The sequence below is a fragment of the Lissotriton helveticus genome, chromosome 6 (genome assembly GCF_964261635.1).
Source record: "Lissotriton helveticus chromosome 6, aLisHel1.1, whole genome shotgun sequence".
NCBI lineage: Eukaryota > Metazoa > Chordata > Amphibia > Caudata > Salamandridae > Lissotriton > Lissotriton helveticus.
Window position 1 is genome coordinate 1,642,054,069 of NC_136067.1, and position 72,089 is coordinate 1,642,126,157.

The window sequence follows — 72,089 nt, forward strand, 5'->3', positions numbered from 1 at the left end:
GAGCCCTGTGGCACCTCAGGCCGCAGCGAGAAAAGCTCATAAAAGAAAGGTTGTTGAACCACCTGAAAGATGCAGTTCTGAAGGAAAGAGGCCAGCCACCTCAGAGCCATATCACCGACACCGCATTCCAAGAGCCGTTCAAGCAGAAGGTCATGGTATACGGTGTCAACTTCTGCACTTAAGTCCAGCATTATCAGCGCTGCCATTTTGCCCCATCAACAATGAGTCTAAGAGATTTGGAGACTAGCAGGAGCACCGATTCTGTGCTGTACTGTGAGTGGAATCCAGATTGGGTTTCATGCAGTAGGTCTTTAGTCTCCAAGAACCTCATCAGTTGATTATTTATTTGTTTCTCTGCCATTTTGTAGAAGAATGGGAGCATTAGATAGGCCTGAAATGTCAATATTGTTTTTTTCAGAAGTGGCAACATAGTAGCGTGTTTCTACCTCGAGGGATCTGACCTAGCACAAAGAACGGTTAAGTAAGTCACACAGTTCAGGTAGAATAGCCTCAATCCAACGTTTCTGCGAGGCCGAGTCAACTGGTGAACCAGATTTCATCTTAGACAATAGAGCATGCAGCTCTTCTGTAGATAGGGTATTAAAACAGAGAGACCATCCTTAGTGTCATATGGTTTGAACCAAACTTCAAGCCACGGAGCATCCCGAACTGCCTTTGGGGAAAGTTGCAAAAATATTAGCAACTTCATCAAAAAAGAACTGAGTGATCAAATTGCTGCTCTCCACTGACAGGGCAATATACACAGAGACACGTTCCAAAGAAGAAAATGATTTTACAATGGAGAAAAGCTCACAATATAAATTATGTGTTAGTTCAATCTTTTGAGCATAATAATGGTTGCGCGTGATTCTAATCTGTTTGTGATATTCCTTCAGTGCCTTATAATAATTAGCTTTATTCAAGGCACTGTAGTTTCTACACTAAAGATGCTCTAAGCATTTACAAGTTTATTTATGCAGCAATAGTTCTTCCTTGAACTTTTCCGCCAAGGATTTGAAACGAGTGACTGTACGGTTGATCATAGGAGCAACATGGTCGAGAGCATAAGTTATTCAATTCTCCAAGTGTAGGTTTGCTATGTCAACACAATCACTTAAGATTGAGCAACTAGTTGTCAAAGCCTCTGTGAAAGCAACAGGGTGACCTTAGTCCATTTCCACAATTTACTCTACTTACCTCCATTCAAGGTTGGTATAAGGAAGATCAAGGAGATCTGGAAAGGAATGACATAATGATCAGGCCATACCACATGCATGGGGAGTCCATCCTCACTCCTGATAAGTTTGCAAACATGGGATCCATGGTGTGACCTAAACGATGCGTAGGAGAATGTGCCAGCTGTGGAAACGGGGGTGCTTCTAAATCCTCAATAAGAGTAGAAGCCTAACGACATGTTGTCTCCTCAAAATTGAGATTAAGATCATCTAAGACTAAAGAATTGGCATAGTGCAACGAAAAAGATGGCAGAATGTCCGCAAAAGCGGTTATAAAATTTGAGAACTCAACATCCTCAGAAAAATGGAGATATCCCAATTGATAGTCAAGTGTGTACACATTGTATACTTGTAACTGTCTTTGTTTCCACCTAAAACACAATAACCACTATTGTAATACATATGTAGCTAAAAAGTAGAGTCCAATACATTAAAACAATGCTGTGAAGCTTACACTAACTCACAACATTGCCTGTGTAGTCTATATTCTCTTTATTCGAGTATCAGAAAATGTGTGTCTTGAGGCATTTTGCATATGTCAAATGTCTGTATCAAAAGAGTTAATACATTTTGTAAAACAAATGTATGCAATAATAACTCTTATAGCTCAATGATAAAGGTTCTCAGAGGAGACAATAAAATCCGAATGATTTTATGAAAGTCAAGTCAAGAGCTTCACATCTGCAACGACATTATACCACTTCAGTAGCAGCTCCTGGTGGGAGTGCTACCGGGCGTTGACGTGGGGCGGGGGGAGGGGCACGGTGGGGGGTAGTAAACACCGGAATACGGATGAATGCAGGTAAGTTGACAATTAAATAAATAAAACGAATTCCGTTGCACGCGCTACACTGCCAAATGCGATGCAGCGCTTGCAACAAAATTCGTTGTATTGATTTAATTGTCAACTTACCTACATTCATCCATATTCCGGTGTTTACAACCCCCCACCCTGCCCCTCCCCCGCCCCACGTCACTGCCCAGTAGCACACCCACCAGGAGCCGCTAGTGTACCACTTCCTGTGAGTCTAAGCTTGAAATAAATCCTTAATAACATCAACAGTAAAGACACAGATAGTGCTGATTTATTTCTGTCACTGCTACATGAGGGCTCATCTGTGATGTCTGTGCAATTTCAGCATGTCATTTGAGAATTGGTATAGGCATTGTATGGCTTCAGGTTTATGTAAGAGGTAATTAAGACTAAGCTATGTTCATGGGTGTCGATTCACCAAAATGCCAGGGGTAGAGGAAGTGTCATCACATACCCTTTGAACTTAATGGCATCCCATGACCGTTGACCTTGATTTTTTCCAGGAAGGCATGTCACGTGACTCAAACATCACACTTGCACTATCTTACACCTCCTTACACTCAGTCATTCAAGATACTTTTATTCGGCAATGAAGCCATAGAAAAGAAGAACACATCGATAATAAATTGCACTAAAAACACATTCAAACAAATATACAGTATATTGTGGATTGATGCTTAAATATTGTCCCTAGAGTTAAATAGTTTTCTCATAAATAATAATTTAAGAAATGAAAACAAAATTGTTAAAAATGGAGAAATCAATTCCAACTTAGTTTTCCAAAAGATGGTTCAGTATGCAGTTTACGATCTATAGTAAAAACAATATCTCTAGAGCCTACTTAAAAACTAAGCAAAACCTAGGTAATCATATATTTTCTTATCCTCAATGCTTGTCGGATGTAACTAATAACTGGATGGCATATTAATTGCGACTCAAGACGCTATAGAAATTGGCAGCCGAGTCTACAAGATCTGGGGAGAAAACTGAGGTCTTGCTCTTGATCCTGGGGAAGAATAAAGATCTTTGGTGCCCCCAACATTGGCCTACTGAAATAGGTGCTTTTCCTCAGCCTTCTCCCCATATTCGCAATCTAGGCTTCATCATAGACGATTTATTATCTATGAAAAACCAAGCAGTGAAGGTGGCTGCAACCTGCTTTACCATGCTGAAATGGCTTAAAAAGATTACCTGGATGTTGCCCAACCCTACCCAGAGAACCATGGTCCAGGCTCTTGTTACGTCTAGACTGGACTACGGTAACATCCTCTATCTGGGGGTAAATAAGGATGTGACACGCAAGCTACAGGTGGTCTAGAACTCCGCCGCCAGACTGATTTGTCAGGTTCCCAGAATTGCCTCAATCTCAAGCTCTCTGCGTGACCTTCATTGGCTCAGGGTGGAGAGCGGAATTAAGTTCAAAGCCCTAAGCTATAGGTTTAAAATTAGATCTGGAGTGGCCCCTCAATACCTGCAGGATCTGGCTCACCCTTACTTGCCTTCACGTGCGCTCCGCTCTGCCACGCAGGCGAAGTTCTCTGTACCTAGAATTAGACTGTCGCACATGGGCGGTCGATCCTTTGCCTACTTAGGGCTCATTTTGTGAACCTCTCTCCCTGCGTCGCTTCCCAATGAAACTGTCTATGAGAATTTCCGTAAAGGTTTAAAAACTTGGCATTTTAACCAATATTCATCCCTCCTTCTGGTCCTTTTTAGTTGGTGCCGGGAAATCCTTTTTGGGTAGCTGTTGCGCCTTACAAATTAAAATTAACATAACATAACATAACATCTGGGATTATTCATACGCAAAATAAGAAGTAGAAATTTGATTCTGGCTATTAAGTAATAGCCACAAAAGAACATAAAATGGGTACGAGATTGCTATGATACGTTGTCACAGGAACAGCAGGGCAAACTCAGAAACCAAATGCCCTGTTGAGGGAAATCTACCAGAAAGTGACCTGTGGATAATCTGAACCGTGTCAGATAGAATTGGTGTTCAGGATTTAATATCCACAATAGATAGGGTTGTGTACCTTCCGTAGCGATAATCTCGCTATACGGAAGGACAGATACCATTGTCTGAGTTTTAATAGTTCTAGTATGCTCTCATTGGTTATGGAAAGTGAGTTTTACCTGGGCTCATGAATTATTGCCAATTTCCTTTGGCGAGTGGGACAGATTGGAAATTCCGAGCTCAGTAAAAGTTCTTGCAATATTAACTAACCAAGGAATAGAATCGATGTGATCTTGTTTGACATAATTTTCAATGACTTTACGGGAGAATTTGTTACGAGGGGAATGCCATATCTTAACCTCATTCTTATTCATTCTCACTCACTCGTTCACTTGCATTCGCTCTTAATCTCACTCATACTTACTGTAAGAAATTGGGTTGTTGATTGACTAGGATGTAAGCCCTGGTCAAGCAATAACCACAATCCTTGTCAGGGTAAGACATAAACAAACATCAAATTAACCTGTGCTCACCTGCTTGGTAGCTTGGCAAAGAGCAGTCAGGCTTAACTTAGAGGCAATGTGCAAAGTATTTGTGCAACACTTCAAATAGTAAAACAGTGAAAACACACCATAAAAGGAGCCCACTACAAATTTAGAAAAATAGAGTAGTTTTTAATAAATAAAACAAGACCAAAACAACAAAAATTAAAATAGTAGCACTGGAGATATTGAATTTTAACATTTATAATGAAAAATAGCATCAAAAAGCACAAAGGCTATTGGGATATCTTTGTCACGCCGGACAAGTGAATAGTCACAAGTTTAGGCCAACCACGATGGTGCGTGGGCTGGCTACAGGCACCCAGTTGGGTCAGCTGGGCAGATGAGCAGAGTATTTTAAATCCTGGTTGCGAGCGTTGCGTGGATCCCGGTCAAAGATGAGCCGCACAGCTGAAGTGGTCCTGTTGCGTCGTGGTCAAGGATCCCGTTGATGGGGCTTGCGATGTGAAATTCAGTGTTGGGGATGAGGCACGCAGCTGGAGATGAGTTGGTTCCGAGAAGCCGTGATGCGGAGTCCGTCGTCGTTGAGGCTGCCATCAATGAGAGATATGAGGATGTGGGCTGTAGATGCGCTGTGCTGCCGGGGCGATACGTCAGTTCTGAGTACTGCGGTGGGTGATGTGGGTCTTTCCGATGGGTCCATTCCACGCTGCAGTGGCGATACATCAGATCTACTCTGGGATGTGTCCCTCAGCCAAGGAGGTGCGCTGGTTCTGCTCAGGGAGGTGTCCCTCACCAGAGAAGATTAGCTGGTTCTGCTGGTAAGCACCATAGGCCGGCCCACATCCAAGGGTCCAGGACTGGGGTGGTACTACCTGGTAGGGAAGACTCCATATGGCAGAGTCCATGTGCAGCTGCAAGGGGGTTGGAATCTGTTATATCCCTTAGGCCTCAGATCAGGAGACCAGCCAACGAGCCCTCTGAGTCATTCTGGGTTCTGGGTTCAAGAGATGCAGGTCCAGTCCTTCTCACTCAGGTAAGAGGGCAGCAGGTCAGCACAGCAAAGAAGGAGTCCAGCAGAGCGGCTGTTCTTCAGTGGCAAAGCAGTCCTTCTTCCTGGCAGAGTATCCACAGGTCCAGAAGTACACTGTAGTGGTGTTGTCTGAGGTCCTTCTTTTATACACAGTTGTGATTTTGAAGTGGGTAGAAGTTTCTAGAGTCATGCCTTGTGGAAAATGGCAAATTTATTGGAGCACGATTAGACAAGAGGATAGCAGTAACGGTGACCCCCTTGGCGATTGTTGTTGCTGTTGATGAACAAACTAAGCAGTCGGGACATAACCCTGTTGAAGTCCTTGATGGGACGAAATGGGTTGGCTGGGCTGAACATGTACATGTATTTTCAAAAGGATATATATAAATCAAGAAGCCTTTCATCATAAACCATGTGACATGATTAATGACAACTCCTGATGATTTGGGTTGTACTGATTGGAGATATTGTGGTCATGAAATTGTGATGCTTTGATGTTATAAATATTAGGAAACAAGTACTTACTTGAAAGAATATTATATGTTTGGATAACAGACGTTTCTGTGTTATCTTTTTTTCAATAGGCCCTTTTTGTGTTGATTTTTTGGCAATAGGATCACAATCAGTTGAGCGTCTATTCTTAGATTACTAAAAAATACGGATAAGTACTAGTCCGACAGTCGGATAGCCTTATTGCCTGCTTTCTTTCTCAAACTAATTGCCTGCCTTTATATTGCACAGATGCATGCCTTCCCAATGCACCCTGCACTCTGGGCTGTCCAGGGCCTACCCTAGGGTGACTTATATGTATTACAAAGGAAGGTATGGCCTGGCTAAAGGTTTACTTTGCCAGGTCAAAATGGCAGTGTAAACTGCACATACAGGCTCTGCAATGACAGGTCTGAGAAATGTGGAAACGGCTACTTAAGCTGGCGGCACAACCAGTGCAACAGGCCAATTAGTAGCATTAATTTACAGGCCCTGGGCACATCTAGTGCCACTTTACTAGGGACGAATAAGTAAAAAAAACATGCCAATTGGAGATAAGCCAATATTGTCATGCATTAGGGAGCAAGCACATGAACTTTACCACTGGTTAGCAGTGTTAAAATGCTCAGAGTCCAAAAGCCAACAAAAATGAATTCAGCAAAAAGGGGAAGAGGAAGGCAAAACTTCAAAGAGGAACCTGCAGAAAGGGCCATTTCGAACATTCACACATACTTACTGACACTCATGCCCAGGTTTACTAATGCTTTGCACCATGTTTGTGTCACTAGTACAAGGCGTTAGGGTGGGATTTACTTTCAAATGCATATCCTTATTTGCATTGGACAGTATCCAAAGTAAAGCAACATTGCACTATGCACAGCTTTATGCTATTTTGCATCAAGTGCACTTTCCATGGGTGGTGCAGGGCCATTCCAATGCAACCACCATAGGTTTTGATGCAAAGCCCTATCTACAAACATTGTGTAGAGAAATTTGCACCGAAATTATACAACTCCTCGAGGCAGGCATAATAAGAGGAAATGTTTTCATAGCTTCTCATGTTTTCAAATTTACATGTGCGCTGCATTATACAGCACACGTGCAAAATGGGAAAAGCCTTAAAGCAAATGTATTTGTAGTGGAAGGCGACTCTTCCAGTGCAATACCTATGCTTCACAGAAAGCACAAACCCTTGCACTATGGTGTAAAGGTGTGTGCGTTGGCGTGTGGCTCCCAAAATTGCACTGGCGCACAGGATGGGAAACATTGCACCATATCTTAGGCGATGCAGTGCATTTGTTCTCTCTCCTTAGAGCAGCATCTTTGGTGCAGCATTGACTTTCATTAAAGAATAATACATTTGGGTCTCAATCTCACACACACTTGCTTACACATACAGACGCATCGCCAAACCTACACACGGTATTATCTCACATACACACACTCTCACTCGCAAGCACGCACACAATATACAGGTAAAAACATTTTTACTTACCACAGCTGCCATGAAAGGTCTTGTTCCATATCAGTGTGCTCCATTTTCTTTTACACCAGCACTCATTTTACCTCAATAGACTTTGATCCAGAAGAAGAGAGAAGAAAACACAAATGGGCAAACAAAGGAGGAATAGAAAGACGATAAACAGTGACAAAGGTAGAATGCATGGATGAGAAATAACCTGCAAGAGTGACATAAAAATTCAAGGAGTGTCTGGTGATGAATTAAAGAGGCATGGGATCGAATCAAGGCTACACGGCCTTGGTAATCAGCACCCTCACCTTTGAAAGCGCTGGCTGCAAGCTTCTAAACACAACTTTGGGTCCTTACACTTAGTCTTTTACACATTAAGCACTGGTACATTCCATTTTCTATTAAAATACCTTCCACAAACAAGCAAGTGCATGCTTTTCAAACTTCAAGGATCACGGGAAATGTCAGAGGTAGGCAGGTGGAGGAGGGCCATCCATCTTAGCTGTGACATTTTACAAAACGAGGTTGTATTTTGATGAAGCAAGGCAGTACACAAAAATGGGCCTCCACTGCAAGGAGAGCAGCACATGCACTGCTTCCCAAACAAAGATGGCTGCTGAGTTATACTGGCTGACAAAACAAAATGGCAGCCAGATAGTTGGATTCATGCCAATGGGAAGGTGACATTGTATATGTTTAGAACCCATAATAGTGCTGCTACTTATCCAGGAAACAGTGATTTTAGCAGAGAAAAATAAAACACCCTTTCTAATGGTGCTAACAACGATAGAAATAAAAAAAGTATAAGTGACGGGTACGTATTTTTTGCACTTTCAACATGCCTCATAGAAACTCTACTGCTTTCAGTGCCCCAGGTAGGAATCTGGGTGAAGCATGGTTACGCTTAACAGGGATGCCACATTGTGCACAAATGTGTTATTCAACAGTAACTGTTTCGGCTTTTCCCTTGGCAATTTAGATCTCAGTTTACACAGATAAATAACCTAAGGCCCAATTAATAGTATGCTGGAATTGCCAGCTTGAAATGCCCCATAGGGAAACACTGATATATCAGGAAATGTGTTTACCTCAGGCTACATTCTCATGTTGTTCTGAGTGTTTTAACTGGGAAAATTGATTATTGCACACCAATTTCCACAGGGGTTTCATCACTCCAGGGACTTTTTCCTGGGTGTTTCCGCTGGCTTTTCATGTACCTGGGTTTAGAGGGGCACTTTTTTAAGCAGAACTCATAGGGTCTGATTCATAAACAAAGGAGACAAACTTGCACTCGTAGATTATATCTACGTGCAAGGTCAGATTTACTGTTTTTGGCATTCACAAATATTTCCAGAAGTAAGCCCGAAAAGCTGTGCCAGGTGTAGGTTTCTAGGTGTACTTCTGGGAAAGTGAGGTGACTATTACCATATGCTCATATTTCCCCTGCACTGTGTTCTCCATTGCAAGTCCGATCAGGGAGAGAGCATCCCTCTGGGTAAAACACACATTGGGGCTGATTCACAAAAGTAAAATTGATGGTAAAGGTAAGTGTAAAACTGAATTTACCTTTCCTGTGCCTACCAGATATCCACAAAAGAACTCCTGGCAGACACATAAATATGCATTTAATGAGCAGAGCTGGACTGGGAACCAAAAATCAGCCCTGGCAAAACATTTCAAACGAGCCCTGCTTACTTCCTCCTCTCTCATCTCTCTCTCTCTCTCTCTCTCTCTCTCTCTCGCGCTCTCTCTCCTCTGAAGCCTCCCTCTCACCTCCTGTGCCTGCTATAATTACCTGGGGAAGGTGGAGAACGTGGCCTAGGTGTCAGCGGTGGTCCCACGCCATAGAAACCATCTTCTAATGGCTCCAGCCCATCGGGAAATGCCCGGTGGAAAAACCGCCAGTCCGGTCCTGTTTACAGCACACATTTCTCTGCCACGGGTGTGGAGAAATCTGCACCAGTAAATCCCCCGTAAGAGGTGGGTAATAGGCATTTTAATGGTTTACTATGGATGTTTGGGGACACCTGCAACATGCACGTTTTTGGTCATTCTTAAGCTCCTCTTTGTCCACTTTCTACCCTGGAAATGGTCCCATATTCTGCAAATCTTTGATTGTGACTATCAAAATTACCCGAGGGTGTTAAAAATTAAACTGACTACATCCCTTAACTCTCTACTGGTGCAGGAGAACTTTCATCTTGTGATGCTGTAGTTTTTGTTCATATAATACTGCTATTCTCTGGCATCTGGTAAAATAAATTGCCGAACTGGGGGGCCTATTAGCAAGAAATAGCGATATTTATCGCTATACGTGGTTAGTGACTTTTTTTTATCGCTGCCTATCGCTGGATATTTTAGCGGAGAAAACATGCTATTAGCAACGTTTTTCTCCATTGTGCTAAAATATCCAGCGATAGCGGTGAAATGCGAGAATATCGCTGGAAATCCAGCGATATTCTCGCATTAACGCCAATGGGGGCTTAACCTGATAATCCACCCCTCCCATTGACTATACAGGTAAGTCAACTTTTTAGCAGGCGTTAGCTTATAGCGATAATCGTGCTTAGCGTGTTTTTTTTTAATCGCTTCGCCTGCCTTGCTAATAGGCTATAGCTGTGTTAGCGACTGTTTTCAGTCGCTAACAGTTTGGGTACGCCCACTTTGCATGTCATTAGTGATAAATATCGCTGACATGCAAAGCGGGGCCCAAACCTGTAGCTATCGCCTAAAAGCTGTCGCTAACTGCTGATAGCGACAGTTTGCTAATAGGGCGATAAAAATATCGCCGCTTTAGCGGGAAAAAGTTCTGCTAAAGCAGCGATATTGCCCTTGCTAATATGCCCCCGGGAGTTTTCAGTTGAACCTGGATTACAATCCACAGTAACCGAGAGGCAGCAGGGATATCACCGTGCGACCATTAATACATTAGTAGTAGTTATTTTGACAGGTCAAGCAGTCAACTTTTCTCTCCCTTCTAGGGCGAGATGTATCAAAATACCCTTTTGCGATTCTCAAATAGCGATTTTTAAGGAATCGCTATTTGAGAATTGCAAAATGGTATGTATGTAGAAATTCGCTATTTTTTAGCGATTTCTTAAAATTCCTTCTCAAATTCCTTCTCAATTTACGATTAGCAAATTGCTAATCGCAATTAAGGAATAATTTCCCATTCGTTTCTATGGACCAGGAGGCCCATAGGAAGGAATTGGAAATTATTCTCAATTTGCGATTCGCAATTTGCTAATCGCAAATTGAGAATAATTTCAAGTGAAATTGACATGTGTGCGCATATGGCGTCTATACATGCCCTAAGGGCATGTATGAGCGTCACAGGCCACCTTTACAAATTGCAAAAAGTGCATTTGTAAAAGAATTCGCAAATTACCACCAACTACAAGTTGGTGGTAATTTACGATTTCTTAGTGTGAATTCGCTACAGCTTTCTTGTTTCTTACATACCATTTAAGGAATCGCTTTTTGCGATTCCTTAAATGGTAGCGCAAAAGTAAGGAATCGCAAATTTTGTGATGCGATTTTTTTCATACATCGCATTTCCTGTTTTTTTGTCGCAAACGCTGCTATTTTGCGATTCGCAGCGTTTGCGACAAAAAAAATGCTTGATACATCTGCCCCCTAAATCTTTATTCATTTCTACCGGATGGAAGCAGGTGTTTGTACAAAAGTCCGAGAGGAGATGGTGCCTGCTCTGTGGCCACTGTAGTGTTGTCACCTCTTCCATATCATTGCGTTGCGCAGGTGGTTGGGAGTCACTCTCTCTAAGAGGCAGTGCAGGCTGGAAGAGATAAAGCACTGTGTGTTTATGTTCCACCTCCCTGGCTGGCATTTGTAGAATGAGGTCACGCGCTCTCCGTGAAGCAGATTAGGAAGTGTTGGTGATGTATGCCAGCTGCCTTCAAAGCAAATCAGGTGCCATTTCCAGCCCCTGGGAAATCCGAGGGAAGGGAAGGCCCTTTGTGTATCCTTGTAAAAATATACCTTGTACTCCTTTTTTGGTCCGGCTGGTGTTCCAGATAAGGGGTTGGATGTAAGTACTAACATTGCTCCTATTCTTATGACTGCAAACAGAGCAAGCACTGACAAAGCCTATATATGGATTTGCCTTTTGTATAATGTATGATGCTCACATGCAGACAAAATTACACCATTCAGGCACACATTGACATAGATGACACATGCATGCAAATATGCAGGTAAAAGAAGATACCTACAACATCTATGCACATTCCTACAGCCACCAATGCAAATAGACCAACAGACAAAAAGCACTCATGCATAGAGCTGCAGGTAGCCATACACACAGGCCACTTGACAGGTTGTCACTGATACACATAGACAGAGGGATATGTTATGTTATGTTGGTTGTTTGAATAGCATTTGATGCTGGTTTAAGAAATCCGAAAATACTGAATATGATTTAAAAAAAGGAGGGAACAGGGCAAAGGGAATTAGTACGGAGCAATGTGAATAGAATAATTGACCATTACAAATGGGGGTGGGGTCGCACACTACTCACACACCAGCGGGATCGCCCCTAAGGACTGTGGTAAGTGTAGTTCATGTTCCGCGATGCATCTTCTTTCGATTCTCTGCTATCTTCGCTATCTTCGCCATCCCTGGACACGTGTTTCGGGGTATTTACCCCTCATCAGCAGGGATTAGGCAAAAAAGGAGGAAAATGCAATCAACAGTGTGAGGATTCAGGGAGTGAAAGAAAGTTGGGAATGGCAGACTTTTAGAGAGATGCCAGACCAAGTCAGGGAGAGTGAGGTACCCATGTCCACAAACCAAAACACAGAGGCTGAACACACACATGCTGACATGCACACACACACACACACACACACAAAAGCGCACACAAATGCACACACACATACACACACACACACACACACTTACGATACATACAAACAAGTAGCACCGCGCAACCCAGATATCCGCAGAAGGCATGCAAGCATGCACCCACACACAGAGGCAAAAGAGGGCAATGCTTGAAAGGAAGAAGGAAATATATGTGGTTACTGGTTTAATTGCTCCTTAATAATTAAATACTATGTTGATTAAATAAAGTTTTAGTCAGAGAACAGATTGTTGTCATTACAAAAAAAATCACATTTCTGTTCAATCCCAGGACTCGTAAGAATGATCATCTCGCAGTATAAATACATGTCTCCCAGCATGTTCATTCCAACGCCTCCCAGTTTGCCCGGTCAAAGATATGTAGCACAGCAATTTAGTACCTTTGTTTCTCTAATACCAAGCAAACAACATGTGTTAATTTTACCTGCTTACAATTGCTTCCATGCAATTTATAAACAGGAAGGAGAGCCTGCTTCAAAAAGGAGTTCAAAGTACACAGTGGAGTAAGATTAAAGACCTACATTGAAGAGAAACCATATAATAAACGGATCGCGAGGTACATGAAAGAGCCACAGATGTATATGTATGTTTGAGTAAAAGCGACAAGGAGCAAAGCCTTAAAAGTGTGTATGTGTGTGAGTATGTTATGTTATGTGTATTTGTAAAGTGCGCTATCAACCGCGAAAATATCCTGGCACTGAGCAGGAGTTTATGCCTAGCCCTGCGTATGGTAGGTTGGTTAATTGAAAAGCCAGCTCTTCAGCTTCTTGCGGAATTCAAGAAGAAAGGGGGAGGCTCTGATGTGGAGTGGGAGGCTGTACCAGTGGTAGGCTGTTCCCCGCTTTAGGAGCGATTAAGAGAATGACCGTTCACCTGATCTGGTTCTGTGTATGCATGGGATGTGTGCAAGTAGGCGTCCTACAGAGCGAAGGTGTCAGCATGGTTGGGGGAAGGAGATGTGATTATTCAGCTAGGTGGGGCCTGAGCTGTGTAGTGCCTTGAATGTGAGTGTGAGGAATTTGAAATGAGTGCGTTTGTGTATTGGGAGCCAGGGGAGCTTCCTGAGGTGTTGTGTGATATGATTTCTGTGTGGGGGTTGAGTGTGAGCCTAGCTGTTGAGGTGTGGATGGTGTGTAATCTTCTGGTGAGGTGCTTGGTGATCCCGGCAAAGAGGGTGTTCCCGAAGTAAACTTGCTGGTGACTAAAGCGAGAGTGACAGTTTTTTAGGTCTCACCTAGGAAGCGCATGTGCTGCCTCTTCGAGACATGCTGTATCTACTCTGTGGGCTTTAAACACGCCCATTTGTTATTTGTTCTTTTTTCTGGCAGTCTGCAACCCTTGCTTTTTAGTGGTGTTTTTTTTTTATTTGTCCCTCCCTCTGGTCTTTGGTTCCCTCCCATGGAGTCCGGCCCTGTTACATGTCGTGTTAGTCTTCTGGGCATGTGATTTTTTTTCAGCGCACAATTTTTTTCGTTTGCTCCGGTTTGCGCTCAGCTGATGGCTTAAATTTATAAACACATACAATATTTGTTTGTTTCCTGCTCCTCTTGTTCTCTTATCTCTACACATTTTCTGAGCAGTTAAACACCGAGATAAAATGTCAGACGTGTTCTGAAGGCGCCTTCTTTTGGATACATGTGTACATAAGTATGTAAGTTCTCTTTTGAAAAAAAACTCAGGTATGAATTACGTGTAATACTACCCACATTGAACTTTAATATAATTATCCCCGTTTTACAAAATAATTTGTATATGGAGGTGATTTTGTTACAGAAGAATTCCAAGAACTTGTTCCAAAGCTCTTGCGAAGGGGAATGTTGCTGGAGGTGGCAAATGGCTCAGTGACATCTTTGTTGGTAGCAACGGTTTCCTTGCTGCTGTTAGTGCTAGCATTGATGTGATCTGCTAGAGCTGTGTGCTTGGTGTTCCGTATTTGTTTGCAGAAGCGTTTTAGGGCTGATTTGAAAATGTCCTTATCTGTGGTGTCTTGACCTGTTCTCTATTTGCGCTCCAGTTTCTTGTGGTGATCCAGCTGTTGAGGTTCTCAATAGCTTTCAGCAAGTTGTTGGTGTGCTCAGGCTGGCACGCGAAGAGTGAAAAAGCCCACTCCTACTCTGTAATGTTTTTCCAGCTGTAGCCAGCGTTCCAGTGTTAGAAGGATTGTGGTGGATCGGGATGGGTTTGTTGAACATGACAAGGGCGTGGTCCGTCCATGTCATAGATGCTGGCTTTTCTACTGTGCTGTACCTGATTGAGGAGAAAATCAGGTCCAATAGGTGTCCAGAAGTGTGGGTGGGCTTAGTAACATGCTGGGTGAGGCCAAGGTTTTCTCGAAAGACTGTAGATATTGAGTTGGTGTGGTCTTCTAGGTGAAAGTTAAGGTCTTCAAGCAGGATGAAGGTGCTGGCGATGATGAGGTGTGTGATGAAGTCTGTGATGTAACTGGTGAAATTGGTCTGGGGTCCTTGAGGTTCTTATACCAGGGATCTAACCATGGAGAACTTGACTCTGATGCATATATTGAACGTGAGGTGTTCCATGTAGCTGGGTTGGGTGTCCATGTAGGTGATGCAGCTGATGGTGTCGTTTGAATATAATGGTAACTCCACCGCTGCACTTGTGCTGACGGTCTTGCTGGCAATCTTGTAGGTGGTGGGGATGGCTGTAACTATGTCCTGTGCAGAGGTTGGGTTTAGCCATGTTTCTGTGAGGAAGAACAGTTCCAGAGCATGGTCGTGCAGTAGGTCCCTTATCTCTGCGGCATGTTTGGTGAGTGAGTGGGTGTTGAGCAGAATGCATGAGAGTGTGGCATGTCGTGTGGGTGGTGTTTGGTCTGTGTGAGCGTGAGCAGGTGGATGATTTGTCTGAGTGTGATTGAGTGGGGTGCTGTTGGCGCATGAGAGGTGGGTCTGGGGTGTGGGATACTGAATGAGAACTTGCAGGAGGCACACATGAACACTCCTTCTGTGTTGTGTGGTGCGGCGAGGGAGCAATGCAGTGAGGGGGAGAGTTGAGAGTACGGAGGAGTGCGGCAGGGTAGTGGTGGGTAGGGGAGAACCAGTGTTTTCCGGCGCTGGATGCAGTCCAGGAGCAGACAGGTGCAGACGTGCACGCTAGCAGTGCACAAGCTGCACATCTGTGTTGTAGCTTCCATTAAGTAGGTCCTAGGAAGGGGAGGAATGTAGGATGCAGTGAAGTCATTTCCTGTGCTGATAGGTGATGGAAAATTAAGTCCTCTTCTTTGACTTCTTCTTTAAAGATGGTTTATCTGTAAAACAGTAATGTCACTTCCTGTCCAGAGGTATGATTGGAAATGCAGTGATGTCACTTCCTGTGCAGATAGATGATGGGAGATCGTATGATGTCACTGCCTTTACTGATGGGTCATGGGAAATGAAGTCCTCTTGCTTGGATTCTTCTTTCAAAGACGGTTTTGGCGGGAAAAGAGCACTGTCACTACTTGTCTAGATGAATGATGGGAAATTCAGTGATGTGACTTCTAGTGCTGGTGGATGATGGGAGATCCAGTGATGTCACTTCCTTTGCTGATGGGAAATAAAGTACTCTTGCTTGGCTTCTTTTTTTTAAAGACGGTTTTGGTATGAGAGTGTGTGCGTTTATGTATGTCCAAAAAGAATAATATGTACACCTATTCATGCTGTCTGCTTCCCACATTCAGAAGACTTAAAGGGAAAGTAAAATGTAGATGTCCTTTGCCACTGACAGGCTCTCCAGAAAGACAAGGTTTTAGGGAAATGTCATATTTTGGAAATGTTTGTAACAACACGAAAAACCAATTTTTGAACAGCCACACTGGCAGGCGAGTGGGTTTGTTCACCACTCCAATATTTCTTTGGGCGTGTAGAGCCACAAATTATATGATACGCTGTGTGTCCAATTTCAAAAGAAATGGGCCTAAGATCTGCACAGTGTTCAAAGCATATCAGGAGAAGGAAACACATCCACACATCACATATACGTATTCTGAGGTGACCAAGCCAACCACTCAGGGTGGTGATGGTGCTGTGACTCACAAAGAAGGTCCCTAGAGTATGTAGGCTTAGAAAGGTTTACTGTTAGTATGATCTCATAATATCTGTCAATGGAGGGCATCACTTCTGATCCACTCGTTTGTGAAATCTACTGCTTGAACTGCATATGTTTTAGTTACTCAGTGCACTCCGAAACCCCTGAAGAAATGTCCCTCAGACCCAGGAGAACATACATTTGAGATGGTCTTTGACGCAGTTTTGTAGCCGTGTGAAGGAAACAGAAGACAGATATCTTTTTTAGAAATGTAGGAACATTCTTAAAAAGGCACAATCTTTATAGTGTTTAAGCAACCCAAACAGGACAAGGAATATCTTCCAACAGCTGATAGATCCATTAGGGCGTGCAGAATATGTGAAATATGGCTATAGAGGATTGATGAATGCCACAAAAGGACAAGCATCTGAAGTTATGAGAACTGATATCAATGAGGTTTAACAGCAGATTTCATTATGCAATATTATCACTCCTGATACAGCAGGAGCCGAGAGTCAACTGTCTACAATGGAATCTTTATAGAAAAATTGTCATGACATTCTACTATCAGGTTGTTGTATACTCTGCTAGAGTGTCCTATGCTCTGCTTAAACATCATATATGCATGAGAAAACCATCACCATAGCATTTCAAATAAACAATTCTGCATGGTCTTCTTCGCAATTTGCGATATCTGTGAATGCGGGGATTGGAGGTCCTGTTAGGTACTATGACAGGACAGAACCCTTGAGAAATGTGTGACAATAGGATCTGACCTCCTTCAATACTCCTTATGGTGCCTTTAGAAGCCCCTCTGTGACATTTACAGGTGCCGGGCAAATTAAACTCAAGATGTATGTACGTTTGAGAAATGCATGAGTGAATGTTGTTTTTATGACTTACACCACAATCTTCACACATATATTTATTTATTTTATTTATTTACGTAATTGTTATAGCGCAACAAATACCCTGGGGTGTCTCGGCGCTGTGGAGCTACTGGAGTCAGCCATCCTCTTACTGGTTAAACAACCATGTTTTTAAGAGCCAGCGGAAGCTCATCAGGTTCGGGGCAGTTTTGATGGCAAGTGGCAAAAGATTCCAGAGTTTTGGAGTGGCCACAAGAAATTGCGAGGGTAAAAGTGGCAATCTGTCGGACAGTGTTCCTATGCTTAGTAAATTCTAAGGGAACTGTAGTGAGGTCCTGAGTAAAGCCGCCAGATCTGGTCTGGGCATAAGTGGCTTAAACCTGTAGACCTTTTATGTGGATGTAGGGGACTCTTGATCTACCCCATTTTGGTATCCCAGCAGTTTTTAACCTTACCCAAGTACCCATAAACCTAATAAAAAGTTTCACAGGGATACTTGCGGTAATTTTAAGCTTTCCACAGATTTTTGAGAATTTTTTTTTTAGGAAACTCCTTTGAGAGGTTGAGCTCACTCAGACGCATTAGGGTGAGGGATCATTGATGAAGCATGCCACTAGAGCATTCTGGTGGCTTAGAGTCCTTTTAAAAATAATAAAGGATTCCCAGTTCAGGAGACGCATCATTCTGGTACCATTCCCTTTTGTATTCGTTGGAGCTTTTTGAGATAGACCGTGATTCCACTGTTTGAAGAGATGCGACTTCCATGGGGAGTGACTTTGACTGCAGCCAGTTACCCTAGGAACAAGCATTTACAATGCAATAGGTCTCCCAGCATTAAAGTTTGAGCTATTGATATTGTATATTACAATGTGTTACATTAATTTGTTATCAAACTCTGAATTGTTGTATAAAGATGATTTGCAAACTATCAAATGTTGCTGAATAGTAAGCAACGTTGTGAATAATATTGTTTGCTTACTCTGCACTCCCTGTAGTGTGCTGTCTCTAGTGTGCTGTCTCCCTGTAGTGTGCTGTCTCTCTGTAGTGTGCTGTCTCTAGTGTGCTGTCTCCCTATAGTGTGCTGTCTCCCTATAGTGTGCTGTCTCCCTATAGTGTGCTGTCTCCCTATAGTGTGCTGTCTCCTCTCCTAGAGTGTAGTCAGTCTTCCGTGCCCAAGTGTAAGTGAATGTCGGCCACTTGAGTCAATGCCTTGCCATCCTAATGCACATAAGTGTCCCCTAATTGAACATGTCAGTGTCTCATCTCCATTCTGTCCGTTTCCAATGTCCCAGTGTACTGCATGCGACTCCTGTCCTAGCGGTCACCGTCTCTTGTTCCAGTGTACAATGGTGTCTTATTTTCCAATGCTCGCACCAGACCTAAACAAGGAATGAAAGCAGATAGCTTTCTGTCTTGGAGTAAAATAATTGGACTCTAAGACAGCCAGGCGCCTTATATTTCTTGACAGTACCGCAGTTATTTGTTCTGCGAAGCGCAGCCAGGGATTGGCGCAATATCCAAGCAGTAAATGACCTGTCAGTTAACAGAACACCCCAATGACTATTCCTCCCTGGGGCGGGTCCTCTAGTGAGGGCTTTGCTCCCCCAGTTTGGTTGTTTGAGCTGTGTCACAAAGTATCCCTAGATGAAATAGGTTTACTAAATATTCCCACCCGAGGAAAGACACACAACCTGAAAATGCGAGGATAGGGCACCTGTTCAGCAGCCCAGGGACTGCTGAAACAATGTCTCTCACCTGGTTCTCGCACGACAAATAACACAAGTAAATCATAAAATGATAGAAACCCCTATGAACTGCATTTAATACTGCTTCCTGCAGTGGGAAAATAACGATAATTTAGTACAACACCTACGAGGAAAAATAAATTAGATATTTACTAAGTAAGCTTTACACACTAATCAGTACATAAGATGTGCATCTAGTAATTGTATACATTCTTGTTCATCAGTAAACTAGAGCCCAGTGAAAAGTGCAGTTCCGAGCTAGTGTCCCAAAGTTCCCTGTCCCCATTGTGCACCCCGGATGCAATACCTTGAAAGTTTGGACCTGTTGTTGCACTTACTACCTGATAGTGGAAGGTGCTGTAAAGTCTGCAGCAGAGCTAGCTCCCACAATGCAGGTTGGATGCATGGTTTGTAAAAGCTGCACTCTCCCAAGTAATGATGCTGTCTGCAGCGCACATAAAGCGACAATTTTACAGGCTGCAGCTTAGCACAGCATTCACCTGCCAGACTATACCGCTTTTATCTGCATGATATCGCTGAACATACTGGGGTGGCAGATTTCATTGGGGTAGAATTGGACGAACTGGGCATTGGTCAATGAAAACGTGAATGACCTCCATTATAGAATGAGTGTAGCTCTGATCAACTTTGCTGGTCCTTCGTAAATAATAAGAAATCGTTTTATAAGTGTTACAAAAGAGAGCGGAGAGCATCTTTAGGCCGGGCATTCCTTCTGGGCGTGCTAGCGGTTCGATTCTGTTGACTGGAGATCAGAATCAGTCATAACGTTTGAGTTTTCAGTATATAGGTCCGTGGTTTCCTGTTGCTGTGGGCTGGAGTGCTGAAATGAGGTCTGCTGCTGGCACGGAGGAGGACGCTACTGCGCGCGCACTCCTAAAAACGAAACCTATGGTGGGGGCGGGACTTCCGTTTTGTGAAGCCCGCGCCCACGGAGTGCCTGGAGGAGCAGTAGTGACGCGGGGCTCCCATGCCCGAGGGAGAGCCCAGCGGTCGGAGGCTGCAACCGTCCGGAGTGCCGGTGAGCGGGGAAGGGGGGGATGCCTGTATGTGTGCGTGTGTGTGTGTCTGTGTGTGCGACGGCGGAGGGGTGGGGGGGGATGTCTCTCCGTGCGTGTATGTGTGCTTGTGTATGTGTGTGCGCATGCGTGCAGGGGGAGGTGTGCCTGCGTATGTTTGCGCTTCCCAGGAGACAGCCACGGCGAGCGCGTTTGCGCGCGCATGGCCTGCGCCGATCGCCTTTTGCGAAATGCGCGCAGCCAGGTGCTGTCTCCTGGGAAGCAGAGTCAGCAACAAAAGATCTCCTGGCGGACACAGCGCTGACGCGCTGTTAAACGCCAGGAGACCTAAAAAGATGGTGACTAGAGCCCTACAGCAAGGGGAGCGCTCTCTGTTCCTGTACATCATAGAAAACTAGAGAGTTACTCCACTGTGAGCATTGTGCCATATTTCATGATGCAGATCCAGAAATCTGAATGACTGTCACTGTACAGTCTTCATCTGGAAAGACTATAATTTTCTCCATCCAATGTGTAAAGCTGAGTATACTGCCCTGCGATAGTAGCCTAGAGTATCCTGCAGATAATCAGAGACTGTAACAGCATTCCAGTTGTTTCCCTTTGCTTCAACAGGGATAAACGGGAAACATACGTTTACCCATCTCTCCCAAGGCCGGGCCATGCTATGCACCCTGAGAGAAACCTGAGACCGTTGAGCTTTTGATTAAACTTTTGACTCATATTATTTCTGAAGCTCATGATGATTGGTTTTCATCCTCAGATCCATGTCTGCTGCAGGAATCCAGTCTGCCTTTCTCTTACACATCTAAATTAAACAGATATTCCTTCATTTCTTGCTGCACTTTGTTTCGTCGCTCCATCCCACCAGCCCAAGACTCAGACGGCTACACCAACTACCGCTGTGCACCTGTTACCTTTCTGACTCTTTGCCATGGCAAGGTCCACAACCCCTACAACCTTTGCTCGGCATCTGATAGCCCCATCAGCTGCACGCCGGGACAAAGCTGCATCCCACCAGCTCTAGAAATGTGAGTAAGTGTGCACTCCAGATTGAGAATGAGCTCATTCGACCCCCTTCTGACATAGTAAATAGGTTATGTGAGTTTGCCTGCTCAGAACGGTCCTCAATTAGGCACCTGGAATAAAAATGTACTTGTTTATATCCTGGTTCATACTGTTTGTCTGGTACAAAGTTTAAAGTGTCACGAGTATTGTACATGGATTAATATGTTGCAAGTACTGGTCCAACTTCACTCCTGAGGTGTTATTAGCCTCATTAACCAGAGGATGATGATTTAGAATCCTGTATGCCCCACTTTAGGCAGTTATTTGTTACCTCTTTTTCTTTCCAGTTCTTTTCACCACCAAAGAGAGATGTGAGCAGACACCCCTGTCCTACTACCTGGCATTCTCCCAGCACTTCAACCCCCTCATCTGAAGGCACTGCTAAGACTTCATACCCCAGTAAAGAGGTAGGAAGACCCATCAGCACATTATTGAATGTACCTCAGCTGTCGAGAGTGAGCCTGGGATTAGTATCATCATAAGAGTTCCCTCCATGCACCTCCAAATGCAGTTAGGACATTGTGGACTTTCAAAGGCCATAGGAGTCTTAACATATGTGTTCCAGTACTCATAAAATAGTGCCACGATGGAACAGTGTCTGGGCAAGCAAGGCTGTAGTAATTCCTGCTATGCTGACCACCGATGGCATGTGAAAACCTTGGACCACAACTGGGACTTACAGTAGGTTTCCAGCACGCTGACGGCAGCAGTGGCAACTGACAAGAACCCGGGCGAACTCAAGAGCTGGGCAGCAGGGAAGAGATACCATCACTGCTTTAGTACTGAAAGAGGATTCCTCCATGACAGACTACAGTACCATCATCATTGTTTTCAGCCGAGAGATCTTTGAACTAGTAACTCAGTAAGTTGGAGACATATGTACAAAGTCACCCATGTTTTCAGGGACATTGTATGTCCCAAATAGAGAATAGGATTTTCCCATCTGACTTGATAGGGCTCACTAAATGAGAGTGTAGTAGATATCTTTGCAGAGGAAGAAGAGGGTGAATATCCTCAGCCTGACCGCCAAACATATTGCTACCTTCAGTACATTAAAGGAAGAGTTATTAAACAGAATGTTTTCAATACACTGGAAGGCTTCCAAATAAGCATGGTGTCAGCGAAAGACAAAATGTAGATCAACAGTCCAAGCTTGAATGACTTCCTCTGGGAGATCAGTAAGAGGGACTCACTGAGACATCCCTAATTGTCCAGAGACCTAAGCCAGTAGGGGCTGAGAATAGAGATTGATTTGCCAGAACAAAGAGGGAGGGGTGAAGATATTTGCAGAAGCTTTGAAGAATTTAAACTGCAGGTCAATTTCAACCTCTGTGGTCCACCCAAAAGTCTTTGCATGGAGGACACATCAGAAAGACCCAATATAGCCCAAAGAATGGGATTTCAAAATAAAGAGTTCATCAATGTAGATTCGGCCACTCCTTTTTTGCTACATGTGTGGAGATGTTTGGCACACCATGTATCCAGTGATTAATCTGAGCAGGTGGTTTCTGGTGCTCAGCACCAGCACTTAATTGGTTTCCGGTGCTTAGCACCGGCACTTAATTGTCAACACCACACTTAGGACACTCTACCACATGGTAGCGCTGCTTATCAATTTGGAGATGAGCAAAACAATGATTGTCTATGAGTACAATATACATCAAAAAGTACTAATACCTGCCTCCTCAGCCATTTCTTTAGCTTTGGGGACCTGGAATAATCTGAACCGTCACACTTGCAGGCGAGAGAGATGGTTAGTAGTTGCTTTGGCAGAAATGACAGGCGATGGGTGTTGCAAGCTGCAATGGCCTCCTGGTCAGGGCCCTGGGACTTATTATTTTACAAATTAAGTACTGCATGTATCAATGCCCAAAACCTGTGAATCTTAGGTGAATGGCAGAGACCTTCAAGGCCCACTATTACCCTTAGCTGCAGGTGAATGATAAATAGGTCTTGGAGGAAAGAAACTGTGGGACATATTATCAAGACAGGCGATAGAATTATCGCCGCTTTATCGGCAGAAAACTGCTGATAAAGCGGCGATAATGGGCTTGATAATATGCTCTATGGAATTCCAATCGAAGCCCATGTTAGATGTGAAGACATCTAACATGGGTTTCGATTTTAATTCCTATCCTCACTAAAAGCCCTGACACTTCCTACACCAAAACAGTCAGCTCAGAATTGTGCTCTATGCTTCACAACTGCAGATCTGCAACAAAACACAAGCTGGAGTTCTCAGATACCATCACTCACGGAAACCTTGACCTACTAATCCTCACTGAGACCTGGTTCAATGACACTTCTCACATCATTCGCTATATTTTGCTTCCCCATAACTATTCTATTATAGGGAATGATAGGTTAGGTAGAGTCAGTGGAGGCGTCGCTGCCATCTTCAGAAACTCCTTTCAATGCAAGGAACTAACTAGTAGCTCTTTCTCTAAACTTGAATCCCTTACACTGGAACTTCATGTGTAGCACACCTCTCCTATCAGGATTAGTGCCATTTACCATCCACCACGTGACAACTCCACCTTTACTGAGGAATTCATTGACTTTGTAAGTGACCAATCTTCACAAAGCGATAAACTGATCTTTCTTGAAGACATTAATCTTCATGGGCGCACCTCGGAAGACTTGTCTGCCAACCAGCTTGCCACATTTCTCTCCGGAAATAATCTTTTACAGCACAATTCTAAACTAGCACACTCCAGGGGCTTCACGCTTGACCTTATTATTTCCAATGATGACCTAATCACAGTAGATTATCCTAGACCAGTAGACTGGTCCGACCACTTCCTCATACCTTTCTGACTGCACCTCTCTCATTTTGTAATCCTGGGCCAACCAAAAAGGGCAACTACTTGGTTTCGCAATACAAAGAACATCAACCTCAACACTCTCAGCAACACTCCTAAGAAGGTACTAGCAGTCGTCAGTCCCAACTCTGACGTCAAGGATTTGACTTCTCGCTGTTTCATCAGTCTATCTGTCTTGATAGACAATGCAGCTCCACTACAAAGCAATACGCCCCTCTCTGACAAGGAAAGATCTAAAAATCCTGGAGAAGAAATGGAGACCATCACCCTCTTTCAATAATCTCTCATACCTCTGATACGTACAAGCGCATTATAGCAATCGTATCATTAGCGAAATATCAAATCACTTTAGAACCCTCCTCGACCCTGCCAAGGACAGACCAAAGTAACTCTTTGACCTAATAAAAACCACCAAGAACCCCCACTCTCAACTTTAACCACCAAATGTTATGACCTATCAAAGAAAGTAGAAGAATGTGTACAATTCTTCGATGTAAAAGTTAAATTACTCCTTGATCATGATACACATCCAACCCCACATGAGGTATGCAAATCCAGAGGCTCCTGGGACAGTTTTGACATCATCACTGAGGATTTACTCCACAAAAACATCTTGAAAACCAAACCTATAAACCATTCTCTAGACCCGATCCAAAGCGACACTGCAAGAAACCTCTACACACACATGCTTCCCTACTGGACAAATCTAGTATCCTCTTTCTCAGCCAAGGATCCTTTCAGGATGCCCTCAAAACTGGTCAGGTGACCCCACTACTAAAGAAACCCTCCACTGAAGTGAAGGAACCTTAATAATTTCCTCCCTATCAACCCCCCGTTCCTCCCCAAAATCACTGAAAGATGTGTAGCTGAGCAATCCACCCAACACATCAAGGGCACAATCTTCTAGATGAATTTCAATCGGCTTCAGTCAAGGCTGAAGCCCCAAAAACAGCATTGCTACAGTTTATCAACGGTGCTCTTCATGTCCTAAACTTAGGCAACTCCTGCCTCCTGATCCTTCTTGACCTTTCTGTAGCCTTTGATACTGTAAACCATTGCACATTTCTTAAAACACTAACACAAAGGATGGGATTTAAAGGCGCAGTACTCAAGAGGTTTGAATCTTACCTCATGGGGAAATCTCAGAAGATTAAAATTAAAAACTGTCTCTCAACTACAAAAGCTCTGGATCAAGGTGACACTCAATGCTGTATCTTTGCTCTGACCTTATTTAATCTTTACATTTAACCACTAGGAGCCCTTTTAAAAGAGGCAGGGATCCTTTGTTACCTCTATGCTGACAACAGCCAACTGTTCCTCAAGTGTCCTCCACACATGCCATCTCACTTTTCGCCACCACCCTCAACTCCATCCAAAAATGGGTGACGTCTCACCACCTAAAACTGAATCCCTCTAAAACCAAATTCCTTTTTATCTCTACCTCAAACTCTCCACGTCAGGCTTAATCATGGAGGGATAATCAGAACATTCTGTACAGTAAACCTACCATTGTTGACAGTGCCAAATTCCTAGGTGTCATCCTAGACAAAACACTTAACCTTCAATCCCAAATCAACACCATGGTCAGGAAGGCATACTTCCAACTACACCTTCTCTGGGGGATCCAACATTACATTCCTGAGCAAGACTTAAAAACTCTTGCTCAATCTTTGGTACGCTCCACATTGGACTACTGTAATTCTCTCCTTGGAGGCCTCCCCAAGACCCAGTTATCTACTCTAAAATCCATCCTCTACTCTGCTACTTGTTTCGTCTACGGGGCCCAAAGAAATGACTATATCACCCCTATGCTGATAACTCTTCACTGGCCTCCAATTGAAGCTAGGAACAAGACAGCTGTTATCACCCATACAGCCATTCACAATTTCACCCCTCGCTACCTAGCAAACTCTAAATATCAGGTGGCTCTAGTCCCTCACAAAGTGCTGAAAATCTGCTGCTCGAATCTCCAACCTTCAAAAGGGAAAGGCTCATGGTGCAATCTTTCACAGGTAATGAGACTAGAATATGAAACTTGCTACCTCCAAACCAGTGCACCACCACCTCTTTCTGGATCTTTAAACCGGCCGCTAAAACTCTTCTCTCCCAAAGACATTTTTCTCAATAATCACTCTTCGCCAAGCTCCCTACCAAGCATATACCCTCACATTTAATGACGTGACCCTGACTGTTACATGACACTCTCGAGAGTTATAAAAACCTTTCCATTTTAGCTCTGTAAATATGTAATATGTTTTTGTGTAACCTTAATCACTTTAACTTTTCTAAATATGTAATCAGTAATGAATATGTAATTTGTAAATATGGACTTCTCACCATGAGTAACTGTAATAGCTAAACATATTGTCAACTGTTACTCTGAATTTCTAATGAACATTCCTTACTCTATTGTAAAGCACACTAACACCACTGGTTAATGCCTGCACTATGTACAAGCGCATACATAAATAATTAAATAAATAGCATCAGGGCAAGTCTGACCAGATACTGTTTGGCCACCAAGATGTGGAGATGACAAACCAGTGAGGGAGCACCTTGTAATAAGAAAACTGCTCAGGGGGTATCCGCTTCTCTAATCCTCCATTGCTGTGCTCAGACTTCTTAATTTTTTCTGGGTGGCTGGATTATCTGCAAGATCAAGACATAAGGGTTGTGGACCAGTCAATTGAGATAAAGTCCTGAGTATGCCTTCGTCTTAACAGCTATGCAAAAGTGTTTAAGGTTAAGAGTACACGGATTATACCTTATATCATGCATTTTGTTGCTACTGATGCACACATATTTTTGGGGCAATTAATTAGAGCAAAATATACCAAGAAACAACAATTGTCAGACACATAAAATACAGACAAAATTACAATAGTACGTGTTTTCTGTTAAAGACTATTAAAACATTAGTTCATATCTCACTAACATGGGGAATACACACAACTCAAAAGGCACAACTGGCGGGTCTATAAAGAACTCCTAACAAGTCCTCATCTGGCCAGGTGCCCTGCTGTTCACTGTGACACATAATACATGCCATTCTGATTGAATACCTTTCCTAAACCAGTAATGAGTCGAACGATTGACCTGCATGAGCATGCTTGTGAGTTGGTCACAGAAACTAACAAAAAACAAGCACTTGCGACCCAATGGGTCTCACCCATGAAACTTATTAGCTCTACCAATGTTTTTCTAAAACATTCCAAGGTGACCGACCATCTGCCATCTGAGAACCGTAAATGAAGATTAGGCGAAAAACAAATCACACCATAGCTGCAGTGAATGCATGTTTTCACACAGCGGTCATCTTGGAATGATTCTTTAAAAAAAAAAACTCACATTTCTGCTGTGTATGTGCACAGATATGCAGTGGCCATGTTGGAATGATTTTATCTAAGTTGTTAGAAAAACCATTCCAAGGTGACAGCTGTGTATATGCACTATGTGTGTATACACACATCTGTCTCCTTGGAATGGCACAGAGGCCATCGTATGCTTTTTTTGTTAATTTAGTTCATTTCTACTTTACCATTCCAAGATGGTGGACGGCCATCTCAGAATGGTAAATGAAAAAATAGAGTATGTGTATGTTTTATGTTGCTGTGCTTTAGGGCAAGTGAGTGGCCTGATACAGGGTGCTGGGTCTTTTAAAGATAAAATAATACTTATAAGCACTGACAGCGATTCAATCATCCTCATACACTCCACAATTACATTCACCCTAACACTCCACAAACACAAAGAGTAGGTCGATGGTCAAGTAGGCTTCCAGCCTCCAGCCCCCTTCCCCCACCCACAGCAGTACATCCCACACGGCCAGCCATATAAACACTTCAACCTTATACAGGTTTGTCTGGCAGACTGCACAATCCCCACCCGCTTTGGATCACAACTGCAGGCAAATCCCAAAATCCAGCAGAATACCTGCATTGCTGTATTAGGAAGGTTTGTCCAAAGACAACCTTACCCACAAGCACATGTCTGCAAAGAAAAGCGCTAAGAGGTCAAGAAATGACACTATGTAACAGCATCACACAACAAAAGGACACAGGACACGCGGCTAGTGTGGGTGGTGGCAGCTCCCATACAGACCCGCTTTTGCTTTGGGGCCATACCATACCTTTGAATGCCTTGCTGAATTTTTAAATAACGATTTTAATCATTTTAATGTGCTCGAGACTCGCGTTACTGAGCCTGTGTATTTTCATTTCTCAACATCCTAATTTACTTAAAAGCATTTGGGGGGGTGATCGACCTACCTGGGTCACTATTTGAGGGTGAGGTGTGCCTTCCCTGCCCCGTTCCACCACAGCTGGTGTGCCAATTGAGTGGAGGGCGGGCAGCCATCTTACGTGGAGTCCCGGACCCCGGCTGAACCTGTGGCAGCAGTCTAGCTTGGGGAGGGAGGTTCCGACATAAATTCAACATGCCCTTTCGAACGTGCAGCGGCCGCGCGCTGCGTGCGCGCCGCTGGCGTGCCGAAGGTAAGCCAAAGGTCTGCCCGTCTGCGCCCGTCCGTGCCTCGGGCGCGCCTGGCGCAGACCATGCTGCCCTAGTCTACACCCCGATCACTGTAGGGATATCTTACACCCGAGAGAAGTTGTTATCTCTTAGACCTGCTGGTTGTTCTGGCCCAGTCCGGTTGCCAAGGACCCATGATTTCCTTAGCCCTTGCTCTTTGTGTGGCTTTAGCTGCGCCCAAACGCTGATTGCGCCAACTCACCTCACGAACTATTTGCAATCAATTGCGGCGGCTTTAATTAATGCTCGATCTATGAGCAAACATGCAGCCGACATTTTTGAATTGCTTGCCGATGGCTCTTTGGATATTCTGTTTGGAACAGAAACGTGGCTAAATACCGCCAGTGCCCCTGATATTGAACTTGCTATTCCTAGAGGATTTAAAATTAGCAGAAAGGATCGGATACGGGGAAGAGGGGGGACTGGCAATTGTTTTTAAAGAGTCCTGGGTCCTACATGTTGATCCCCCTGACGAGGTAGGAGATGAGGAAGTTCTGAATTTCTCCCTTACCCTCTCACCCCATTTTACCCTAGGCGGCACACTGATTTATCGACCCCCCGGGCCCTCTGGTCCCTTTCTTAAGGCTCGGTTTGAGGCCATTGTACCCCGTGCCCTGAGGTTTCCTAGATTCCTCCTTCTGGGAGATTTTAATATTCACGCAGAGGTGGCTAAGCTGCCGGACTGTAAAATCCTGTGTGAGTCTCTCAGTCTGGCTCAACTCACACAATGGGTTACTCTTCCAACGCACTCTGGTGGCCATACACTTGATGTGATCTGCTCGATTTTTCCTCTTTCTGTTGAGGCTCCTGAAGCCCTCACGTGGTCCGACCACCGGCTGATCAGATTTGCGTGGTCCGCCGATAAAATAGCCTCCACTGTTAAGATGTCTATGTGCCTCCAGAAGCCCAATTTGCATACTTTATCTGCCATCCTTAGCAATAGTCGGCCTGTGCTGGGAAATGAGCTAACTAAGGCGGTACAGATTTTTAACTCCTGGATTTCGGCGGGAGTGGATTCTTCCTCCAATGGGAATGCTAGACCTAGATTCCGCTCAACCCCTTCCAAACGTTGGTATTCATCTTCCCTGCGAGAGCTCAAACTCGCTTGTAAAAAATTGGAAAGGCTCTGGCGTCTTTCGTACTGCCCTACTGCTAAGGAAGCTCTGCGGGCCGCTCAGAGGGATTATTAGGCCTGTATCAGAACAGCGAAGAGTGATTACTTTGCTGATAGGATTGAGAAGGCCAATAATAACAGTCGGGGAATTTTTTCTATTGTTAATAGCTTTCTCTCCCCCATCGCCGAGCAACTCACTTTGCCACCATCGGCAGCCTGGTGTGAGGGTTATCCTCATTTTTCGAGCTAATGATAGCGGGGATTCAAGCTAGCCTTCGGACAATCAGTCACAGTATGAGTCCTGTAGCCACTGTGCTCGCCTCTTCAACATCTGAGTCCTCCTCCTTTATTTTTGAGGAGTTTATTTCGCCGTCTGTAGACGATACATTAGCGGTGGTAAAATCCCTGAAATCTGGATCCCCCACTGACCCATGCCCTGCACGGGTTCTTGGTGGTGTCGCCGAGGTGGTTGGTCAGGAGATCACTCAAATTATCAGCCTTTCTTTCAGTTCGGCTACTGTTCCGGTCGACTGGAAGCAGGCTAAGCTCTTGCCTCTGCTTAAAAAGGCCGGGTTGGATCCATCGCTGCCAGCCAATTACCGGCCGATTTCATTACTTCCTGCTATGGCAAAGGTCTGTGAAAAAAAGGCTTTTCGACAACTAAATGCTTTTGTGGAAACATCCTCGGCTCTACATCCTGCCCAATCTGGATTCCAGGCCGCGCATAGCACGGAATCAGCTTTGGTTGAAGTTGCCGAGGCTATCAGGGACTTTTTGGACAACGGCGGCAGAGCGGCTCTAATTTTATTGGACCTCTCTGCAGCGTTTGACACGGTACCCCATCAGCTCCTACTGTCTCGCCTGGCTGACATTGGAGTCACTGGCTTGGCTCTTGATTAGCTTGGCTCCTTCCTTTCATCTCGGACTCAGCAGGTCTGGCTACCCCCTTTCTCATCTACAGCCAAACCGCTTTCGACGGGGGTCCCTCAGGGATCAACGCTGAGCCCGTTGCTATTCAACGTGTCTCTGACCCCCCTGATTACGCTGGCTGAACAACTCGGGCCAAAATAATAGCCTATGCGGACGACACACAGTTGTTATTTACGTGGCCTGGCGCAGACCTGGACACGGGTTTGATTCGGTCCTGTTTGTCCTCGGTCTTCAACTGGCTTGCATCTGCCCAGTTGAAGTGTAACGAGGATAAAACAGAAATTTTTCTTTATGGTCAGTTTCCTCCTCGGTTCAGAGAAGCGCTCTGGCCGGCCGGCTTTCCATTTGCCGTGTTCTGTTAACATCCCAGCCAAGAATCTGGGTGTTTGGTTTGGGGAAGATCTGTTATTTGAGGCCCATATCAAGAAACTGTCCGGTGGGTGTTTCGGAACCCTCAAAGCTCTGCGGAAGTTCTTTCCTTATCTCCCTAATGCAGCGAAAGAGACAGTGGCCAGAGCATTGATTCTCTCACGTCTCGACTATGCCAATGCCCTGCTGAGTGGTTCCCCGGCCTACCTGGTTGGATCCCTTCAGATAATTCAATATGCAACAGCCAGACTTTTATGTAACATCTCCAGGCGAATGAGTGTCCGGGGCCACCTGCGGAACCTGCATTGGCTTCCAGTGACGCAGCGTATCATCTTTAAAATGCTCACTTTTGCTCGCAAAGCCATTCATGGCCAAGGCCCTACTTATCTGATGAAACGGTTTACCCGTTATCTTCCCAATCGGCCTTTGTGTTCTGCCTCCCAGCATTTGCTGCTGATTCCACGTTTCTGGCGCTCTCGGCTGAGGGGCCAGTCAATTGCGGTTAAAACGGCGATTGCTTGGAATTGTCTTCCTTTGACCCTTCGGTCTAATTCGAATTTTGCTCTCTTTAAAAAAGCTCTGAAAACGTACCTGTTCAAACTTGCTTTTTAGGCTGTTCTTTTCTTTTGTTGTGGCCCTTTGCATTTATCCGCGCCAGGATACTCTGGTAGTAATTGAGCGCGCTACAAAACTGCCTATAACATATAACATAACATAACAGGATGTAGGATAAACCAATTATCCTTCATGCGAATTTTGAAGCTATAAGAAATCCCATTTTAAAGATATGCCTGCAAGAAGTATATGACACCGTCGGGCTCACACACCACAATATGCATACCTTTTGTTGAATTTCACTGTGAAAGGGTTCTAGAGAATGTATTCTATAATCTCGGAAACAAGGACATGGCTAAATAATGACTGGTCCATCATGATGCTTTCAGAGAACAGTGTGTTGCATGGCTATATTTTCTAAAAGGGAATATATAGCACTCATTCATACAGCCTTTAAAAACACCAGATGGTGCAGCAACCTGATCGCATCAGGAGATCTATGTCAGGGAGATTAAAGTTCTGAAAAAAAGAACTAATTATGCAGACAACTGCAGGTCATGCAGAATGTCAAATGAGTTTTTCTCCTTTCCTCTTCAGTGCGTTGAGTCCTTTAAAGGGCTTGGTGCAGAGGTCCTGGTGTGCTCTCAAAGGACTTTAGAAACAAACAACTGCATGGGGTATGAAGAAGCAATAATTACGACTATTTGCAAATTCCTTAATAAAATTAGAAAATGGCACGGTGAAAACAGTCTACGCAGAAAAGAATGTACATTAAAAAGCCTAAAACCAATACATATGTTGAATACAAATGGACCATAGTAAAGAAGCAGTATTACCTGTGATAAATAATGAACAGCTATAAGGTATACACAAGATGAATCTAGTATGACAATGTCAATGATTCTTCGTACTGTGTTTTAATGTGGAAAACGTTTCCTTGTACTGGTAGAAAGAAAGATCCGCCAGTCATGTTGTTTGATGTCATGTTATGTCGTGTTATGTTACAGAAGTTATTGTGCACAGACAAGACAATCTAAATTATCATAAATTAGAAACATGTTCTGTAGTTGGAATATTTATTTGTTTGTTTCCTTCTTTCTTGAAAATGGAAAAGGTCACTTGAGGTATCAAAGCACTGCATAATAATAGGTCAAATGAACACTGATTATTACCAATACCTAAGCATGTACAAGCTTTCTATAGATAACAGCAAAAACAACAAGGTGATGGATGGAATGCTTGAATTAATCTCCGCCTTAGGGAATCCCTCTAGCCCCATCCTAATCCATCATGCCACTGGAACCAATAGATAAATGTGGCTACGCAGGTTGCATGGATAGTTCCTACCATTACCCTTCTTTGTAAGCAGAGTGTGGCTTAATTACATCCGCAGGATGAAATATAATTACACAGTGTGACTGAATCGACACAGAACAGTGGAAAATAGGGAAATGTTGCTTTTCCTCCGACATCAACACGTCAGATCTGGAGCTGGTGTTCAGAGACTTCCGGCAACCTGCATAGTCACATATATCTATTGTGGCTTTAAAATTCTTAATTCATATAGACAGCTCTGGACATCCTATATCAGAGGAGTTTTCACTGACCCGAGTAAATAGCGGTGTCCTCTATCTTCACTTGCAACCACACTGTCCTGAAGATGGTCTTGAAAATGACACCAACTGAGACTGAAACGTCGACCTACAACCCATCTCTGTCTTGGATTTACCAGTGCCATTTACTTTTCCTGACATATTGATGTACATACCTATGTTGGCAGAAGAGAGTGGTTGATCAATACATTGGTAAATGATTATGATTGAAAAGCTGCATATTATCCATTGTCAATGTATTAGGCAAGTATCTTGATGTAGAATCTCCAATTTCTCTGTACACATTAGAAATTTTTTCTAACTGATGGTTTTGAATACAATATGTTAAAGCATATACAAACTGTTTCTTTGTGATTTGTTCTATCTATTCTTGGTTTCACAGAATTGATTACAATGAGTTAGTTTTTGATGTCATTTGTGGACATCAACAAATAATTTGAATAAGTAATTTTATGTTAAATAACTCCCTTTTTGGCACCTTCACAAAATAATGGCTGCAGCTCAAAGATATCGTCAGCACAAGTGTGACATTTAATGCACGGTCCACAAAGCCCATTGGTAACTGGGCACGAGTATCCACTAGTAATAAGATTAAATAAGGTCAGTAATGCAGTGGTGTAGGAAAGTGCTCCTTTTTGACATGGTCACCCCCAATCTTTGCCCTAGTACTGATGCTTTTCAACTGAAAGTGCACTGGGTTCCTTCTAACCAGGCCACCAGTGCCAGTGCTCTTTCACTTTAAACAAGGTAAATGTCTAATTGCAACCCAATTGGCAAGGACTTTAGCACCCCTGCAAGCCCCTAGTAAATGGTACCTCTGGTACCCATGGCATGGGTACTAAAGAGGGTCCCTATGGGCTGCAGTATGTATTATGCAACCCCAAGGGAGCAGACTGGCATGGCAGGATGTGTGAAATAGTGCAAACCATTTTGAAAACACAACACGACACACTCCCTGTGGGCCATGCCACGGTACACTATATATACTATATGTAAGTCACCCATAAAGCAGGCCTTAGAGCCCTAGGCAGGGTGCATTATATTATATATGAGGGCCCATCTACATGAGCATATAGGCCCCCATGATGTCAGTAGCGGTTGGTGGTGGGAGTGCTGCCGGGCTGTGACATGAGTCGGGGGAGGGGCAGGATGGGGGTAGTAAACTACGGAATACGGCCAAATACATTTAAGTAAACATATAAATTTAAAAAACGAATTTCGTTGCGCGCACTGCATTGAATTTGGCAATGCAGTGCTCGCAACAACATTTGTTTTATTTATTTATATGTTTACTTACCTGCATTTGGCCGTATTCCGTAGTTTACTACCCCCCACCCTGCCTCTCCACCCGCCCCAAGTCACCACCCGGCAGCACTCCAACTACCGACTGCTACTGCGTGATGTCTAATTCCATTGCTAGATCTTGCAAGTGATCAGGCAGCCATCTTAAGGACATGAACTGGGGACTGGTCATAACTACTTACCCAACTACATGATGGCTGCACTGAAACCAATGGTCTTTGGTATCAAACATCTTGTCTTCATAAATCTGTAATGATGCCAGTACTAGATTAATTATGACATACACCCTGAGGGCACCTTAGAGGTGCCCCCTGATAGCCTACTCGTCCTCTAGTGTGCTGACAGACTGGTATCTTCCATTCTGCCACCACAGTGGAGTTTCTGACCGTTGTAGGTGAGAGCCCGCGCTCTCAGAGGCCAGAAACAATGCCTGTTCTGGAGGAAGGTGTTCACACCTCCTCCAGCAGGATGGGTAGTGAATTAGAATATGATAAGCCTTTGATATGCAACAACAGCTTCCCCTTAGATTGGGGAACGCCACCACATGCCCTGAGGCTCATTTGGCACCACAGCAGGCGGGAAATTAGTTAGAAGGTGTGTCACACTTTCAGACTATGCGCAACCCTAAGGTGGGCTACCTGAAGTGGACAGTCAAGGAAGGGTTTCACCATATTGAATTTGGTGAAACTAGGAACTCTGGGTCAGGTTTATGCCCACTCTACCCAGGAAGTGGTCACATAGGGGGTGTAGTCACCACAGGGATAAGTAGCCCTTTATCTACAACCGTACACGCCCCTAAATGCCCCTAAATTCAGTATTTAGGGGTCCCCTCGACACCAGAATCCAGATTCATCTACTGGGAAGTGAAGGAAGGACAAAGAAGAGCCGAAGTCGTGAGAACAGACGACCTGCACGAAATTGACACCACACCGCTTCTGGATGTTTGGACTGCAGTAGTCACAAAGACCGACTTGTCCAGAAGCTGAACAGCCTCCTCAAACCCTTACAGGATGGTTTTTACCTTCAAAAACCAAGCAGCATCTCACTTGGGGTGGAGGTGTCATCCCCCTGCATCTGCAGGCACTGAATGCATCGACCTGATACTTTGTCTTGCTACCCATCGGGCCCACCAAGGGAGCAACTCACCAGGACGAGGATGGCATGGGTTCACTGATAGAATATCGATGCCCATAATATCCCCATACACAAATATTGAGTCTTAAATATCGATGTCAAAAATATCGACACCCTTTATTTATAATGGTAAGTATAAATATATTGTAAAAAAATATTAATGTAAAAAATATAGCTGTACAAAATATTTATGTTTGTATATATATGAAAAAATGCTACATTTATTAAATATTAAAATTAACTTAACAAAATGATTTCGATTTAATATACATTTTAACAAACATAAAAAATACATTTAATTTAAAACATTTAAACATATATATGTATATATATATATATATATATACAATGTAATATTTACTTTAAAACAATCAATAAACTATTCATTTTAATTTATTTTTTAAATGTTATGAATATATAAAAATTTACAAATAAATATATATATACATAGACCTATAACAAAACTAATTTAAAAACATTATATCATAAATCAAAATATTAAAATATCTAAGTCTTTAAACTTACATTTTGCACTCCATTGAGTGCAACAGTAGGGAAAGCGTTGAATAGTAAAGGGGGAAAAATAACTATTCCCACTCAAGTGAGTGCAACAGTAGGGAAAGTGTTGGATAGTGGAGGGGTAAACATTACTATTCCCACTCCAGTGAGTGCAACAGTAGGAAAAGTGTTGGATTGCAGAGGGGTAAAAATTACTATTCCCACTCCAGTGAGTGCAACAGTAGGGAAAGTGTTGGAAAGCGGAGGGGTAAAAATGACTATTCCCACTCCAGTGAGTGCAACAGTAGGGAAAGTGTTGGACAGCGGAGGGGTAAAACTTAATATTCCCACTCCAGTGAGTGCAACAGAAGGGTAATTGTGGATAGCGCAAGAGTAAAAATTACTATTCCCACTCCAGTGAGTGCAACAGTAGGGAAAGTGTTGGATAGTAGAGGGGTAAAAATACTATTCCCACTCCAGTGAGTGCAACAGTAGGAAAAGTGTTGGATAGCACAGGGGTAAAAATTAATATTCCCATTGGAGTCAGTCCAAAATTAAAAACAAACAAAATATCAACCACAACACATAAGATTGAAAAAAACAACAAAAGAAAACATATATAAAAATATAAAAAATTTACAAAAGATAGAAACATATTATAATGTTAAAGAGATCTAACAAATACCTAGAAAGATTATTTAAACAAAAATTAAAAATGATTTACAAACCAATAACTATTTTTAATAGAAATTATGTATACCCAAAAACATTAATTAGAACACAAATGTAATCTTTTTTTCCTACCCTATTACACCACACAATTCACAACACACATCTAAATTTAAAAAAATGTACCTCCATAATTAACATAATTAATGATCAATTACATATTTAATTAACATTATTAATAAATAAATGTTTTAAACAGATAAAAATGTATTTACTCCCCTAACATTACCCCTATAAAACCAAAAACCCACACACAAAATAAAAATAAACAATTACCATAAATATTTATGAATTGGTGAATTATTATTAATTAATTAAACATAAATCCCTTTCCACCCTCTACCCCAATAAACAACACAACCCACACCTAAAAATCATTACACAATTTCCATAACTAATTTTACATTAATACATTAATATCAAGTAACAACTTATTAATGAATTTAAAATAATTTACTTCCCATCCTTTACCACTATAAACCCTACAACTGACATCTAAAATTGATTACACAATTGCCATATTTAAATTGTAATTAATGAATTAACATTAATTAGCATATCATTATTAATTAATTGTAATTAAATTACTTCCCACCCTATTCCCCTATAAACCTCACCACCCGCTGCTAAAAAAATAACACATTTAACATAATTAATTACCAATTAGTTAATAATAGTTAACAAACACTTAATACATAATTAATATTAAATTAATTCCCACAAATAACACTATAAAATATAAATTAAATAAATATTAATAAATAAAAAATATTAATACATTTATTATAATTAAATTACTTTCCACCCTATTCCCCTATAAACCCCATCACCCGCTCCTAAAAAATACCAAAATTAACATAATTACCAATTAATTCATTAATAATAATTAATAAGCAATTAATAATTATTTAATAATAAATGAATTCCCACATTTAACACTATAAAATCTAAATTAAATAAATACTAATAAATAAAAATGTATAATTAATTTATTAAAATTAAATTACTTCCCACCCTAATCCCCAATAAACGCTAAAAAACTAAAAAACGCAAAATATAATTAAAATAAAATTAATAACTACAAAGAATGTAACACATATATTAAAAAGCAAAAGCAAAACGTACACAAAAAAATAGTTCACATACTTTTAAAATACATACTGAAATACATAACACTAATTAAAACATCAAGATTATAAACAATTATATTTTTGCAAACTATATTAATGACCGATATTTTCAAAAATGATATTTCTTACCTCCAAGTCGATATTTTTGACCACAATATTCTTGCTGTCGATATTTCTGCATAACCATATTTCCAGCTCTATATTTGTGTATGTCGACATTTCCAACTCGATATTCTGTCTCAGCACAGTTGTCTTGAGTCCAGGAAGCCAGCTGCATTGCTTTTACCAAGTCTCAAGACGCTAACCCCTCCCGGAGTCTCTGAGCACCAATAACCTGGTTACCAGAGCCCTTGCAACTACCAAGGCATATTGCATGTCCAATCCAGACTCTGTAGTGTAGTTCCTATTATCCCAATAGGCTCTGCGCATTGGAATAATACCTTCAATAGTATAGGCCTAGACCAGACGTTAACTAGGTCTACTACTGTCGATATTAGACTTAAAGTTTTGGGTTTGACAGCTAGCTCAGAGTTCACTAGAAACTTTCTCGAATGTTCAGGGAGGAATTAACTTCCCTGATTAGACAAGAAGGGATTTAGTTTCTGACAACCATAGAACATGACAACTTTGCTCTCCCCTAATCAAGAGTGTATCTCGAGAGTCGTGTGAACAAAAGGCAATTTATTTTACTCAGTCAGTACGTGCATTCTTAGTCTCATCAGATTGTAGAGAAAAGGAAGAGACGGGCGTGTTCAATAAAAGATGTTATTTATTGATCAGTCTCTTTTCTCGTACAAGAGAAATGGATCGATATTATTGCAATACTTATAGTTAAGTAAAGTGCATACATTAGAAGCAGAAGTATAAAATAATACTGTAAAAACATTGATATGGTTTCTAAGCCATATGATGGTTTAAAATGAATAAAATATATTATATACACATATACATTTGACTAAACGTACTCAACTGGTGTTTCTAGATACGCCTACCCCGTGTACCTGACCTAAGCCTAATACGTGGGCGGGAATAGAAAGTTACAGTTTAAGTTAAGTTTGTTTTTGCCAAGTGACTGACTAAAGAATTCTCTGCGAGGGGTTATTCAGTTCTGTACCTTGAATCTAGGATGGATGAGTGATGGTATCTCTCGTCTCTGGTCTCGATATTCTAGGCTGCCTGCGAGGGCCACCCGGAAGCGCCGGAGCTGGATTTCTCGGCAGGAGAAATAGGCAGCTGCTCGATCTCAGCGCGTCAAGAAGGCGGGGCTGCGCCAGCGGGGTCTGCTCTGCTCTGGGCTTCGGCAAGTCTGGCTGCTCCGTCCTCGTCACCACCGCGTGTGTTTGCATAGGGCAATATCGGTAATATTTATACCTTTAAGGTGCCGAGATTGACGTAAGGATGGACATAGATACGTCAATAAAGATGTCATACGACCAGGTCGTTAGCACATTCTTTTGCTGAAGTTCTCGGTGAAATCAAAACAATGGCCGCAGGGTTTTCCCCAGGTTGTCATAGGTTTGATTTGTTATGAGAACTCCGTATGCCTTATCAGGGGCTGGAGGAATATCGCTTGTCTAATTAGATGGCAAGCGTTATGACCTAATCAGATAACACGTTCCTGTGCCGTAGTGTGGCTTTATCAGATAACGGTTCCTGCATCATGGGGGTTTTCTGCCTCATGGGATGACTGCTAGTTAACTTGTTAGTTTGCTAACCAGAATAGGGTCAGGAATAGGGGGATCGATACAGAACCTATAGGAATACATCACACCCACTCCACGCTAACTATGGACATATTTACTAATCTATGCATAGTAAAACATACTATAGAGTATAGTGTATACCTTACCACCCCAAAATACATAAATGCATTTTGAAATTATCAAATATACGGAAAAATGCAGTCATATGTATAGTATGCACTCAAGCTGTAGAATAATGCTAAAGTAATCACGCATTTGTATACATTATTGCTATTTTGTATATGAAAATTTACACATGAAATGGCTCTTAATACAGAAAAAAGGTTCGAGACCATTTCATCACAGAATAATAATAACTATGAACATGCCAGCGGGCAGCTAATGTCTATAAGCTATCTAAATTAAGAAATCTTAGTTCTCTAAGAATAGTTCTTACTTTAAGCAGAAGATAGTGTCCCGAAAAATATACAAAAATATTTTGGGGCTGCTGAAAAAATTGCTGTCCGTGAACTGGAGGGAAAATTGTTCATGTGACTTTATTATTAAAGTTGAAGGCCAAATTCAGGGAACGCTGTGTACGAGCTTGCTCAAAAGTCTCTATTTCTGCTCTGGTGAGAACATCATATCATTTAGGCTTTCGAAAAAGTTGTCAACAGCTTCCTGGGAGAGTTCCACTAACTCGGAAATAGGTGTAACCATGCATTCGTGCACATGATTGTCTCCATTGACATTCTGATTTGGATTGCTGACAGAAGGTCGTACCTGATCGATGCCGCTTTCATCTTGAACTTCACTACCCCTTAATCGTAGTGGTGAAGCTTCCACGAATGCCGTCATCAGGATTGGTAGCCTTTGAGGGCAGCACAAAGCGTGAGCCTTTGTTGGACTCAACAATGTTTCTGCATCCATTGGCGCATCCGATTGTAGCGTCAGACAGGTGTCTAACACGCATTCTTCTCCGCATAGCAGGCACCTTAATACAGGTAAAACACATCGTTGCCACATTGGTCGAAATGATAGAAACCAAGTCATGTTCAGGTCTCTAAGCCGGGATAGTCCCAGGATTTTTGATATCCGGTCCCGGTATCCAATGGCTAGGATTGTTTCTTCCCTTGTCGCAGGTGTTCTGTCTGTGACATGGTTTGCCATAACAAAATATAAGGACTAGGAATAGGATTCCTGCAATCAGTCCTAAAAGGAGGGGAAGTCCGCCAAAAATCGAATGGACGAAATCTGGAAAAATACCCAGTATGGCTTTGAATGGTGTTAATGCCATCGAAAATACTGTCTTAAATACTTTTGAGACTCCACTGGTATCAGAAATATTTAAGATTTCATTCAGGATTTCTGCGAAATGTATGGGGGAATTAGTTGATAATAAAGAGTGTATCTCTGCAGTTGTCCTTGCGACTTGGAGATCATACGTTTCTTTTGATGACGTGAGCCTTGTCGGCGTCTGTAGAAGCACTGTTTTCATTCTGCTTAAAGTATCTATTCGAATAGAAGTAATTTTCAAGTTGGGCCATGCCCTTGCCTCCCTGTCTGGAAAGGAGCTGGGGAACAATGAGTGTCCACAGCACTTGACCTTCGCAGTCGTAGTTACGAGATAAGGAGTCCCGGGCATAAGACTACAACATCTGCGATCTACAATTAGAATGTAACTCCCATTATAGAGTCTTTGAAAGAATGGTTCTATCTCTGTTGCAGGTGCGCCTTGCTGGTGACATGAAAGGTTATTTGAGTTCCCTTCACAGGCTCCATGCAAACTAATTCCGTTACACAGAAGTGTACCGCTTAGTGACATTGCACAATTATTGCCACTAAGAAACACTTTCTGTCCTTTATTACTGACACATGCATGCGAATAGAGCAGGTTGCCTGTTGTTTTTATGTACCCTTTTCCTAATTTTTCGTACATGCCAGCCTGTATATATTTTTGGCAGTATTGAAACCTGAAGGTTGATATTGGAATATTTATTATCCCATGTATTATCCATTCACTGACAGGTCGTTCTGACATTGTCACTGGTAATCTCTCAAGTTTCTCAATGCTCAGGATTGTATAATCAGCCCCCTTCTGTGCCATACTGATTTAACTATCAGTAAGGTTAAAGATATAGAATAGTGACGTTGTGTTGATTAAACGCCAAGGCACATAGCCTGAACGCAGATTTTGTAACGTCCAGCCAAGCTGTACAATAGAACGCAATTGGGACTGACCGTGTTGTAATAACAGTAAGTCTTGCGATAATATGTCGATTGCTGAAGACACAATGCTGTCCAAAGAAAAAATTCTGGAGGACAGAGTCATTAACCCATTGTCCACTACAGAAAGTGATTTTTCCAAATTAATACGGTCAATTTCCCGTATTCTCTCTGCTGTCTCAATTTGAGTAACCTTCCAGGCCTCATTGTATGCTGCATATACAGAGGCTGCTATGAAACGCTTTTGACGCTGTTTGCGTGGTCCCATAACGAAATCACGCAAGTCAGCACCATCAGTAAGTAAAGTTAGGTGTTGCTTAATTTCTGGCAGTGTGGAAGTTTGTAGCCATTGAAGGCATAATTTGCCCACACTGTAGGTGGTTATTATCCCTGGGTGATGTCTTTGAGGGTATCTAGGGTCTGGCCTGGTCATTTTGAACCCCTGTGTTTTATTCAGGAATCTGTCTTGACAGTTATTAGTATCTGTGGGCCAGATCAACCACTGTTTCCAATCTGGATTTGTTCTGTTTTGGTTTAATACATAATTTACGTCTATCTCTTCATCTGTAGAACTATTGCTGTTCATTGTTGGTTTTGGAATATACGGTTTATTTAAGTCTTTGATTTTGGCTAGGCCAAGACAGGTGGTTTGTTGAACAGTGTTATTTAAAAATATAATTTGTTCTGGGATCATGCAGGCTCTAAACAAAGATTCTATACCCTGTACTTGCCATTCTTTAGTGCCCCAAACACTTTTCAATTCAACATTTTTGTCCCAATAATCAAAACCAAAAGTATTCATTTGTTCAAAGAATGAGTCTGAATATATCAATTTCGTGTTGGTTATCATGGTCTTAGTCCCTGTCTTATTTGACAATTTGAAATAAAATGTTTCAGCATTACTTATGTTAAAACCTGAAAAGTATGAATATTTGTCGTAAACGGTTCTTGAGCTTCCTTTTGGAGGGGTTGCACAATGTTCCCATTGATTATAAATTAAAACATTTCTAGGTTGTGCAGATCTATGTAAAAAATGGTTACCATAGTGGTTGTAGCAATACATACTATCATAATTTGTAGAACCCTGCAAATAATCATGTTTGGTAAATTTAGCAGACATTACTAAGTCAGACATCATATTATTAATGCTTTCGAAGTCCCAATCATCAGCAAATGAGCTTGGTTTTACAAAGTCACTCAATGAGATCTTAATTTGGTGTGGATATTTCAGGATTTCAACCGGACCATAGATTTCGTAGTCAGTGTTGTCCCATGCTACCCCACCCGGTATAGGATTGGCTGTGAAGTTGGCTGAAGAAAGTTCTCTTTTCTCGACGTGTGAAGATGTGTGTGGTTTGAGGATCAAGTTGATTTTCTGACTTGCTGTGTCCATTTTAGCATATTTTCCCTCAATGAAGCGTCCCAATGTTAGTACCATGATGAGCCAAAGTATGAGGATAAATGCACCAAAACCCACCCAAAATTCGATCCATGGAGAAATCAGATATGTTTCTTTCAGTTGTTTCAAAAGTTCTTTAGCTTTATCTTTAAAGGTTTTTGATGATGGCTGTGTCTTTGATTCAGTGAAGCCTTCAGAGGAATCATCGAAGTTTATGAAGTAGCCGGATGCAGTTCTGTCAATAGTTCCAATTGCTTCAGGATTAATGTTTCTTGCATTATCATTTGGTACTTCATTATAGATTGGTGTGTCTCTGCTAAATGTTTTTATTTGGGTTTTCAGAGGTCTAAGTTCCATTGCATTGTTGCATAGTCCTTGTTGTTCTTCTGTAGGCGTTTCGAATGTGATTAGCCTCTTTGTTAGGACCTCTGTACTGGTAGCAAACCTTGGTGTTCTGCTACTTATGGGGAGTCCACTTGGCCTACTATTTGTTATCGGCCACATGATTGTGGTTTTACCAGGTCGATGGATACAACTCGGTTCTCCTTTTTACCAGCAAGTGGCGGTAGTACAACTGATCTTGTCCCGTTGACAGACAAGACAGGAACTGCTTTTCTGTAAGAAGGCCCAAATTCCTTCTTTACCGCGATCTTTTCTCTGACTAGATCCCCGACTTTTGGAATCCAGACAGGTCTTGCTGGGACAGGTGGTGGTTCTTCAGTGGTTGTTGGCTGCTGTTTCAACTTTATGTTGCTCAGGTCTTTTCTTGTTTCATTTAAGTCCTGCAAAATAGCCAAACGGTCTTTGATATCAAAGCTTTTTTCCTTCACCACTGAAGTTTGACTGTCAAGGTCAGAGATTAACATCCTAGTTCCAAATAATAATTCGTACGGACTGAATCCCTTCAGAGAATTTCTTGGCAAGTTATTTAGACTACGTTGGACACTTATTAGATGTTTGACCCACCCAGCTCCCGAACCTAATATCCTTTCCGTTATAGATTGCTTTATGCCTTGGTTTTTTCTTTACACCATCCCGTATCCCTCAGGAAGGAAGTGAGAAGATTCCCGCTGTGCTAGGCTCATTTGGCCATGTTTACCCTCAGGCTGGAGGGCTAGAGTGAAATCAATGGTCAAACGTAGCATGCTCTTAGCGTATATGCCATTTAGACTCGCAAATCTTTGTATAACAGTCCAGACGTCAGCCGAGTGCTGGTGATCTACATTATAAGTGGAAACTAGCCTGTATATGTTAATCGCAAGCCTTGCTTTTTACTCTTGATTTTTTCTGGAGTGAAACGACGAGGTATTACACTGTTTCTCTCCCCACTGCGATTTCTGTTGCAGTTTGGGCAGTTTTTTACAAACATGGTGTGATGCAGGCTCATGCCTGGCCACCAGTACCTTGATTGTAATTCTTCCAGAGAATCTTTTAGTTTGAGGTGTCTGAGACCCTCGCCCATATGTGCGTCTGCGATTAACAAGTTTCTCCTGTCCATGTTTGGAATCACTCTATCCCCCACTCCAGGGATTCGAGCAAAAGGGACGGAGTTTGCATCGATTATGTATGTATAATTGAGTGGATAGTTGATCGGTAGCGCTGAGCAGTCGCCTTTTAATGACGTTTTCACCGCCAGCACTGTTTCACCATCAACATATTTTAATGTACGCTTTTTTCGAACTACAGAAGCCGAATTAGTTGCTACCGCTGTGGCTGTCTCAGCCAATGAATTCCCTGCAACGTGAACGCCATCACGCTGATGACTCAGTGAGTGTGTCACGTGAGTCTTTGGTAGTTCTTTTTGTAAAAGAGCTATTTGTTCCCAGAGCAGTTTCTGCTTTATTGTTGCATCTGTGTCATCTTTGTAACCGTTTTGAATCCATGTCTGCAAGTCCTTGTTACATGATTTGACGCAGTAATATGAATCGGACACTATAAGTGTCGGGAATTCGCGATCCGCATTATCTAGCGCCATTTTCAATGCTATTATTTCAGTCTGTTGTTCTGAATTAGTTTCTACTGAGTGTGTTTTTGTTAATAGAGGTTTTAGTTTACCTCCGCGCCACACTTCTTTTGTAATCCCACAGGTCGGGTTGTATGCTTGTTCTCCCCAAACGGAGGGTTGAGCATGTCCGTCTGTATAGATTACACAAGCGTAGTGTCGTAAGGGCAGAATGTCGATTGGCAGAGGGAATGTTCTTTCATATTCTAGATTTTTTAATTCTTCTAGTTCTGGATCAAAGTAGTAGTATACTTTGTCCGTTGTAATTAAATTCACCCATTGTATCCATTCCGGATTCAATGTCGTTGTTGGTAAATTACACGGTGTTGTTAATGCCTCAAAGGCTGGTTCTGCTGTTCTGACTGCGATATGTCTACCGTCAGCTTGATCTTTTTCTCTAGCTATTGCGGTTTGAACTGCATGAACAATTTTTCTTCACTGCTGATTTTCTGTTCATCTTCTGTGTACAAGTGTGATTTGAATGCAATTGGTACCTTTTCTCCCTCATTAGAGGTCAGGTATGTGAATCCGCATCTCCCTGGGATGACTCGAATCACAAGATTGCGTGTGTTATCACGTGTTTCTAATTTTGTTTTAATTAGCATGTCTGTTTGTAAGGATCTCAAAATTTCTGTGTGTATTTGAGTCCAATTGCTTCTTTTAAAATCTGGTTTTATTAGATCATAAAGGGGTTTGACCCTTTCTGCGTAATTTGCAATGTATGTTCTTCCGAAATTTAGGAAGCCTAGAATTGACTGTAGGTTTTTTAGTGTTCTAGGTGCTTGGAGTACGGCACATTTTTCTAGGAAATTGTCTGCCAGGCTTTTGCCTTCACTTGATAATTCATATCCTAAGAATAGGACTGTCAGATGGGCAATTCTGGATTTTTTAAAGTTGAATTTGTAACCCTCTGCTGCGAACCCAAGTATTATGGTGTTCACTCTCTTCAAGTGAGTCTCCAAGTCATCATCTGTTAAGTATATGTCGTCGACATATGATAATGCTTCGTCGTCATATGTTTGTAGTAATTCTGTTACTCTCGCTGAGAATACTCCCGGGCTGTTCTTGTATCCCTGGGCTAACCGACAGAATTGCTTTTGAGTGCCATTTATTGAGAACGCAGACAAATATCTGCTCTCTGGTGCTATGTTTTGACAAAAGAATCCATTAGAAATGTCTAATGTTGTTTTGTATTTTTTGCGCACTCTGTTATTCATTAGTGCAGCACTCTGCGAATTTTGCACTGCAAAAGTTTTGCAACATGAGTTAAGGTGTCGGTAATCCAAAACTAGACGATATGAATTGTCTGGTTTGGAGACCGGAAACAAAGGGTTGTTCATTTGTGAGGTGCAAGTTTCAATCACCCCCTGGTATTCTAGCTGATCTAGGATTTCTTTTACCTGTTTTTTAGCTTCTTGCTTAATTGGGTACTGTCTTTGTGCAGTAGGTTGTGATTTTAACTGGATTTTGTGAGGAGGAGAGTCCTCATCCCATCCTACGTGATTTTTATATAAAGCAGGAGCTAGAGCTACTGCCCACTTTCTAGCAAGTGTGTATTTTTTATGAATTGGGATCTGATTTGAGAAGGCAGGCATAATTATTTCTTCGCCATGAGGGCACTCCCTGACAAACTCTGGTGGCCAGTCTTTTTCAGCTAGAAGGATGTCATAGCCCTTGGAGAGATTATCCCAAAATAGTCCCCTTATTTTTCTAGTCTTATCCCCCTCTATATGTAATGTTATTTCATATATTTTGTGAGGTTTGCTAACTCTGGTGTCTGCAGTTTCCACTTGAAGATATTCATTCGTGTCCACTGTCTCCAGATGATTCATAAGGACTTTGCGAGCTATGCTCACTTCTGCTGCGCTGTCTAGCATTGTCTGAGCCCATTCTCCGTTTTTCAGTTGTGTCCTCAGTATTCTCGGCATTGTTAACTACCTTGATACTGGCTACCTTCTTTTTTGGAAATTGTAATTTCTTTTTTAGCTGAGCAGGTTCCTTGTCTTTGGACTTGGCGTGCTCTTCTCTTTGTTCTGATCGTCCTCTTCTTTCCGATTTCTGCGAGGAAGTCTGAAAAGATTGAGAGGGACGTGTATCAATGTCTTGATATCTATCAGGCTTTTTTATATTATCCCTATTTCTAAGGTTATATCTTTTCCCAGAGGGGTCACTCTGGGGTGACCTGTGTCTTTGGTTCGGAGATTTTTCTCTTCGCCTAGGGGACCTTCCTCTGGACTGGAATTTCTTTTCTTTAGGATTGGATTGTTTGTTTCCATCCCAGCTCTTTTTCTGTGACGTTGAATTATTATTAAAAAATATTTTTTCAGGACTTTCAATCAGTTGTGGTTTTACTGGTATTCCACCTAAACTATCTCTACCTAGTTCCTCATAGGATTTTTCTATGATTCTGGCAATTTCAGCTGGTTGGTCTGCTATATCTGTCTCTTTTAACCTCTGGCGGATCGCCACGTTCGCTGCTTCTCCCTTTATGTTGGCTAATAATATAGCCGAGACCTGCTTGAAGTCTTTTAGTAATTTCATACCAAGAGTTAAAGCGGGTTCTGGACCATATTCATCCTGAATTTGTTTTAGCACATCTGGTATTACCGAAATGGATGGAACACCGTGCGTTTTTGTGTAGATGGAAGCAAAGACTGTACCCCAAGTGTCACAGTCCTCAATGTGTGGTGCGATTCCCATTGGAAGACAGATAGTCAGAATCCTGTGTTTTTCTAACGGGGTGGTGTCTGGAAACACCGCCTCTATTTGGGTGATTTTCTGTGCTAGCCAGAATGGTATTTGTTCCCGTTTAGCCGGTACTTTACCTAGGCAGGATTGTATGTTCTGAGGTGTAATTTTATTTGTGTTCCCCTGGTGAGGGGTCAGCTGTGGAATTTTAATTGCTGGCTGAATTGTTGAAGTCCGCATCACATATTGGACTAATTGTCTATGTATTTTTATTAATTGTTTTAGCTGTGTTAACAGCTCTGCTACAGACATCCCATTGATGTCTGGATATGGTGTGTATCCGGCTAGGACCGCCACGTTGCTCCTGGTCTACCTAAAGGACCGAGCCTGGTGATGTGATTATTGTGTTTTAGGGCGCCATTAAATAAGAGCAAATGCTCTTGAAATTTAAGTGGTACTTCCACCTCCTCGAAAGGAGTATACTCATTAGGAGGTTCCTCTATTTTGTAATAGTGGAAGTACTTTGTTACAGCATTTGCTGCTGGAAAATGTATCCATGAATAGTATACCTCTGTCTGCCGATATTCGTGTGCCTCAATTACGAATATGACTGTGCCACCTCTAGGTGTCAGTCCATTTTCTATAAGTTTTAAAGTTATAGATTTCCTTTTGATGACCGGGATGAGTATTATACCCGGGTCTGCTTCTTGTAGTGCAGTATCAGCTTCTGCTATGTCAGCTGCTAATCTAACTGCCTCTCTTTCTCCTTCACTGTCTGACATTTTACTGTCCAGAAGGTTATTTCTTTTGTTTGCAGATCAGGTTTCTTATGGAAACAAAGATTAGATGCACAATATTTTGGAACTGTTTATCCTTCAACGTTGACTAAACCAAGAACCATACATAGGAGTTCCCTCCTGCGAGGTCTGGCGGATATTTACCTTTCACCCACTCCAGACGTCTTTGGAGTATTATGGGAAAAGGGGTCTGAGTGAGAAAGCACGACTGAGTTACTCTAAATGTCTTACGTTAGTTTTATCGCCCTTCCAAACGAGTTGGGCGCCATGTAGTGTAGTTCCTATTATCCCAATAGGCTCTGCGCATTGGAATAATACCTTCAATAGTATAGGCCTAGACCAGACGTTAACTAGGTCTACTACTGTCGATATTAGACTTAAAGTTTTGGGTTTGCCAGCTAGCTCAGAGTTCACTAGAAACTTTCTCGAATGTTCAGGGAGGAATTAACTTCCCTGATTAGACAAGAAGGGATTTAGTTTCTGACAACCATAGAACATGACAACTTTGCTCTCCCCTAATCAAGAGTGTATCTCGAGAGTCGTGTGAACAAAAGGCAATTTATTTTACTCAGTCAGTACGTGCATTCTTAGTCTCATCAGATTGTAGAGAAAAGGAAGAGACGGGCGTGTTCAATAAAAGATGTTATTTATTGATCAGTCTCTTTTCTCGTACAAGAGAAATGGATCGATATTATTGCAATACTTATAGTTAAGTAAAGTGCATACATTAGAAGCAGAAGTATAAAATAATACTGTAAAAACATTGATATGGTTTCTAAGCCATATGATGGTTTAAAATGAATAAAATATATTACATACACATATACATTTGACTAAACGTACTCAACTGGTGTTTCTAGATACGCCTACCCCGTGTACCTGACCTAAGCCTAATACGTGGGCGGGAATAGAAAGTTACAGTTTAAGTTAAGTTTGTTTTTGCCAAGTGACTGACTAAAGAATTCTCTGCGAGGGGTTATTCAGTTCTGTACCTTGAATCTAGGATGGATGAGTGATGGTATCTCTCGTCTCTGGTCTCGATATTCTAGGCTGCCTGCGAGGGCCACCCGGAAGCGCCGGAGCTGGATTTCTCGGCAGGAGAAATAGGCAGCTGCTCGATCTCAGCGCGTCAAGAAGGCGGGGCTGCGCCAGCGGGGTCTGCTCTGGGCTTCGGCAAGTCTGGCTGCTCCGTCCTCGTCACCACCGCGTGTGTTTGCATAGGGCAATATCGGTAATATTTATACCTTTAAGGTGCCGAGATTGACGTAAGGATGGACATAGATACGTCAATAAAGATGTCATACGACCAGGTCGTTAGCACATTCTTTTGCTGAAGTTCTCGGTGAAATCAAAACAATGGCCGCAGGGTTTTTCCCAGGTTGTCATAGGTTTGATTTGTTATGAGAACTCCGTATGCCTTATCAGGGGCTGGAGGAATATCGCTTGTCTAATTAGATGGCAAGCGTTATGACCTAATCAGATAACACGTTCCTGTGCCGTAGTGTGGCTTTATCAGATAACGGTTCCTGCATCATGGGGGTTTTCTGCCTCATGGGATGACTGCTAGTTAACTTGTTAGTTTGCTAACCAGAATAGGGTCAGGAATAGGGGGATCGATACAGAACCTATAGGAATACATCACAACTCCACTGATGCGAACACCGACTTGCCATTGGGGAACTTCAGGATCCACAAGATCATCCTCCAGAGTGGCCTTGCTGTCCTGTTTTCTCTCCTCCAGGTCATCAAAACCAACTGAGAGCCTTTAACTACAACCATCCGCCGGACAAAACACCTGTGCACCCTAGCCCACCAGCCTGGCTTCATGTTAACCAACTGTGACCCTGTGCTCCAGAGACCCTCAAGAGCCGAACCCCACTTTGGGTTCTTCTGGACTTGTCCCCAAGTCACTGCTTGCAGTCTTTCTTTTTCAGGTACTATTGCCATTGACTTTACCGTGTAGCGCTCAAGGCTACCAACGCGACAAGTACCTCTGCACATGGACTCACCAGGGCAGGTAAAACTGAATTGCTGGTGGATTCTTGGACCTTGGCCTCTAAGCATCTTAAGTCCCAAAAGTCACCCTCAGGAAAGGCCCACAAGTATATGTTGGCAGTATATGTTTCTACCATAGGATAACATTACAGAGTTTGAGGATCATACCTCAAAACCGTTATTAAACTGTATTTCTCTATTACTACAAAAATCTATAACTATGAAAGTACTCTAAAATTATATAAAAATCTCTGTTATTTTTGTAAATTGGTCTCAAATTTATTCTTGAGTGTGTGTCTCATTTATTAACTCTATGTGTTCAGAAAACGCTTAACACTACCCTCTGATAAACAAGCTGCTCGACCACACTACCACAGATAGAGCACTCATTATTATTAATTTAAGCCCTGTAAACCAATAAGGGTCGCCTGTACTTTTTGCATGGTGTGCCCTTACATTGGCACTAATGCATAAAAAGCTGAGCTGTAGGAAAATAATAAAAATAATAGTTTTGAGTAAAAGGGCAAGGTTATTTAGGTGTCACAGTGCCAACATACGTTGGCACCCGCATTATGCACACTAGTCTTCAGTAACAAGGGGGCATATTACCAACAACTAGCGATAATTATCGCTATGTTGGTTTAGCGGCAACATTAATCTCGCCGAGCTTCGCCAATTTCTATCGCTTAGGAGCCTTGCTATTATCAAGGTTTATCTCCTAAGCGATAAAAATCGGCCAAAATGCATGAATATCGCTGTATTCATGCATTACCGAGCAAATGCTCTTAGCCATGTAATCCACCTACCATTGGATTACATGGCTAAGAACAGCTCTGGGCAGGCGTTAGCTTTTGGAGATAATCGCGCTTAGCGCGATTATTTCCAAAAGTTGGTAATAGGAGATAGAGACATCTTGGCACGCCAACTTTGCATGTCATTAGCGATAATTATCGCTGACATGCAAAGTGGGCACCTAAATGCCCGCTATCTCCTACTAGCTGTCGCTAACTGGTGTTAGCGACAGCTAGGAATTATGGCGATATAATTATCGCCGCTTTAGCAGGAAAAATTCCCGCTAAAGTGGCGATAAGGCCCTTGGTAATATGCCCCAATGTTTCTCTCTCTTCAAACGACCATAGTAGACTAGGATAAATGGAAGTCTAATTAAAGCAGAACTAAGACCCAACCAGATTCAAACATATCACACAATGCCAATAAAGGCTTTCTTAAAATTGTGAAACATTGATGCTGGTATCGCAAAATTCCGAGGATGGATTAAGTGACACCAATCATCCTTTCATCCCTATGAATTCATGGGCATGACACTCTGTCCCAGACTTAGCCTCTCATCAACTTCGTAATTGATGATAAGTGACCAGGGGGGATGCAAGGAAGGAAAACTCTGGTAGTAAACACAGCTTTGCAGCTCTGTTTGCTTTCTGCACCTGCTGCTACCTCATGAACCCTGAAATGAGGAAGATCAGGAACAAAACGAGACACTTCTGCTGCTGTTCTTTCTCTTTGAGATGACCTGAAGACTACAATTGGCAAAAATAGAGTTCCAGCTCTGCTGCTATTGGACCAGTCCCCTGTTTGTGACAGAGTTACCCACCACCACTTCCACAGAGACTGGAGGACACTTTAAAGACATAGGGCCTAATTACGAGTATGGCAGTCCTCCGGCACCTCACCAGCGTTCTGCGAGAGGATCGTCAAACCCGTAGTGAGACACCCGCCGGATTCCAACTGGAATCCAGGTTGGGCAGATGGTGTTGTGGCAGTCCCATGGCAGTGCCATTCTAAGGCTCAAAGGAGAGCCTTAGAAATGCACCGCCATGGGGCCGCCGCAGCATGTTCCTGCATGGGAAGAAATGCACCATGTTGTGCATTTCTTCCCATGCAGGAACTGGGGGTTCAAATATACAGCAGGGGCACTACATGTGTCCCTCTGCATGCTCCCCCATGTACAGAGGCTTCAGGGGGCCCATGCAGGGGACCCCTGTGTCACCTCACTGACATCCTTTCCATGACGTGCTCTCTGTGGTGGAAAGGGTGGCAGGTAAGCAACTCGTGATATGCTCTGTGGTGCCGCAACAGCACCACCAGCATATTGCTGCCTATGACTGCTGAACCACCGCAACGTGATCGGGATCCGCGGCAGTTGCAGTGGTCCTTTGGCCGTCCGACCACCACACTCAGAATGCAGTGGGCGCATCAGACATCATCAAATAATCTCTTCAGTTATCCCTTGAAATTTCCTTCTCTACTACTTAGACCTTCACTGCCTTCTTCCCATATGTAGGTAAGCTACAGTACATAACATTGAGCTACATGACATGACAATCTAATTGGACATCGATATCATTCTCACAGGTACCTGGTTTAACATCAAATCACAAACCATAATAGACATCCTTCTAACTCATGGCATCACCTGTCTGGACCAGCAAAAGGGAATTTTGGGTGGAGTTACACTGATCTGCTGAAACTCAACAAAGAGCAAACAGATGCACATGCAAAAGTTCTCTATGTTCCAATGTCGGGTGAACTGAGTTCACTCCTGATTGAGACTATGTGAAAAACATGTAGCATAGTTAAATAAATTGTGGAAAATGCATTAGTAGGAATTTATGACATAATATCAGGAACAAAAATATAGCGACACACACAAATATCACAACAAAAATATCAGGAAACAAAATATCATGTTTACATACTGTGAGAATGTGCATTATTAGCTGTGGTGGATGGCAGTCCACCACAAGTAATAATGTCACTATCCTTGTTAGGTCCAGTAAAGGTTTGGTCATTTAAACCTGAGCTTAACCCCTGGTAGCTATGGCACAGAGCAGATAGACTTAACTTAAGAAAATGAGAAACACATTTAGAAGTATCAAACCAGTTAAAAAGTTGAAAACACAGCACATTAAAAATCACATTCAAATGTATACAACTAGACAACATTTTAATTGACAAATGACACTGGGGACATGGAGATATGAGTTTGAACCCTTTGGATGCGTCGGACTCACAGGCTGGCACTGGGCATACATGAGGCATCCCTATTAGCCTCCTCTGATCACTTCCGGACCTGTGCAAGAATGGAAGAGGACTGGACCTGTTGTCTGTGAACTGGGCCTTGAAGACTGACTCTGCTCTTCCTCTTGTACCCAGGACAAAGAAGTGGACTCCAGGGGTCATAAGACTGACCTCCTGTTTGGGCTACTGGGACACAACAAGCTTTTGTTTCCTGCATCCCCAGCTGAGCAGTTCTAACTGCACAAGACCATGCTGCTTGCCTCTGCTGGAGTGATTCTTGGCCACAAGTGCTGTCCCCAAGGTCCTGGACCCTTGGCTGGTGTCAAAGTGTACTCCTCCGGAAGTTTGCTGAAACCTGGGTCTTAGAAACTTTGTGCCAACTTTTTGCTCTTATAATTAATGTAGGACGGGGACCAATCTGTTAAGCTGATCTGACGAAAGTGCATCACCACTGGGCCAAAGATTCAGGTTTCACTCAGTACGTTCTTCGCAGCACCAAATCCAATTCAGCGGACCTTGTGGAGAAAGTGGCTAGTCTTGTGGTACGCTCTTTGGCTACAGCATGCAGCTTTGCCCCACTGGATGAATCCCGGTTAAACAAAACTGACAAAGGTAGAAATATTCACTGGGTAAAGGCACTAAATGTACCCGACTGGCAAGGACCTTCTCAAAGCGTGAAATTCAAAATATTTCTCCTCTGAGCTTTCTCACCAAAAGTCAACAGTTTCACTAAGACCTGGTCCAGTGGCTATCCAACGATGTGGAGCCCTCTTTATCCACAGCCTGCCGCCTTGCTCTGCTGAGGATTTTTGACTTCCATTTCAGGGACTAAGTCCAAAGGTAAAACTTTTCACCACCATGAACCTTGTCTCTGTATCCGACCCCAGCTCCTTACTTTTGATCTTGTCCCAGTCAAGTGCAGCTAGATGACCAGGGTTGGCGCTTAATGCTTTGTGGTACAATTTTGAGCCTTAAACTTTAAAAATTCAAACTCCAGTTCTACTTATTGGATTTTTGTTGTTTTGGTGTCATAGTATTTATTAATATTTACTATATTTTGTTCGATAGGGATTTTTCCTGTGTTGTGTTAACACTTGATTACTGTTTGAGTACTGCATAAATACTTTACATATTGTCTCTAAGTTAAGCCTGAATTCATTGTGCCAGGCTACTAGCGGGTTAAGAGCAGGCTTATGTAGGTTTGGTGGTTCTCTCTGACAAGCATTGTGATTATTATGTGAGTTGGGTACTCACTGCCACCCCCCCCTCATCTAACACTCCACTATCTTACAACCAGGGACTAGGTGAACAATCTGTGATGATGAAGCCCTAAATTGAGTGACCCTGGAGAGGGCAATATCATGCTGAGCATGAGATCCATGGAAAACAGGGACATCATATCATAATCAGCTGTGCACATGAAAGTGGTGAGACGTACTGGCATCCTCATTTGTGCACTAAATGCTATTCAAGAGAAGGGGCCTGTAAAGGATCAAGAAGGAGCTGAAACTGTGGATTTCACAGAGAGACTCCCTTACACTGCCAAGATGAGAGAGTTTTCCAGAGCGAATAGAAGCCTTTTTTCCCCAGAAGGAAGTTGCCAGAGCCGGAGAGATTAAATTGAGTGAAGTTTGACCATTGGTATCTATTTAATATTCTTTAGGGGATGCCCTGTTGTCTGGCATGTGGGCCGAGTGGGTTTCTGGTTTAAACCTGGGTTGGTCTCATCTAGGGAAAGACATGTATTGTTTTTAAGGGTTTACCTGCTAGGAATTTTATATTGAGATTTGTGCATTCCACTTTAACTTTCTTGTTTCCTTAGTTTGCATCAAGGACGGCTGCAGTGTATTTATTTTTCTTTGTTTGATGTCACTATTTCATACTGAAAATGTTGATTGAGGTATGCAAGGGACTACTATAGCTAACAAAGATTTTGGTTGGTGAGTAAATGTAAATGTAAATGTAGGTGTACTTATATAGCGCAGACCTGTCACCCAAAGGGCATCCTGGCGCTTGCTTAGGGAACCCGTCCTGGTATTCCCCTGTGAGAAACCCCGGCAGGGTGTCCACAGGGTGAAAGCCAGGCATCCCGCCACGAGGGGCCGTAGTGGAGATTAAGCAAGCTATTGCCCAGAGTCGCAGAGTGTGACCCCGTGAGTCGAGTAGGCACCGGACCGAGAATTGTCGAGACCGTGGAATTTATGAGCCCGAAACCCGCTGAGGCGGGGAATCGAACCCTGGTCCACGGTCGATCTCAGCTTCCGGGTCTGCCGCCTCTAACCACTGAGCCACGCTTCTCCACCCTTCTAATCCTTACGATAGCGGGCACAATGCGCCTTTATGTGTGACCAGAGATGATCTCAATAATAAATGTAATAATTGAATTATAAATTGCATTGTATACATTAATGTCCCCGCGGCTCCAGCCAGCTCCGCCTGCAGGGGCTGGCTACTTTTCTTTGGTCAGTGGGTGCCCTGGTGCCCACTTAGGACACCCACACTGCTGGGGATGATGGGGGCTGCTGAGGAAGCCCCAAGGCCCATATGGTGTGGTAAATAAATAATGAATTACCGGTACTATTTTTCTATACATTAACTAAAACAGATAGCTCAATAAATAAGAGGCAGGATCCGTGATATCTGAGTCAGAATGGCTTTAATCGGATGGCTCGAGCCTAAAGACCATGAAGTGGCATGCAATGGAATGGAATGGCAGCTGCAGCTTGTCTCATTAACATTACACAGTATATATAGTAAAACAGTACAATTGCATTGCATACAGTAGGCGTAACAAGTGACAAACGTAAGATAAGAACATATGGGCGTACAAAGAAGGCGTGCACAAAGACATGTGATGAAAACGTCACAGAAGTGTCATAAATGGGTGGATACATGGAGGGGGCTACCTGGGCAGCGGGAACCTTTAACCTACTGGTGCGCGCAAACGGGCCATGACGTGTAACTAGGGAGAGCTGGGGGCTCTGACTTCTGCACTAAAAGAGGAGACTAAAGTCTGGGATGTCAGGACGACATGTACCTATAGCATATCTGGTATCTGGTGTTTGGAGTACATGTTGATTGAATCTAAAAGTCATCAGAGCAAAGGCTACTTGACACTAAGGCTGGTGCATGCATATATTCTACATGTATTGCGTGTGCTATGAATCTTCTATGGATATTAATTCAGTAATTCTCTTGCATGGAGACAGGAAGACTAGACTATAGCTGAAGATGTTTATGCAGTTCGTTAGCTTAGGAATGTGAAGCCGGGGAGCTGAACTGATAACTAGAGGCATAACATATTCTTGGCAGACAGGCAGGCAGGCCAGGCCGGGCACCGCGCTGCTTGGCAGAAAGTAAGCGAAGGGTCAGGGATGCGGGAGGGGCTGTATCGCTCCTCGGAGTGGTTTCAGGAGACTGGAGCTTGAATCTGGTGTCCGGGCCCTTTTGAGGCCTAGAAACGGGGACAACTCGATGAATTAACGTGCACAATGTAAAACGTTGGCAACATAGGCCTAATACTCGTTGCTTTCACGAGGACTGGAAACTGGCATACTAACGTTGTCGTGTATTTCTATAGGTTCTGAATCGATCCCCCTATTCCTGACCCTATTCTGGTTAAACTACCTAGCTAGTTAACTAACAGTCAGCCCATGAGGCAAGAAAACCCCCATGATGCAGATACCGTTATCTGACGCAGTCACACTACGGCACAGGAACGTGTTATCTGATTAGGTCATAACGCTTGAGATCTAATTAGACAAGCGACATTCCTCCAGCCCCTGATAAGGCATACGACGTTCTCATAACAAATCAAACCTATGACAACCTGGATAATCCGTGCGGCCATTGTTTTGATTTCACAGAGAACTTTAGTAAAGAATGTGCTAACGAGCAAGTCGTATGACATCTTTATTGACGTACCTATGTCCATCCTTACGTCAATCCCGGCACCTTTAAGGTATAAATATTGCCGACCTTGCCCTATGCAAACACACGCGTGGTGACAAGACGGAGCAGCCATACTTGCCGAAGCCGAGAGCAGAAGCAGACCCCGCAGGCAACAGCCCCGCCTTCCTGACGCGCTGAGAGACGCGCTGCTATCTCAAGCCGAGAGACCCAGCACCGGCGCTTCCGGGTAGCCCTCGCAGGCAGCCTGGAATATCGAGAGCAGAGAAAGAGATACCATTCCTCATTCATCCTAAATTCCAGGTACAGAACTGAATAACCCCTCACAGAGAATTCTTTAGTTATTCACTTGGCAAAAACAAACTTAACTTAAACTGTAACTTTCTATTCCCGCCCACGTATTAGACTTAGGTCAGGTACACGGGGTAGGCGTATTTAGAAACACCAGTTGAGTACGTTTAGTCAAATGTATATGTGTATGTAAATATATTTTAATCATTTTAAACATCATATGGCTCAGAAACCATATCAATGTTTTTACAGTATTATTTTATACTATTGCTTCTAATGTATGCACTTTACTTAACTATAAGTATTGCAATAATATCGATCCATTTCTCTTGTACGAGAAAAGAGACTGATCAATAAATAACATCTTTTATTGAACACGCCCGTCTCTTCCTTTTCTCTACATTCTGATGAGACTAAGAATGCACGTACTGACTGAGTAAAATAATTGCCTTGTGCTCACACGACTCTCGAGATTGACTCTTGATTAGGGGAGAGCAAAGTTGTCATGTTCTATGGTTGTCAGAAACTAAATCCCTTCTTGTCTAATCAGGGAAGTTAATCCTTCCTTGAACATTCGAGAAAGTTTCTAGCGAACTCTGAGCTTAGCTGGCAAACCCAAAAATTAAGTCTAGTATCGACAGTAGTAGACCTAGTTAACGTCTGGCCTAGGCCTTTACTGCTGTAGGTACTATTCCAATGCGCAGAGCCTATTGGGAAAATAGGAACTACACTATATTGCGCCCAACGCGTTTGGAAAGGGCGATAAAACTAACGTAAGACATTTAGAGTAACTCAGTCGTGCTTTCTCACTCAGACCCCTTTTCCCAAATACTCCAAAGACGTCTGGAGTGAGTGAAAGGTTATTATATCCTCCAAAACCTCGCAGGAGGGAACTCCTATGTATGGTTCTTGGTCTAGTCAACGTTGAAGGATAAAACAGTTCCAGAATATTGTGCATCTAATCTCTGTTTCCATAAGAAACCTGATCTGCAAATAAAAATAATACCATCCTGTCAGTAAAATGGGAGACAGTGATGGAGAAAGAGAGGCAATTAGATTAGCTACTGAAATAGCAGATGCTGATGCTACCATGCAAGCAGCAGACGCGGATATAATACTCATTCCGGTCATTAAAAGGAGATCTATAACCTTAAAACTTATAGAAAATGGACTGACACCTAGAGGTGGCACAGTCATATTCGTAATTGAGGCACACGAATATCGGCAGACAGAGGTATACTATACATGGATACATTTTCCAGCAGCAAATGCTGTAACAAAGTACTTCCACTATTACAAAGTAGAGGAACCTCCTGAAACGTACACTCCTTTCGAGGAGGTGGAAGTACCACTCAAATTCCAAGAGCATTTGCTCTTATTTGATGGCGCCCTAATACATAACAATCACATTACAAGGCTCGGTCCTTTAGGAAGACCAGGAGCAACGTGGCCGGTCTTAGCCGGATACACACCACATCCAGACATCGAAAGAATGCCTGCAGCAGAGCTGTTAATACAGCTAAAACAACTACTAAAAATTCACAGACAATTAGTTCAGTATGTAATGCGGACTTCAACAATTCAGCCAGCGATTAAACTTCCACAGCTGACCCCTCACCAGGGTAACACAAATAAAATTACACCACAGAACATCCAATCCTGCCTAGGTAAAGTTCCAGCTAAACGGGAACAGATACCATTCTGGTTGGCACAGAAAATTACCCAAATAGAGGCGGTGTTTCCTGACACCACCCCGCTGGAAAAACACAGGATTCTGACTATATGTCTCCCAATGGGAATCGCACCACACATTGAGGACTGTGACACTTGGGGTACAGTCTTTGCTTCCATCTATACAAAAACGCACGGTGTTCCATCCATTTCGGTAATACCAGATGTGCTAAAACAAATTCAAGATGAATACGGTCCAGAACCTGCTTTAACTCTTGGTATGAAACTACTGAAAGACTTCAAGCAGGTCTCGGCTATATTATTAGCCAACATAAAAGGTGAAGCAGCGAACGTGGCGATCCGCCAGAGGTTAAAAGAGACAGATATAGCAGACCAACCAGCTGAAATTGCCAGAATCATAGAAAAATCCTATGAAGAACTAGGCAGAGATAGTCTAGGTGGAATACCAGTAAAACCGCAACTGACTACAAGTCCAGAAAAAATGTTTTTTAATAATAATAATAATTCACCAAAAAAGAACTGGGATGGAAATAAACAATCCAATCCTAAAGAAAAGAAATTCCAGTCCAGAGGAAGGTCTCCTAGGCGAAGAGAGAAATCTCCAAACCCGAGACAAAGGTCACCCCAGAGTGACCCCTCTGGGAATAGATATAACCTTAGAAATAGGGATAATATTAAAAAACCTGATAGATATCAAGACATTGATACACGTCCCTCTCAATCTTTTCAGAATTCCTCGCAGAAATCGGAAAGAAGAGGACGATCAGAAGAGCACGCCAAGTCCAAAGACAAGGAACCTGCTCAACTGAAAAAGAAATCACAATTTCCAAAAAAGAAGGTAGCTAGTATCAAGGTAGTTAACAATGCCGAGAATACTGAGGACACAACTGAAAAACGGAGAGTGGGCTCAGACAATGCTAGACAGCGCAGCAGAGGTGAGCATAGCTCGCAAAGTCCTTATGAATCATCTGGAGACAGTGGACACGAATGAATACCTTCAAGTGGAAACTGCAGATACCAGAGTTAGCAAGCCCCACAAAATATACGAGATAACATTACGTATAAAGGGAGATAAGACTAGGAAAATTAGGGGACTATTTTGGGATAACCTCTCCAAAGGCTATGACATCCTTCTAGCTGAAAAAGACTGGCCACCAGAGTTTGTCAGGGAGTGCCCTCATGGCGAAGAAGTAATTATGCCTGCCTTCTCGAATCAAATACCGATTCATAAAAAATATACACTTGCTAGAAAGTGGGCAGTGGCCTTAGCACCTGCTTTATATAAAAATCATGTAGGATGGGATGAGGATTCTCCTCCTCACAAAGTCCAGTTAAAATCACAACCAACTGCACAAAGGCAGTACCCAATCAAGCAAGAAGCTAAAAAACAAGTAAATGAAATACTAGATCAGCTAGAATACCAGGGGGTGATTGAAACTTGCACCTCACAAATGAACAATCCTTTGTTTCCGGTCTCCAAACCAGACAATTCATATCGCCTAGTTTTGGATTACCGACACCTTAACACATGTTGCAAAACTTTTGCAGTGCAAAACTCACACAGTGCTGCACTAATGAATAACATAGTGCGCAAAAAATACAAAACAACCTTGGACATCTCCAATGGATTCTTTTGTCAAGACATATCACAGTCAGAACAGCTGAATCAGCCTTCGAGGCACTAACAACACCGTGTAATTTACCAACAACAACATTGAATCCGGAATGGATACAATGGGTGAATTCAATCACAACGGACAAAGTATACTACTACTTTGATCCAGAACTAGAAGAATTGAAAAATCTAAAATATGAAAAGACGTATCCTCTGCCAATCGACATTCTGCCTCTACGACATTACGCCTGTGTAATCTATACAGACGGACATGCTCAACCCTCCGTTTGGGGAGAACATGCATACAATCCCACATGTGAGATTACAAAAGAAGTGTGGCGCGGAGGTAAACTAAAACCTCTATTAACAAAGACACACTCAGTAGAAACCAATTCAGAACAACAAACTGAAATATTAGCTTTGAAAATGGCGCTAGATAATGCGGATCGCGAATTCCCGACACTTATAGTGTCAGATTCATATTACTGCGTCAAAGCATATAACAAGGATTTGCAGACATGGATTCAGAACGGTTACAAAGATGACACAGATGCACCAATAAAGCAGAGACTGCTCTGGGAACAAGTAGCTCTTTTGAAAAAAGAACTACAAAAGACTCACGTGACACACTCACTGAGTCACCAGCGTGATGGCGTTCACGTTGTAGGGAATTCATTGGCTGAAACAGCCGCAGCGGCAGCCAGTAAACCGGCTCCCGTAGATCGAAAAAAGCGTACATTAAAATACATTGACGGCGAAACATTGCTGGCGGTGAAAACGTCATCAAAAGGCGACTGCTCAGCGTTACCGATCAATTATCCACTCAATTATACATACATAATCGATGCAAACTCCGTCCCTTTTGCTCGAATCCCTGGAGTGGGGGATAGAGTGATTCCAAACATGGACAGGAGAAACTTGTTAATCGCAGACGCACACATGGGCGAGGGTCACAGACACCTTAAATTAAAAGATTCTCTGGAAGAATTACAATCACGGTACTGGTGGCCAGGCATGAGCCTGCACTACACCATGTTTGTAAAAAACTGCCCAAACTGCAACAGAGATCGCAGTGGGGAGAGAAGCAGTTTAATACCTCGTCGTATCAAGGCAGATAATATTACCAGCAAAAAGAATGGCTTGCGATTAACATATACAGGCTAGTTTCCACTTATAATGTAGATCACCAGCACTTGGCTGACGTCCGGACTATTATACAAGATTTGCGAGTCTAAATGGCATATACGCTAAGAGCATGCTACGTTCGACCATTTCTTTCACTCAAGCAAACCAGCCTGGGGGGGAAACATGGCCAAATGAGCACAGCCCAGCGGGAATCTTCTCACTTCCTTCCTGAGGGTATGGGACGGTGTAAAGAAAAAACCAAGGCAGAAAGCAATCTATAATAGAAAGGATATTAGGTTCGGGAGCTGGGTGGGTCAAACATCTAATAAGTGTCCAACGTAGTCTAAATAACTTGCCAAGAAATTCTCTGAAGGGATTCAGTCCGTACGAATTATTATTCGGAACTAGGATGTTGATCTCTGACCTTGATAGTCAGACTTCAGTGGTAATAGAAAAAACCTTTGATGTCAAAGACCGTTTGGCTATTTTGCAGGACTTAAACAAAACAAGAAAAGACCTGAGCAACATACAGTTGAAACAACAGCCAACGACCACTGAAGATTCACCACCTGTCCCAGCAAGACCTGTCTGGATTCCAAAAGTCGGGGATCTAGTCAGGGAGAAGATCGCGGTAAAGAAGGAATTTGGGCCTTCTTACAGAAAAGCAGTTCCTGTCTTGTCTGTCAACGGGACAAGATCAGTTGTACTACCGCCACTTGCTGGAAAAAAGGAGAACAGAGTTGTATCCATCGACCTGGTAAAACCACAACATGTGGCCAATAACAAACAGTAGGCCAAGTGGACTCCCAATAAGTAGCAGAACACCAAGGTTTGCTACCAGTACAGAGGTCCTATCAAAGAGGCTCATCACATCCGAAACGCCTACAGAAGAACAACAAGGACTATGCAACAATGCAATAGAACTAAGACCTCTGAAAACCCAAATAAAGACATTTAGCAGAGAGACACCAATCTATACTGAAGTACCAAGTGAAAATGCAAAAAACAAAAATCCTGAACCAATTGGAACAATTGACAGAACTGCATCTGGTTACTTCATCAACTTCGATGATTCCTCTGACGGCTTCAGTGAACAAAAGGCACAGCCATCATCAAAATCCTTTAAAGACAAAGCTAAGGAACTTTTGAAACAACTGAAAGAAACATATCTGGTTTCTCCATGGATTGAATTTTGGGTGGGTTTTGGTACATTTATCCTCATACTTTGGCTCATCATGGTATTTACTTTGGGACGCTTCATTGAGGGAAAATATGCTAAAATGGACACAGCAAGTCAGAACATCAACTTGGTCCTCAAACCACACACATCTTCACACGTCAAGAAACGAGAACTTTCTTCAGAACTTTCTTCAGCCAACTTCACAGCAATTCCAATACCTGGTGGGGTAGCCTGGGACAACACTGACTATGAAATTTATGGTCCGGTCGAGATCCTGAAATATCCACACCAAATCAAGATCTCCTTGAGTGATTTTGCAAAACCAAACTCATTTGCTGATGATTGGGACTTTGAAAGTATAAATAATATGATGTCTGACTTAGTAATGTCTGCTAAATTTACAAAACATGATTATTTGCAGGGTTCTACAAATTATGATAGTATGTATTGCTATAACCATTATGGTAACCATTTCTTGCATAAATCTGCACAACCTAGAAATGTTTTAAATTATAATCAATGGGAACATTGTGCTACACCTCCAAAAGGGAGCTCTAGAACCGTTTATGACAAATATTCATATTTTTCAGGTTTTAACATAACTAATGCTGAAACATTTTATTACAAATTGTCAAACAAGACAGGGATGAAAACCATGATAACCAACACAAAATTGATTTATTCTGATTCGTTCTTTGAAAAAATGAATACTTTTGGATTTGATTATTGGGACAAAAATGTTGATTTGAAAAGTGTTTGGGGTACAAAAGAATGGCAAGTACAGGGTTTAGAAGCTTTGTTTAGAGCCTGCATGATCCCAGAACAAATGATATTTTTAAATGACACTGTTCAACAAACCACCTGTCTTGGCTTAGCCAAAATCAAAGATTTAAATAACCTGTCTATTCCAAAGCCGACAATGTTTAGCAATAGCTCTGAAACAGATGAAGAAATAGACATAAACCATATACTTAACCAAAACAGAACACATCCTGATTGGAAACAATGGTTGATCTGGCCCACAGATACAAATAACTGTCAAGATAGATTCCTGAATAAAACACAGGGTTTCAAAATGAACAGGCCAGACCCTAGATATCCCCAAAGACATCACCCAGGGATAATAACAACCTACAGTGTGGGCAAATTATGCCTTCAATGGCTACAAACTTCCACACTGCCTGAAATTAAGCAACACCTTACTTTACTTACTGATGGTGCTGACTTGCGTGATTTCATACTGGGACCACGCAAACAGCGTCATAAGCGTTTCATAGCAGCCTCTGTATATGCAGCATACAATGAGGCCTGGAAGGTTACTCAAATTGAAACAGCAGAGAGAATACGTGAAATTGATCGTATTAATTTGGAAAAATCACTTTCTGTAGTGGACAATGGGTTAATGACTCTGTCCTCCAGAATTTTTTCATTGGACAGCATTGTGTCTTCAGCAATCGATATATTATCGCAAGACTTACTGTTATTACAACATGGACAGTCACAATTGCGTTCTATTGTACAGCTTGGCTGGACGTTACAAAATCTGCGTTCAGGCTACGTGCCTTGGCGTTTAATCAACACAACGTCACTATTCCAAATCTTTAACCTTACTGATAGACAAATCGGTATGGCGCAGAAGGGTGCTGATTATACAATCTTGAGCATTGAAAAACTAGAAAGATTACTAATTACAATGTCAGAACGACCTGTCAGTGAATGGATAATCCACGGAATCATAAATATTCCAATCTCAACCTTCAGGTTTCAATACTGCCAAAAATATATACAGGCTGGCATGTACGAGAAATTGGGAAAGGGGTACCTTAAAACAACTTGGAACCTGCCCTATTCACATGCATGTGTCAGTAACAAAGGACAGAAAGTGTTTCTTAGTGGCAACAATTGTGCTATGTCACTAAGCGGCACGCTTCTGTGTAACGGTATTAGTTTGCACGGAGCCTGTGAAGGGAATTCATACAACCTTTCATGTCACCAGCAAGGCGCACCTGCAACTGAAATAGAACCATTCTTTCAAAGACTCTATAATGGGAGTTACATTCTTATTGTAGACCGCAGATGTTGTAGTCTTATGCCCGGGACTCCTTATCTCGTCACTACGACGGCGAAGGTCAAGTGCTGTGGACGTTCTTTATTCCCCAGCTCCTTTCCAGACAGGGAGGCAAGGGCATGGCCCGGTTTGAAAATTACTTCTATTCGAATAGATACTTTAAGCAGAATGAAAACAGTGCTTCTTCAGACGCCTACAAGGCTCACGTCATCTAAAGAAACGTATGATCTACAAGTCGCAAGGACGACTGCAGAGATACATACATTATTATCAACTAATTCCCCCGTACATTTCGCGGAAATCCTGAGCGAAATCTTAAATATTTCTGATACCACTGGGGTCTCAAAGGTATTTAAGACAGTATTTTCGATGGCATTAACACCATTCAAAGCCATACTGGGTATTTTTCCAGATTTCGTCCATTCGATTTTTGGCGGACTTCCCCTGATCCTGGGACTAATTGCAGGAATCCTATTCCTAGTCCTTATTTTTCGTTATGGCAACCCATGTCACAGATCAAACTCTCGCGACAATGGAAGATACGATCCTAGCCATTGGATACCGCAGGTTCCGCAGGCTTGGAAGCAGGCGATGGTCATCCCGCTGCTTAAGAAGCCTGGCCTGGACCCTAAGGCCCCTGTCAACTATCGGCCTATCTCTCTGCTGCCGGCTCTGACGAAGGTTGTTGAGAAGCACGTGCAGACGGTGCTCTCCAACTTTTTAGAGTCGAACGAGATTCTGCATGCCACCCAGTCAGGTTTTCGCCCGGGTCTTAGTACGGAGACCGCGCTCCTCGAGGTCTCCGAAACAATCAAGGAGACGTTGGATTCAGGGGGTAAAGCCATGCTGGTGATGTTGGACTTGTCGGCGGCTTTTGACACCGTTCCCCATGGTGGTCTTCTTACAAGACTCCATGAGATAGGACTTCGGGGAACGGTGCTCAGCTGGTTTTCTTCTTTTCTAGCTGGCCGCCGGCAAACGGTCTGGGCCGCTCCAGATTCCGCCGTGATGCCGCCTTTGGGAGTCGGGGTCCCTCAGGGCTCTATTTTGAGCCCGACCCTCTTTAATATCTTCATGACCCCTTTGGCGGCTTTGGCGGAGTCTTTCGGGGCCCGGATCGTATCGTACGCCGACGATACCCAGCTCCTCTTCTCGTGTAAGAGAGGAGCGGACTTTGAGGGGGAGAGTATCCGGGATTGCCTTGAGGCTGTGTTTCAATGGTTCCATCTACACAGCCTCAAGTGCAATCCCGATAAGTCTGAGGTACTCTTCTTCGGGTGTGATGTGGAACCAGAGTGGCAGGCCTGGTGGCCCATTAATATGGCCCCCCCTTCGTGTTCATCCCAATGGGCTAAGAACTTGGGTGTGAAGATGGACACGGGGCTAACAATGAAGGCCCAGATCCTCGGAGTGTCGGGTATGTGTTTCGGCCTCCTGAAGATGCTACGGAGGTTTCTTCCCCTACTATCGGAGGAGCACAGGAGGCTGACTGTGCAGGCCCTGATAGGTTCCAGGTTGGATTATTCCAACGTTCTATACCTGGGCCTGCCAGAATACCTGTTACAGCGGCTGCAAGTTGTGCAGAATGCTGCGGCGCGTGCAATCTATGGATTGAACAGACGGGCCAGTGCTACGGTTCTGCTACAGACCTTGCACTGGCTGCCAATCCGTAAGCGGATCGCCTTTAAGACCTTGACTCTGACGTACAAAGCGCTTCATGCGACGGGGGCTAAGTATCTCCAGAGGAGACTCACCTTTTACCAACCGGCGCGCTCCCTGAGGTCAGAATCCTTACTTCTGGCGACCGTTCCACGAGTAAAGCGTGCACGCCTGGGAGGCCGCTCATTTGGTTTACTGGCACCCCAACTGTGGAACTCTTTGCCCCTGTCTCTTCGGGGAGCATCTAGTTTATTAGCCTTCAGAAAGGACCTTAAAACGTGGTTATTCTCCCAGTAGGCCCTCTGTGTTTTATTTTTTTTTATTGTGTATCTGTTATTCTCTTTTTTAATGTGTTATGTTAGTTTCACTGCAGCCTTGTTAATTAAAAGCGCCGGGACACTCTTTTTGAGTAGCCGTGCGCTCTATAAAAGCCACTATAACATAACATAACATAACATAACATACCGGGACCGGATATCAAAAATCCTGGGACTCTCCCGGCTTAGAGACCTAAACATGACTTGGTTTCTATCATTTCGACCAATGTGGCAAAGGTGTGTTTTACCTGTACTAAGGTGTCTGCTATGCGGAGAAGAATGCGTGTTAGACACCTGTCTGACGCTACAATCGGATGCGCCGGTGGATGCAGATACACTGTTGGTTCCTACCAAGGTTCACGCACTGTGCTGCCCTCAAAGGCTGCCAATTCTGATGACGGCATTCCTGGAATCTTCACCACTACGATTGAAGAGTAGTGAGGTTCAAGATGAAAGCAGCATCGAACAGGTACGACCTTCTGTCAGCAATGCAAATCAGAATGTCAATGGAGACAATCATGCACACGAATGCATGGTTACCCCTATTTCCGACTTAGAGGAACTTTCCCATGAAGCTGTTGACAGTTTTTTCGAAAGCCTGAATGATATGATGTTCTCTCCGGAACAGAAATAGAGACTTTTGAGTAAACTCGCACACGGCGTTCCCTGAATTCGGCCTTCAACTTTAAAAATAAAGTCACATGAACAATTACAATCCAGTTCACGGACAGCAACTTTTTTCAGCAAGCCCTTAAAATATTTTTCTATATATTTTTTCCCCGGGACACTGATCTTCTGCTTAAAGTAAGAAAACTATTCCTAGAGAACTAAGATTTCTATTTTTAGATACTTTATAGACTTTATATAGACTTTAGCTGCCCGCTGGTATGTTCACAAAATATATTATGTGATGAAATGGTTTCGACTTTTCTTTCTGTATAGCCATATTAAGAGCCATTTCATGTGTATTTCTCATATACCAACAAGCAATAATGCATAAAATGCGTGCTTACTTTTGCATTTAATTCATAGCTTAAGTGCATACAATATATATGACTGCAATTTTTCAGTATATTTGAAAATTTCAAAATGCATTTATGTATTTTGGGGTGGTAAGGTATACACTATACTCTATAGTATGTTGTACTATGTTATACTATGCATAGATTAGTAGATATGACCATAGTTAGCGTGGAGTGGGTGTCGTGTATTTCTATAGGTTCTGAATCGATCCCCCTATTTCTGACCCTATTCTGGTTAAACTACCTAGCTAGTTAACTAACAGTCAGCCCATGAGGCAAGAAAACCCCCATGATGCAGATACCGTTATCTGACGCAGTCACACTACGGCACAGGAACGTGTTATCTGATTAGGTCATAACGCTTGAGATCTAATTAGACAAGCGACATTCCTCCAGCCCCTGATAAGGCATACGACGTTCTCATAACAAATCAAACCTATGACAACCTGGATAATCCGTGCGGCCATTGTTTTGATTTCACAGAGAACTTTAGTAAAGAATGTGCTAACAAGCAAGTCGTATGACATCTTTATTGACGTACCTATGTCCATCCTTACGTCAATCCCGGCACCTTTAAGGTATAAATATTGCCGACCTTGCCCTATGCAAACACACGCGTGGTGACAAGACGGAGCAGCCATACTTGCCGAAGCCGAGAGCAGAAGCAGACCCCGCAGGCAACAGCCCCGCCTTCCTGACGCGCTGAGAGACGCGCTGCTATCTCAAGCCGAGAGACCCAGCACCGGCGCTTCCGGGTAGCCCTCGCAGGCAGCCTGGAATATCGAGAGCAGAGAAAGAGATACCATTCCTCATTCATCCTAAATTCCAGGTACAGAACTGAATAACCCCTCACAGAGAATTCTTTAGTTATTCACTTGGCAAAAACAAACTTAACTTAAACTGTAACTTTCTATTCCCGCCCACGCATTAGACTTAGGTCAGGTACACGGGGTAGGCGTATTTAGAAACACGAGTTGAGTACGTTTAGTCAAATGTATATGTGTATGTAAATATATTTTAATCATTTTAAACATCATATGGCTCAGAAACCATATCAATGTTTTTACAGTATTATTTTATACTATTGCTTCTAATGTATGCACTTTACTTAACTATAAGTATTGCAATAATATCGATCCATTTCTCTTGTACGAGAAAAGAGACTGATCAATAAATAACATCTTTTATTGAACACGCCCGTCTCTTCCTTTTCTCTACATTCTGATGAGACTAAGAATGCACGTACTGACTGAGTAAAATAATTGCCTTGTGCTCACACGACTCTCGAGATTGACTCTTGATTAGGGGAGAGCAAAGTTGTCATGTTCTATGGTTGTCAGAAACTAAATCCCTTCTTGTCTAATCAGGGAAGTTAATCCTTCCTTGAACATTCGAGAAAGTTTCTAGCGAACTCTGAGCTTAGCTGGCAAACCCAAAAATTAAGTCTAGTATCGACAGTAGTAGACCTAGTTAACGTCTGGCCTAGGCCTTTACTGCTGTAGGTACTATTCCAATGCGCAGAGCCTATTGGGAAAATAGGAACTACACTACAACGTTGGACACAACTATAATTGCGTCTTTATTCGTCAAGGGGGAACATATGCATATCGATCATGCACATATAACATATAATGGGGAACACGTAGGGACACATGACAAGGCAAAATTCAATTTTCCTCATTCCCTCCTTGTGCCCTACGTTTCCTTCAGGAAATATCAATATTCATGATACCATCTATCTGTTCATATAGCATCATTTGCTCGTCTCGAATCTTCTTGGAACGGGACTTAGGACTAGGAATACAAGAGGTAGCGCACAAGCCGCAAATCGCAGGGCCACATTGTAAACATAGACAACAACTGAATATGATCATTACTACTATTCCTAGGAATGACAATACTTTCCATCCCCAGGCAGATATTATACTCCAGAGCCAACCGGACCATGTCCAGGTGCCTGGATTCTGGTGTAACTGATGGGCTATTTTATGAAGTCTGGTTATAGCTGAATAAACAGACGGTGCGTTATTAGGAATGAAAATGCAGCAACTAGATCCGATGACTCTACAAGCTCCGCCCCTATCGGCTAGTATGACGCCAAGGACAAGGCGATTTTGAAGGACAACAAATCTCATAGCAGATTGTTCTTCAGTTAAGTTACCTAGAGCGGAAGTAGTCTCATTCACTACTGCTTCAAGGGTTCTGGTTAGCCTACGTATTAGCTTAATATTCTGGACAGGACCTATGAAGAAAAAGAAACCCTTATTGAAGTCTGTATACTGTTCTAAGGCAGTTTCAGTTTGATCGACAATTGGGGACTCAGTCTCCCTTCTATGTCTAACGTGTACTAGATGTGTATTTCTGTGATAATCGGATGGGGCTAGGAAAACTGGTGGCAGTAGGAAGGCAATGTAACATGTTCCCTCCCAATCGAGGGGCAGACGAACATATGCGGTCTGACCACATACAAAATACGAATGACGTGAGGCTCTGAAATTAGATTTCTCACTGTCACTATACTCGACCACAGTAGTACAATCACTATGTCCTAGATGTACTGAACCATTCTTTCTGACACATAATTCGCCCTTCACTGGTAGGACTGTAATAGCAGGCAAATCTGGAGTAGTCTCGGACTGAACATTCAAAACCATGAAATTCGAGGAATAATTACCTAGATCATATACTTCATTTTCTAGATCTAACCCTGTTCTATGGGAAAGTCCTTCCTTGTCTGGGAAACATGTTCTATTCAAAAGGGACTTATCGTCTGAGGATGACGTTATCGTAAACCATGCTCCACACGAACCATTGTGTGAAAACGGATAGGGAAAGAGTGGCAGAACTCCCTTCGGTGTCTGGAAAGGGGGGAGTCGACCACACACCCAACAATTTGTGGCATTGCTAGTCTGGTGTGAATAGTGTAACATTCGGATAAAAGTATTGTTGCGCATGGCAAGTCTGTAGGATAACTCGTGAGGAGGTAGTTCACTAAAGGTGTGCTCTACTGTATCATTAGAGGACAAATGTACATGTGAATCAATAGGAGGAAAATATACATGTAAAACATAACTTATGCATGTAACCGTAAGACTCAGAAATATCATAAACAGTAACGTGATTACGCATCTGCTGCGCAAATTTTTACAGTAACGTATTTTCTTGGAGTTTCGACTAACTCTCTCACTATGGGGGTCTATCTCATACATGTCAGGAACCTGTCTAACCGCTTCACCCGAGAGGGACTTAAACAATTAAACTGTCTGACTTGCTAGACCTTAGTTTCATTTTATACTCCTGCTGCGGAGTTTTCTCTAACAGGGGGAGTTTAGAGTCAGTATCTGGGCAGTCCTTGAAAAAAGTCTTTGGACGGAGTCCATGAAAACGTTTAACGTGACTGGAGTGGATCCATCCTTTGCGGCCCTCCACTTTGACGGCGGTCCTTGTGGTCATCAGAACAAGCTTCGGCTCTTTCCAGCGGGGCTCCAGCGGACTTGAACGATCAAAGTTCCGGATCAAAACCAGATCACCT